This window comes from Mobula hypostoma, chromosome 5 (genome assembly GCF_963921235.1).
Source record: "Mobula hypostoma chromosome 5, sMobHyp1.1, whole genome shotgun sequence".
Taxonomy (NCBI): Eukaryota; Metazoa; Chordata; class Chondrichthyes; order Myliobatiformes; family Myliobatidae; genus Mobula; species Mobula hypostoma.
Window position 1 is genome coordinate 82644763 of NC_086101.1, and position 60948 is coordinate 82705710.

General features: G+C 38.9%; 1 long non-coding RNA gene across 1 annotated transcript; it reads left to right on the top strand.

Moving 5' to 3' along the window:
- The first annotated feature begins 17081 nt into the window (after positions 1–17081).
- Positions 17082–58153, top strand: LOC134346226 (uncharacterized). Its single transcript, XR_010017872.1, has 3 exons — positions 17082–17131; positions 43209–43264; positions 58110–58153. It is a non-coding gene; the product is annotated as an uncharacterized LOC134346226 (long non-coding RNA).
- Positions 58154–60948: the final 2795 nt, after the last annotated feature.

Here is a 60948-nt window from a genome sequence, read left to right on the forward strand (position 1 = left end):
TCAGTTGCATGTTGTCCTGTCTGAAGAGAAGCATCAGTAGAGATTAGGTTAGTCAAGGTGCCAAGTGCGTCTTGTCTCTTATTATCTTAACAGTTCTTGTGAGGAGACCAGCCACACCTTACAGTACCTCACAGCAAGTGTGGAACTGAGACAGCGTGTGTTTATGGACATTACCCGTTACTGCTTGTGCTTTGAAGAGAGAGCTTAATTAACATCAGTGGAAATAATACAAGATGTTTCAAACATTATTCTGTTTCAGTCACATTCATTAATTCAGCTAAATCACACCATCAGAAATATCTCTTCGAGCTTGTTCACTGATGCTGTTATCGGCAGTTACCAATCAAAGAAAAATATCTTTAAGAAGTTGCCCAAAATAACACCAACATTCTCACTGAGTATTAAAGAGGGTGTTGGTGTTGTGACTCCCTCTCATTCTGCTCAGGTTTCATTAGTAGGAAATCTCAGGAGATTGTGAGAGAAATTGGGCTTTTGGGCACCAAAATATCAGGTGAGAAATGAATGGAGCTCATCAGCTGTCATTGCATTCCTCACTAATGACAAATCAACGTGCTATGTTCAATTACTAACTCACAGATATTAATTATTATTATTAAAAATTTGCTGACTACCCGACATCAGCCTGAATTCACACTCCCCTCCTGCTGTCATCAGTACTTCAATATTCACAAACTAAATAAATTGCTTTATTTCACTTGGTGGTATTATTTGGATATACAACTCTGTGTATATATTTCTGCACCATTGTTTCAAATTTTCATAAAGCATCTCCACAGAAAGCAGAAGAAAATTCAGGAGGTATTCCTCTATCTATTGTGTAATAAAGGTTGACAGACAGTAAACAGTGCCCAGCAGATTCAAAGATACAAAATGCATTTATTGTCAAAATATGTACGTAGTATGCAACCCTGAAATTTGCCTTCCTCACAGACAGTCATGAAACAAAGAAGAACTGTGGAACAAACCAGTTCAAAGAAAAACATCAAACATGGCAAAAAAAAATGAGCGAAAACACAGAATATAAAACACAAACTCAAAAGGCATGTTTCAGTACAGTTCCACTCAGAGTTCATTATCTGCAAGCTGCCCCAATTCAAAAATCGCCCAAGAGTAATAACAAAAGGAAGTGACCACAACCAAAAGTAGAAACTAGAACACACCTCAAATCTACAATCCGTGTCAATTAAACCTTGCACCATCATCGATGCCATCGAGGGAGAGAGAGAGATTGCTCAAATGCAAGAAGCTTCCCTCGGGAGCAGTGAGGAAGAGAGAGCGAGAGACTGCCATAAGCAGACAGCGTCTCCAGCAGCAGCATCTGAGAGGCTGTAGACAGCGCTGAACACTGCCCGTCTTCTGCACCCGCCTCGATGACTTCAACCTTCCTTGGTGAGAGATGTTGTCGATCATGGGTTTGCGCCCCATCTTCTGACTTCCTGACCTCCATACCGCATGCTTTGGTTGCAGCCTCATGGAACACTCTCTGAAACACCAAAGTACCAGATCGCATGATCGGCCTGAAATCGCACTGCTGGAATGTAGATTACAGGCTCTAACAGTAGCAGAACCATATCTGAAATAAAAAGAAGATGTGAAAGGAATTGCTTCATGACCCATCTCGAGAAAGTCGCCTTTGGCAGTGTTGTTAGCTGCTGCCATCTTTAAATGCTGACTAGTTGTAAGTTAAAACCAACGACAAATAAAAATGTAATGTTAATAGCAAAATGATTTCTTCATATTGAGGCAAATTTTCTTCTTATGTTGCCATTTAAGTTTGTACTTTTCATTTTCTATTCTTTCAGAAACATTGATGTGATGAAAGCAAGATATTACTTCAGGAAGATGTCAAGGCATTAAATCTATAGTGCCAACAACATATGATGTTTGATATAGTTTTCTGATTCTAATACTTCTAGTAACTGAAACATTTCATTCAGTGAGGCCTTGACAGCAGATGCATCTCTATTGTCAGAGTAGATCCATTCAAAGCCCCATTATGGAATTATGGGATTGAACGTAACTGACAGCACAGGATGCTACCAATTATGGACCAAGGGCTAGCATCAATCTATGCTTTTTGATGTGATTTATCAACAGAGTACTGACTGTGCTTTTGTATTTAGACGGTGTTGGATCAGCACTGCCTATAAAGTGGCATGTAGCTCCGAGTGACATTGACAGACTCGTGTAATCAATTCGGCGTGACTGCAAAGTGCTTGCAAGCGGCTGTCACTGCTGACTGACAGTACGATCAAGAACTGAAAACTATTGCTACAGGAGAACTGATAGAAACAGAGGAAATGTAGAAATTATGAATATTTATATTCTTCAGAGAATAATTCGATGTAAACGTACATTTTTAAAATATTCTTGTTTCTTAATTCATCATTCGTGTATTGTTTCCATAGCTAGGAGGGTTGCCGAATTGAGTTCTCTACATGACTTAAAGGCTACTACTGCCATGTATGCATAGGGAGCAGGTGCACTTCCTACAGGGCAAATGGCCTATGACCAGAATTCCCTGAGAAGCAGCATGCTGTACTATTACAAGGGAGCTTACCTACAGTCCTGGCTTAGGACTGCTGAACTCATTTCAAGTTCAGCAGGCCACCTCAAGTACTGGGCTGTGCACTGATGACCACAGCAAGTGTTTTAATTACTGTACTCTAATTAAGGAAAACATGAACTATCATAATGTTTTGTCATTATTTAAATTATTTGTGGCAACACACAATTGACTAAGATTGTTCAGATATTCTAAAATAAGCCAGTGTTGCTTCTTGACAAGTAGGTATAACATCAAATAAAAATACCAGCTTCAATTTAAATCATGATTGCGGTAGTCCCATTATCTGGATTCAAGCTCTGAATTCTGATGCACCAAGCAGATTGTTCACTTAAAATCTCAGCAAGAAGAATGCATAGCTAATTATGATTCAAGTACGACTTTCTCCTATATCTTTCAATTTTCACTCGGCAGTACTCTATTTGAGAGAATATCGTTCAGGTAAATATTTGGACATCGATGTCTACAGCTGTGCTTTAATAATGAATGCACCACAGCAGCAAAAACATAATGGGCAATAGTAACAAATTTCTCTATAAAAATTTTATTAGACATCACATTCTTTTACTGTGCTTCTTAATGTTTAAAGAAATAGAGATTGTTTGAAAACAAATTCTACAGTTTAAGGTCTGAGCTTGACCCCTTGTAGGCACTGTAAAAGGAACAGATTTGAAGGGCAGTGAGGTATACAGAAATATGTTTTACTTCCAACCTAGCCCTCGGACTCAGAGACAGATGACAGCATATGTAAAAAATATGTTCTTTGGCAAAAGAATGCCTTTCTGGTATTTCAATATTTGTATAATAGAAACAAAGTTTGTAAACTGTGTCCTTTCCTTTTTACACTGTCAGACAACACCAGCAATCTCTCACTCTCTGCAGACACAAGTGTATATGAATAATATCCATAACTATGTTATAACATCAAATTAGACAGATTTGGTCCAGTAGAATTCAGGGTATAACTCAAAACCTAATACAATTTATTGTTTCTTTTACTGAATACACTTTCCTGAAACAGAAATATAGGTAGAAAGTACTAAGCAAATCAGGCAGCATCTATGGAAAGAGAAGTAGGTATTCTTCATCAGAATTAGAACAGCATGAGTTTTCAAAGTATGAGAAGATGAGTGAGGAACGAATAGAACGAAAAGATTTTTGTTCTTATGGGGAGTCCAAATAGATTAATGGAGGTAGTTACCAGCACATTGCTTCTTTGTCGTTGTGAAGTGGCATAGCTCGGTCTGAGGGCAAGGAACGACCCGCGGTTTGGGCAATTTAGGTGCTGGGCCAGATTGAAAAAGTCGGAGTGTTGGGTTAGGAGGAAAGGGACAGGCCAGTTCAGCTCGCTGCTTAGCAACGTTATCTCAGCTCTGCGTTGAACTGAGGCTGTGGCCTCCTTCTGAGTCAGCTGCAGAGATGTCTGTGGACTCACTTTTGTAAATTTCAGTTCTGCATACTATTTGCTTGCTTGTATTGCTTGCATGATTTGTTTTTTTTTTCTCTCTGTACATGGATTTTTGATCTTTTTTTAATGGGTTCCATTGGGTTTCTTTGTTTTGTGGTTGTCCATATGGAGATGAATCCCAAAGTTATTTAAAGTATAGATACTTTTATAATAAATGAAAGATTGAACATTGAACCAAGTGGCAAGATAGTGGTCATACCAAGCAGGTCAGACAATATGAACAAGAGCCATTATACTGACAGGCTAATACAAACAGGAAGCAATAGTATATTATAAAATGTTGAAGAGTTCATTATTGAGTTTGGAAGACTGCAGTGTGCCCTGAGAGAAGATGGGGCATTTTTTTTCTCAAGGATGCTTAAGGCCTTGTAGTAACAATTCAGCAGGCCTCAGACAGAGATCAAGGCCCAATGCAAGTTTGAGAAATAATACTCCCATTGTCCATTTGGAGATAGGATTTAGTCTGCCCTGCTGGGTATGTCCCTCATTTTAAGTAAATGAGGCACATTCCACAGATGAAGAAACTTCATGTATTGGTAACTGCTCCATTAATCCATTTGGACTCACCCTATCAAAAATATTCCTTTTATTATGAACATCCCTCTCCTTCTGTTGAAACATACCTTAGTTTTTTTTTCCCAGCTTGGAAAAATGTTCTGAAACCTAAACATTCACCATTGCTCTTTCCACATACCCTGCCTGACCTGCTGAATATATTCAGTGCTCTCCTTATGTAGCCCAGGTTTCCAGCACCTCAATTTTAAAAATTTTCCTCACCACACACAGAGCGTTTATTCAATGTAATCTATTTGGAGGGATAACTGAGATCACATCTGCATGGGTTTCCTCTGGGTGCTCCGGTTTCTGCCCACAGTCCAAAGGCATAATGGTTGAAGGTTTAACTGGTCATTCTGATTTGTCCCCTGATTAGACCAGAGTTAAATTGGGGGTTGCTGGGCAGTGCAGGTCAAAGGGCCAAATGAGCATATTCTACGCTGTAAATTTTTACACCTCATGTACATGAAGGATGTAAGAGATAAATCAATCAATAAATATAACATTTACAGAGGCAAACCAGCTTCATTAAACATCAGTACTGATCAACACTATTCATCCGGCACCTATTTACACTAGTCCTGCACTAATCCCATCCACCTCCCCAGGTTCTACTACTCAAGGAGAGGAGAAGATGGTGGCACAACGTAGCGCGCAGCGGCCACTCTGGTGATGAATATCTGTTATCTGTAAAGTAGGGTGCCGTGCACAATCCTGATTTGATGGAGACAGGTGTGAGAGCACGGAGAAACATCTGGTGAAACTTCTGAAATGCCTGCTTCGCTGCTACTGCTACTGTGTGATCCTGAATCTCGGGAGGGGAAGGCCCCGAGTCCTCGGCTTTGCTTGTTGCTCGGCGGCCGGGGCGGAGTCGAAGTGCTCGGCAGAGATGGTGCTCGGTGCTCAGTGTTGGAGGGCTGGTCAGAGGCTCAAAGTTTTCGGACGGACTCAGAGTCGGCTGTGGTCGGGTACTTCCAGGGTTCTGCATCGGCAAGTTTGCGGTGCCGGAGGTTCATGCAGGGAGAGTTTCTCCCTTCTACTGTCTGTGTGAGATGATGGGCTATCAGGACTTTGAGACTTTTTTTTACCGTACCCATGGTCTGTTCTTTATTAAATAAGGGTATTGCTTTGCACTGTTGTAACTATATGTTATAATTATGTGGTTTTTGTCAGTTTTAGTCTTGGTCTGTCCTGTGTTTCTGTGATATCATACTGGAGGAACATTGTATCATTTCTTAATGCATGCATTTCTAAATGACAATAAACGAGGAATGATTGTCCTCATAATCTAATCTAATCTAATCAATATATAACAGCGGCATTTAACTGACTAGTCCACCAATCTTAAGGCTGTCACATAGAGAAACCCCATGCCGTCACACAGAGAACATGCAAACTCTGTACAGACATGGCCAGAGGTGAAAATAGAACTGAGACTGCTGAAGTTGTGAGCTATCAGTTTTACTTGCTGTACCACTGGACTGCCTGTAAGGCGGCACTGGACTTTCAGTGGATGATCTGTTGATGTTCTGCTAGTTTATCTGAGGTGACATTATGAAGAAATGAGGGGTGAGAGCAGAAGTTTAAGAGGTTTCAAAGGTGCAATGTAGGCTCCTGTCAACAGTGATGGGAGGAAAACCATAGTTAAGCAAGTACTGGTGTGGAAGGTAGCATCTTCAACAGAGATGTTCTGTAGAATGAATGTGGTTGATTCGAGTGGTTTGCCTCTTTAGTGAAATCAAGATACAGGTGTAAAGAAGGGATTGTAATGTGATTAGGAAAGGTTCAGAGGTATATGGATCAAATGCAAGCACATGGGTCTAGCTTTCTTGAATAAAGGAACAATATCTGCAACCAATCCTCCGGAACCTCTCCAGCCCCCACTGATGATGCAAAGATCATCGCCAGAGGCTCAGCAATCTCCTCCCTCGCCTCCCACGGTAGCCTGGGGTACATCTCATCCAGTCCTGGTGAATTATCCAACTTGATGCTTTCCAAAAGCTCCAGCACATCTTCTTCCTTAATATCTACATGCTCAAGCTTTATGGGCAGAAGGCAGGAGAATATGGTTGAGAGGAAAATGGATCAGATGTGATGGAATGGCAGAGCAGACTTGATGTGACTAAACACATAGATGATGGTAGAGCAGTAGATGTAGTGTATATGGATTTCAGCAAGGCATTTGATAAAGTACCCCATGCCAGGCTTATTGAGAAAGTAAGGAGGCATGAGATCCAAGGGGACATTGCTTTGTGGATCCAGAACTGGCTTGCCCACAGAAGGCAAACAGTGGTTGTAGGTGGGTCATATTCTGCATGGAGGTCGGTCACCAGTGGTGTGCCTCAGGGATCTGTTCAGGGGCCACCACTCTTCGTGATTTTTATAATTGAACTGGATGAGGAAGTTAAAGGATGGGTTAGTAACTTTGCTGATGACACAAAGGTTGGGTGTGTTGTAGATAGTGTGGAGGACTGTCAGAGGTTACAGCAGGACATTAATAGGATGCAAAACTGGGCCGAGAAGTGGCGGATGGAATTCAACCCAGATAAGTGTGAGGTGGTTCATTTTGGTAGATCAAATATGGTGGCAGAATATAGTATTAATGGTAAGATGCTTGGCAGTGTGGAGGATCAGAGGGATCTTAGGGTCCAAGTCCATAGGACAGTCAAAGCTGCTGTGCAGGTTGACTCTATGGTTAAGATGGCATATGGTGCATTGGCCTTTATCAATCGTGGTATTGAGTTTAAGAGCCAAGAGGTAACATTGCAGCTATATAGGACTCTGGTCAGACCCCACTTGGAGTACTGTGCTCAGTTCTGGTCGCCTCACTACAGGAAGGATGTGGAGGCCATAGAAAGGGTGCAGAAGAGATTTACAAGGATGTTGCCTGGATTGGGGAACATGCCTTATAAGAATAGGTTAAGTGAACTTGGCCTTTTCTCCTTGGAGCGATGGACGATGAGAGATGACCTAATAGAGGTATACAAGATGATAAGAGGCATTAATCGTGTGGATAGTCAGAGGCTTTTTCCCAGGGCTGAGATGGCTAGCATGAGAGGGCACAGTTTTAAGGTGCTTGGAAGTAGGTACAGAGGAGATGTCAGGGGTAAGTTTTTTTTTATTAACGCAGATAGTGGTGAGTGCGTGGAATGGGCTGCCAGCGACAGTGGTGGAGGCGGATACAATAGGGTCTTTTAAGGGACTCCTGGATAGGTACATGGAGCTTAGGAAAATAGAGGGCTATGGGTAACCCTAGGTAATTTCTAAGGTAAGGTCATGTTCAGCACAGCTTTCTGGGCCGAAATACCTGTGTTGTTCTGTAGGTTTTCTATATTTCTATGTTTCTATAACCTTTCATGCCCTGACTAATCAAAATTCTATCAACTTCCACCTTAACTACAACCAATGACCTGGGCTCAACAGCCTCATGTGACAATGAATTCCACAGGCTTACCATTCTATGGCTGAAGAAATTCCTCCTCATCTGCATTCTAAAGCAGTGTCCCTCTATTCTGAGACTGTGCCCTCTGGTCCTAGACTTCCCCACCGCAGGAAGCATCCTCTCCACATCCACTGAATCTAGGCCTTCTAACATCCGATGTTTCATTGAGATCCCTCCTCATTCTTCTAAATTCTAGTGAGTAAAGGCCCAGAGCCATTAATTACTCCTCGTACCTTAAGCCTTTCATTCCTGGAAACATTTTCGTGAATCTTCACCAATGTCAGCACACCCTTCTTTAGATAAGAGGCTCACAATACACCAAGTGAGGCCTCACCTATGCCTTATACAGTCTCAGCATTACATCCTTACTTTTATATTCTAGTCCTCTCAAAATGAATGCTAACTTGTCACTTGTGTTCCTCACTATCAACTCAACCTGCAAATGAACTCCCAAGTAGGTCACTTTGCGCATCGGATTTTGAATTTTCTCCCCAATTAGAAAATAATCTTATATTTTTATTTCTTCTACCAAAGTCCATATTCGGGATGGATAACTTCTGATACAAAAGCAAGTTTAACAAAATGGTTGAATTTAACATTAAGCCTGGAGACTGCAGCTTGCAAAGAAGGAAGATGAGGTGCCATTCCTCAGGCTTAAATTGGGCCTCATTATAATTGCATAGAAGGTTGTAAAGAGATAGGTCAGGGTGCGAGTAGAATGGAGAATCAAAACTACAGACAATTGAAGGATCAGTTTGCCCCTCTGGACTCAGGATTGCAAATACTTCACAAAGCAGTTATCTAAACTGTGTCTGGTTTCTCCAGTGCTGAGGAGATCACCTAATGTACTGCATGATTTTTCAATAAGCATGCATTTTTTATGGTGGTGTCATCGAAGGCCATTTGTTGGGTGCATAGTTCGGGATTCTCTTGAATATATTCAGTTCATCTCTGGGTATGTTCACAGAAGACCAATGTTGCAATGTAAGCATCAAACAGATGGTAGCCTCTGATCTTGTTCATGCAGTGTGCCTACTGCCTATATCGGGCACATATCCTAGACTTCAAAATACCTGCCTTCACCAAAATAAAGAGTATTCATTTTACTATCAAATTTTCATTGGTTGGGTTGAGTTGTTCTCCGATCTTGGCAATTTGCTTGCAATTATTTCCATCAAATTTTAATATTGAATGTTTTGCTGTCTGTTTTGTGCTTATTAACTGGTCTTGGCGCTGAGCAGTATCTAGGCCTGTCCTACAAAATGTTTAACATTTTACATCTGTTACAGATCGATTTCGTTTGGCAGACAATATGGCAATTCTGGATGCAAATTTTTCAAGTTGATCCTAATCCTTCCAAAAACTGAGCCTGGCTGAAAACTCCTTAAAAAATGACTTGAGACTTCCTTATAATCAAGACATCTGAGCCATTTCAATTCTGCACATTAATTTATCTTTCCTTCTCTGTCAGGCTCAATAATTCCTCATAGACATTCAAGAGAAAATACTTCTGAAAAACTATCTCAAGTGAAAAAGAGAATGCTACAGTTCCTTATAACTGTTCAATATCAATGTAACAGGAGTCTAGATACAGATACTCCTTCAAAGACACAGTTGCATTCTAAACTTCCACAGTAATGTGGCATCGATCATTTTTAAACTGTCATTTACTTATTCCAAGGTGATCTTAAGCTTTAATGTGTCTCAGAGGAGAAATTTATCCTGCTAGAATAAAGCCCTGTTGTTATTACTTCCTGCTTATTTTGGATTGGTGTTAGTTTTTTGCGAGAAGGTAAGGCTGTTGGGAAATAAAGCTCAAGAGTCTTGTTTTATAGTTGTGACATATTGCATTCACCTCAATGCTGTTAAAAAGCATTTAAGCTGTTTGCAATATCTACAATAGGTACAATTTCTCTGTAGTTACTTACTCAGTCTTTTCTGACATCATTTCCAAATTTGGACCTTCTACCGTCACAAAGGATAAAGGTAGTAGGCAGATAGATGGATCACTACTGCCTACATGTTCATTTCTAAGTTTTCCTTCAACCTGACTTGGGAATACATCACTAGTCCATCACTGTCATTGGAAAAAAACAATACTCAACAGCATTAGGAGAACACCTATACCAGAAAGATTCCAATGATTCAGTAATTTGGCTCATTAACATTCTATCAAGGGCAACTAGGGATGGCCAATTAATTCTGGCCAGTGATGGTCAAATGTCAACTTTCATATAGCTAAATGAACTTCTTTGAATAACTAAGGTAGTCATAAGATTCAAGATTTAAGATTGTTTATTGTCATTCTTCAGTACATAAGTGTAAAAGAGAACAAAATAATTGTTACTCCTCATCTGATGCAACATAAAAAAACAAAATCAGCATAGAGAGCACAATAAAAAACAGAATAAATATAAATATAAAACACAGCATACAAGTAAATGATCCATACATTGACTGAATGCACATAAAGTAACACCATGTATTGTATACGTAGTGATGGTGGAGTGTGTTAATGGAGATGTCACTGTTTTTGAGTCTCGTGATCCTGACGTGGATATTGCGTAGCCTCTTTCCTGATGGAAGTGTGACAAACAGTCTAGAAGCAGGGTGGGTGGAATCCTTCATGATATCGCTGGCTTTTTCCTGGCACCTTTCTGTATATATGTCCTTGATGGTGGAAAGATCACTAATATTACTAATAAACACTAATAACTGTGCTGGTCATATGATCACTAATATTGAAAATGTACCAAGATTATCTTTCAAGTCAAACTGAGAAATTAGGGATAAATTTATTTAAGATTAGGTAGGAGAAAAAAAAATGTGGGAAATACTCTGTAAGTCTGGTAGCTTCAGTGGGAACAGAAATAGATTCTTCTGAAGACCTTTCTTCAAAAAGTAAATAAATCAGATGCTGAGAGAAGTTGAAACATTTATTTCAAATAGCAGACTGGGGATTTTGCTGAGACCATTCAAGATGTGTTGAATTTAAACTCACTTTGCATTGACAGAAGTAAAAACTCTCTACTCTCTGCAAGTTATTTATCTGAATGAGTGGAGGGAAATGGAATTTATTTGCTCCAGTATTGAATTTTTCTCCACATGAGAAATTAATATTTTTGAAACGTCAACAGTTACTGATTAAACAGAAGTGATAGTCCACAATAGCTTTAGTAATCAGTGCAGGAATAAGCCTCATGGCCTCTTTAGCCTGCTCTGTCATTCAATAATATCATGGTTTGTCTGAACATAGCCTCAACACTTTCCTGACTGTTTCCATAGTAGTCAAAAAGTATTTCCATCAATGTGCTCAATGACTGAATCTCCGTAGCTCTCTGGGGCATGACTCTCTGAAGCAAGGAAGCCCTTCTTATCTCCATCTTGAGCAGGGGAGCCACTGTTTTGAAACTATGGCCCCTCATTCAACGTAAGGAAACAACGTTCATTGTTATGTGCCGTGTCATATGACGAGGGTGATCATGGTTGTTCTTGGCAATTTTTCTACAGAAGTGGTTTGCCATTGCCGCCTTCTGGGCAGAGTCTTTACAAGATAGATGACCCCAGCCATTATCAATATACTTCAGAGATTGTCTGCCTGGCGTCCCTGGTCGCATAACCAGGACTTGCGATACGCACTAGCTGCTCATACGACCATCCACCACCTGCTCCCATGGCTTCATGTGACCCTGATTGGGGAGGCTAAGCAGGTGCTACACCTTGCCCAAGGGTGACCTGCAGACTAGTGGAGGGAAGGAGTGACTTACGCCTCCTTTGGTAGAGACATACCTCCACCTAACCACCCATGAGAAAATATACCCTCTGCAATTACCCTCTCAAGTCCCTCAGAATATTATACAATAGAATGAACTCCATTTAAAAAATAAAATCATAAAATTCTGGAAATACTGAACTGGTTAGGCAACGTTCATGAAATGGAGTTAAGTTTCAGTCCATTGACTTCTCATCAGAATCTGAAATATTTTGTAATGTGCATTTGTTCTAAGCACATACAATCAAGAACAAATTTAATACATCCAGTCCACATAGCTTTAAAATTTGGATAATGGTTTGTAATAATTATGAGATCTATTACAGGATAGATAAAGGAGTTTAGAGAGTGATGTCACAGAGCAAAAGGAGTAGAATATATAACCTTCAGATATGGAAAACACAAAGAGCTAGAGGCGAATAAGTGAGAGAAGCTGGGATATAGGGGTGGCGGAAGAGACAAAGACTGGAAAATGAATGCCCACAAAGAGATTAAAAAACACAAACAATTGAGCATTAAAATTTGATGCACTGGGGGATCAGCAGTCAACAAGGGTTAGCAAGAACAAGAGCACGATGGAGTAAGTTATGGGTACATTGAGTTTTACAGAAGATGGATGATTGGAGGCAGATAAATAGCACTGGAATAGTTATCTGGAGATGACAAAGGCATTGCTGAGGGTTTCTGCAGCAGATGGGCCAAGGCAGAGTCACGTCGTCGTAAGATTCCCCCATCTGCTGTTCTAACACCAATGTTAACCTGTTTATTTCAAATTAGCTGACGGACGAATGTCATGCATATGTGTTAAGTGTATTAAGTCTATTAATATCCTTAAATGTTTAAGTTATTGATTTTAATGTAACTAGTAAAATAGACAGTTTTACGGTTATTAATCGATAATGTCGATCAATCTGAGTAATTATTATTGGAATGCAGTATTATCAAAGGCATCTGGGAGAAACCTTTATAAAAACAGAGTTTTTTAAACTTGGTACCACAAGGAATAATTGAGGTGAAAAGTACAGATGTGTTTAAGATAAACTAGATAAAAACACAGGATAGAAAGGGAAAATGGTTTATGCTGATAGATGAAAGTGATTTGAATGGAGCATAAACACCATCAGGGACCAGTTGGATTGAATAATCTGTTCCTCCATGGTGTTTTATTTTGTAATATATGAAAATCTAGGTTTTAGAGTGACATTGTCTCTAATTTTTTAACAAAGACTGCCATTGCTTGACAATAACACATCAAACTTTTATGTCCACAATATGGGAAGTGCTGAAGGTTTAAACTTTAAGCAGTGTGAAGCAGGGGGCTGGGTAAATTACTAATACACCGGCATACATTGAGATTTCCGCAGTGCGCACTTTGACAGAAGGTGGGTTTACATGCCGGCTGTGGTGTCTGTCACAGTGTAGTGAACCGGTAGTCACTGCTTGTTTAAAATGTGCTGTTTGTCACCATTATCTGATCCTGCAAAGACAATGATTTGGTTACAGCAAATAGAATTCAATGACAATCTCCCACCAATTTTCTCTGAAAATGTTGAATACTGATCAAGTAAAAGTCATGGATATAGCTCTCGCTGTTTATTACAGCTGAAATTTGAACAAACTTTTGAAACAGGAAAAGGACTTTCTGATGGCTCTCACCCCTATCAAGTCGAAGCTCTCCATATCCAACAATCAGTAACCTTACCAGAAATATATCTGATGTTTTTGTTCGGTGTCTTTCCCACATGTACATTTTGCAAATATTATTTGTAATGTAAAAGCATTGGAAAATCTTTCTTTGTTCTCAGACCTAACTAACCTCTTAACTGAAAGTTGTCAACTGGTTCAATTGCAATTTTACCCCTCTTTACCCCTGAACTTTGGAGGCCATTAAAGATGCAACCACATTGGTAGGTCTGGAGTCACAGAGACAAAAATGGATAAGAATGGAAGTACATCATTTCCGAGTGACATTATAAACGGCTTTCCAGAACACTTCCAGTCAGACTTCAAAGGTGAACCCGAGCTTCCACTTGCCTGTCACTTGAATTCTCCAATCCGCTCCCACTTTGACCATTTATTCCATACCAACAAGTATGAAGCACAGCATCTCATCTTATGACAGTGCGTATTACAGTTCTCAGGACTCAACACTGAAATCAACATTTTCAGATAATCAGTCTTGTAAGATTGAATCAGGCATGGCTAGCAGTTTTCATGAAAAGTTCTCAACCTTACTCTCTCTTCTGATCAACTCTCACAACACACTGGAGGAACTCAGCAGGTCGGGTAGCATCCGTGGAAACGATCAATCAACGTTTTGGGCCGGAACCCTTCGTCAGGACTCTCTTCTGATGCATTTGCAGAATTTTCCTATTTCAATTTTCAGCAAACCGATTGTTTTATATCTCACAGTACCAGAATCATTACCAATCTCTCTCTCTTCTTTGCATTCTTCCTCTTAAATGTAGAATACTGCACAAAAGCCTTGGGCACCCCTGCTATATATATGTACCTAAGACTTTTGGATAGTACTGCATTTGTCAACATGGAGCAGAGATGTGCACCTTGGCATGTATATATAACTTGTGTGGGCTTAAGTATATTATTGGCTTTGACGAATGTTGAGACAATGTAATTTATTAAAAGTTACCACAATAAAGCAAAAACAAATTCTTCAAATATGACAAACATCTGAAATGTTCTGATGTAGATTCATTGACCTGAGACATTAACAGTGTATTCCAAACCACACTTGTTGTCTGATTTGCTGATCATTTTCAGACTGTTCTCTCTATGCTTTTGTTTTCATTTTAGTGTTGTGTTATTTTAAAGTCCAAATACTTCATTTTGTTTATTCATTCAACAATTTTTGCAATCTGGGACATCACCGATAAGGCCAACATTTACTCCCTCTTTCTAGTTGCTCTTGTGATAGAGGTAAGCAATTTTCTTAATGTCTTGCCAATCTTTGCAAGTTGCTCGCAATGCTATTAGATAGATAGTTCCAGAATCGAAACTTATAAACAATAAAGGACCAATGAGATATTTTCAAGTCAAGATAATGCATCTTGGAAGGATATCTGCAAGTGGTGGTATTCCCATGCACAGCTACCGTTGTTCTTCATGGTCCTAAAGAATGAAGATTTAGCATATTCTGACAGAGTAGCCTGAATGAGTGTTAGACATTTCAGACCTCAACATATAGGATATCAAGCTTCAAAGCAGAAGTCCAGGAGGATTCAGTTTTGTCCAGTTCAAACTTGTGACATGGATGTCATCTGCCACTAACTATGTAATACTCATATGAATAATTCAAAGTAATATTCTTGACTTTTGATTTAGGATTATGATAAAACTAACCAAATATGAATTGAATGTGGTAGCTCACCAGTTGTTGGCAGTGCTAGAGGTGAACATAAGTTGAGAATGTCACCATTAGTATCTATTTTCCATGTCCTTTATTCTTCATTCAGTGGTGGAATTATATTGAATCTGTCCAATAGGAGTTTATCCCACTTTTAGGCAAATATCTCTTGTTCTACTTAAATAGCAGGAGATCATGGCGTAATCATTGCCTTCCTTAACTAATAATCAACATTCATTTACACAAAAAGTCTGCAAATTGCTATTTTTTTCTTTGCCATATTTACAAGCGTAAGAACTGTACTTATGAGAGGTGCCGTAAACTAATTTAATATGTTTCACTTGTTTTTGTAAGACAAGCAATTAAGACAATTTCAGTGTCATTGGATTACATCACTTAGCTAGTGCAACGTTACGTTCGTAGACAAATGGAAGACATTTCTATTTACTTACTGTTCCTCAGAGCAATCATGGTGCATACACCGTGTACGTATCTGAACATATTTATATTTCCCACATAGTAGTATATTGGTCAGAAAAAGAGACATTGAAGCTACTCATGGAAAGGAAATCTGAAGATGACTGTAGCTTAGTTCGTATTTGAAATAAAGATGTATGTATCAAGCACAGTCTTTCAATAGAACACCTGAAATATACAACAATTTTTATATTATTAGCTAAAAATCAGTAACGGCAGAATAAGTCTAATTTGTAGTAAGTCCAATAAGACTATGTCTAATCAATTTTTTTATTTTGACCTCTAGATAATTAGACATTCTTTATGTTATGTATACTGTAAATTGAACAGCTCTTTAATTTAACTATTACATATATATATATGTATATATATATACACATACATATATACGCTTACTGTAATTCACAGTTTTTTTCTACTATTACGTATTTGCATCGTACTGCTGTCGCAAAGTCAACAAATTTCACAACATATGTCGGTGATACTAAACTTGATCCATATTCTTAAGCTGCTTCATTTCTGAAATGATAAAAAAAAATAAGCCTTGCAATGAGTGGGTCATTCAAATAGTTCTGTTTTTTTAAAAAAAATTATTCTTTAAAAAACCCAGAATGACCGTTTAATTTGAATAAAAATAAATCTGGAGAATAATTTGAAATATAAAAGCATCACCAATCTCAGGTATATTTCTGCATGCAGATTTTACACTTCTGCTAGTTTGCTTTGGAATGCCAAGTGGGTGTTGTCATGATAGGTTTCACTGATGGTTTTTGGTTACATTAAATCAAAAATACTCAGCAGTTGTTGACTTTACAAAATAAACTGTTCAAATAAAGTGTACACAAGTTTATGTACATAGATGTTTCCAGTCATTAATACAAGAGACTCTCTTATGTTTGCAGAACACCATTACCTCAAGCCAAGAAACATTCATACTATCCCTCCATTTTTCAAATCTATTAAACAATATTTCACATGTGTTTGAAATAATGTCAAGTCCAGGACTCCTGTGGAATTGCCTTAGCTCTGGAACTGTTATGCTTCTTCAGTGTTAATCATTTTTGGCAAAGGTCCACTTCCTGTAAGAAACTGAAACAGCTTTGGAATGTCATCTCCTCGAAAGAAAACAGTGAGCATCCAAGAGGAAGCTCTCCTCCGCTCCAGAATCCCAGATACTAAAACATATGGATAACTGGAATTTGTCAAACATGAGTGAAAAGAAAGGACACACTTTTCCCACATACAAATAAACACGACATTCTGGCTTTTTAAAATGGATTCCATGAACTTTAACACTTAATTTGCTTTTTATTTTTACTGTGTGTTAAAGGCATGATGCAGCATCCAAAGAATGCAACAAATATATTGTACGGTAACAAAGCTGCAAAAAGCAAGCTGGAGCCTTGAATCCATGGAATGTACCAAAATCAGTACTACATGGACAATTCGTCCTTGATACATCAAGGGTATGTATATTGTTGGTGCTTCACATTGCATAGCATTTAGCAGTTTTCAAGCCTAACTTGCCAGCTTATTTTTCAATGAACCAGAATACCTCATTACTCCTGCAGGACCTTCTGGTGGAGTATCTGACTATGTTTTGTTAGGCATTCTGTTTTCCATTAATTCTTTGTGCCTCTTTAAAGCAGTTCAGATTTCTCTAGGTGTATTATAATATTCATGTGTCTCTGTGTTACTCGGTTGCCAATGCAGAATGTGCACAATGGTCTTTTTTAACACTCTCAGTGCCTAATATCAATGGAAATATGATCATGTGAGATGTCCGTTCATTAGAAATGAAAAAGTTCTGTAGATCTTTAAGAGAACTGTCACTGAAGTAACCAATTAGTTTGATTTATTTGATTGTCCTTGAATAGACGTTTGTAAGTATGTAATTGTTATTGGTATTGGTTTATTGTTGCTGTGTATAAGATACAGTGAAAGACTTTTGTTTATATGCCATTCAGATGGATCATGCCATACATAAGTACACTGAGGTAGTAGAAGAGAAAGTGAACAAATTGTTCAACCCCACCTCCTCTTTTGTTTACCCTTATCCCTCTGGCTGCATTACTCCTTCTCTTTCCTGTCTTCCACCCTCATAACCTGTCCATTACCCAGAACTTCCTTCCTCTGGTTCCTCACCTCCTTCTTTTTATTCTATGGTCCACTGTCCTCTCCCATCAAGCCTCCTCTTCTTCAGTCCCTACCAGCGTTGACATTATTCCCTCTTTCCCCCTCCCCCACTGACCTCTCTTCTGTACACACCTGTCATTTGCCAGCTTTCCTGCTTCCTCCCCCCACCTTCTCCAACCATTTTATTTTGGCTTCTCCCTCTAACTTCCCACTCCTGCTGAAAGGTCTTATCCTGAAATGTCAACTGTTCAGTCCCTTCCGTGGGTGATGTTTAACCTGCTGAAGCCCTCTAGCATTTTTTGTGCTGCTCCAGTGTTCCACCATCTGCTGTCCTTCTTACTGTATGTCTGCAGAAGGAAGTGTTACAGTCAAAGCGAAAGTGCAGTGCAGATAAACAAAGAAAGTGAAATGTCTGTAAGGTTGATTAGATCAAAAGTTCATCTTTCAATATTTTAGCAGTGATGTATTTCTTCTACTTCCTCCTTGCTTCTTCTACCTAGCACCAACCCGATATCTCCACAGTTCATTTTCTTAGGTCCAACTCCCATTAAGTCCAGATCATCATGTGCCCATTCTGAGGGGGCCATATGCAAACTTCACAATTTGCCTGGGCTCTAAATCCTTCCCAATTGCCATCTGTCCAACTCTTGGCATGTTGAGAAGTTCTACAAGTAAGTGGTCCATGCCACCATAGTTTGGAACTTGTGGAACTTGTGGAACAGTGGAACTTGGAGTCGTCATCGTAGCTATCCCTCCAGGTCGAGGATGATGGTCTTCGTCCTGTTGATCTACTTATGGGCTCTCAAGTGGCTTATGAGTCGAATCTTGGCTTTGAAAGTTCTTCCTCATTCAGGACAGGTAGTTCCAGATGGCAGATCGGGCTTTGGTTGTTGCTGCCTCTCTTTCCATGTTCTTCTCTTTTCTTCCAATTCTGCACATCTGTTGGCTTCTAAAGTTGCTGTTCCTTCTCGGATGATGGCTTGCCAGAGTTTCCTGTCCTTGGCATTGGTTTCACAATTGTTGATGTCGATGTTACATTTCCTCATGTTGGCTTTTAAGATGACTTTGAATCTCTTCTGTTGTCCGCCTCTTTTACGTTTGCCTTCTTTAAGCTGGGAGTAGAAGATTTGTTTCAGCAGGACCATATACAGAAAATAAGATCTAATTTCTCCCCACAGTGAAAATGAAATCTTATGTTCTGTATGGGCAGCCGGTAGTGGTGCCTGTACTGTCCACATGGAGGTTGTACAGTCTCCCCAGGGCCATGAGGGTTTCCCCTACATATTCCCATTTCCTTCCACACTCATTAGCCATCTATCCGGGCAGTTTTAAATTGCCACTTATGGAGGCAGATGAATGGCAGGTGAATTAAAATGGAGAGAGTGGGAGTGTTAGAGAGTCAATAATGAGACTACTGAGAGCTGACATTGATGGGACTATTGGCCTCTTCCTATGATAAGAGAAATACGAGAAAAGCAGCTGAAAACATTTCCTGAAGTATCCAGTAGAACCTATAGTCTGAACTATGACTTCTTTTATGCTGATGTCAAGAAAGTTGAAGTGAGAAAGTGGAGTGGAGTGGCTCTTGAACTCTCAATCTCCTGATTCGGAGATGAAAGTGTTGTACAATAGTCTTAGCAGGAACGAGAGTGGGTATTGATACCCGCAGTGGTATTGGTTTACCATTGTCACATGTACCGAGATACAGTGAAAAACTTAATTTTGCAAGCCATTCCAGCAGAAGTACTTTGAGGAACTACAAGGGAAAAGCAATAACAAAATGCAGGATAATGTGTTACAGAGAAAGTGCAGTGCATGGAGAGAGTAAAATGCAAGGGCCTTGATAAGATTGGTTTGTGAGCTCAAGAATTCATCTTCAATGTACAAGAGGTCTGTTCAAGTCCAACAACAACTGAACAGAAGTTGTCCTTGAGCCTGGTGGCATGTGTTTACAAGCTTGAGAGCTTGGGTTGACCTGTTAAAAGAGAATGTTGTCCTTTTTTCTTATTTTCTTATTTTCTTGTCTACTTAATTTTAAAAACTTGAAGCCATGTGGCCAATGGTTAAGGTATTCCCGTTATTGTTTTGCATTTCTTTATGTTCATACAGCAGAAGAAAGGAATTTATTTTAAGAAATCTAACATTTTCTAGACATTTCCAGCTGCCACATTGAACAAAAAAAAATTGAACTTTCATTGTGTTAACTTGTCCAACATTATTCAGATTATAATCCTCCTACCCAGATTTTGCTTCATCTTCCTATAATATGTTAGTAAGGAGATTTCAAAATTAACGCATTGCCTGCAAAGTGCCTTGGAAAGTTTTGAGACACAGAAGATACAGAATTAATCCAAACCTTTGCAACAATTTACTTCTGGGAGAATTACTTGAAATTAGGATAATTGACTCACATCTTCAATTTTGTTCTGCCCAGTTTTCTTTCCAGTTAACGATACAACTCTTATCTAAATGCATCAATTACTCTAGATGCAGGTAGTCTGTTTAATGAAACAATTTATGCAAGACCTTGGCAGTACGGAGAGAGGGAATGAACCTCCTGGTGTGAGAAGCATCCAGACCAAGATGAAAAGGCTAAAATTTGGTCTTTAGTAATAAAATAAATGTTAGCTGCAAAAGTATACCTGATCATATTATTTCAGAATATAGGTCAAAGTCAACAGAGAGATATTGAAGCTTCTTGGCCCAAAAAGTTGACTGTTTGCTCTTTTCCAAAGATGTTGCCTGACCTGCTAAATTCCTTCAGCATTTTGTGTGCGTTGCTTGAGAGAGATACTGAAGTTGGTGATATTTATCACAAGTAGGCATCATTCTGGATACACTCAAAGTAGAAGCTCACAAAACCAAAAATCAAAGGTAACAGTAGATGACTCAATATGATTTTAATAGCTTCAATGACATTATATATTTCAATACTTAGGGTTCACAAATGGTTCCTTTGAGTGCATAGTGGATGCACATTGTAATTGATGAGACATCTTTGAAGGTCCAGATGCCTTTGGGAGAAACTTGTAACATGAATATTCTAAAAATTTTGACAATAAAGTGTGAGACGCCCAAAATTAATGTTGTCAGAACTATCTCTGAGTACACAAATATGGTAAGTAGACAAAAACTATCGATTGCCTATACATGTGACCATGTTTGATATTCAAATTGACAACACAGTCTGGTCTATCAGCTTGAACTCAAGTCACAATGGTGCAAATAACATAGCCAAGTTGCCTGGTTTGATGCAAGCCAATTAACACGACCCCATTATCTTCGCACTTAGATCTTGCATATGCAATCTCTTAGTCAGTGGGCCAGTTTAACTTCAATTTACTGCTTGCAATTTACAATAAAACTGAAGGATAATTGCAAGTGTCCTGAATTTATTTACATTTGCAATAAGTACTGAAGACTGGTTCTTGTTTGAATTAATATCTTCTGTATCCCAATAACTCCAGAATACTCCCTAACAACTAGAATAGTGCAAAATAACTAGTTTCACTAAGTACCCTGGTTTTCTGGTTGGTATTCAAACCCAGCAGGACACTGGCTCGCACCTTAATCAATGGACGTATCATGTGGAGCGTTGGGACTCACACACAGCTCTACACTTTAGTTAACTGACTCAGCAAATTGAAAGCATTTCCAGAACTGTGGGAATGTTATCAAGCCACTACTAGGAATTTAGTCATTATGATTATCAAGCATCAATTAGGAAAAGAAAAATATATTTTATTTTATTATTTGTATTATTTACTTATTTCTGCCAAAAATTAATTTTCAGAGGGATTATGTACCAGAGCTTTACGGCAATTAATTTCCAAATGTCCAAGTTAACTTGAGTTAAAATGCTTAAAACTCACCAAACAAAACTTCTATCCAAACATTAGAGCTGAAATTCAGCCCTTGCTTCCTGAAGTACAAACCACAATTCCCATAAATTAATATATTGCTCATTTCCCTGCAGCTTCTTAACTAGAGTGAAAAGCAAACTGATTGAGGAACCAACAAGTTGAGAATCAGTGATAGCGCTGGTGGTGGTGGTGCGGTTGGAAGGGATTCTTGATGTATTGAATCATTGTGTTGCTTTAGGTCCCAACCAGATTTTGTCGGCAATTTCTTTCCCTCCATTGAATTAACTCAGTTAGTTCCTTCAGATGTTTAATTTTGCCTTGTGACTCAATTTCTTAAGTAGTTTGCTTTCCGAAATTAAAAAAAAATTGGCATGCCACCACTGCCCCTGCCTAGCCAGAACTAGAAATGTTACCACCGATTTCTGTAAACTTGCAAAAGTATTTTGTGATGTTTTCTCCTTCTTCACTGTAAGCAAGCACTTAACCAACACTCTGCATCATTTTCAGAAAGCTCAGGTGAGGTCATTCATCATGCCAGTACATTGGATTCTTCTGTCACACCATTACTCAATTTTTGGCAAAGACATTTGTTTCTCTCATTTAATTCGGAGGCTGATTATAAACTCAGTGACCACTTTATTAGGTATACCTGTACACCTGCTCTTTAATGTAAATGTCCAATCAGCCAATCATGTGGCAGCAACTCAATGCATAAAAGCATGCAGACATGGTGAAGAGACTTAGTTGCTTTTCAGTCCAAACATCAGAATTGGGGAAGAAATGTGATCTAAGTGACTTTGAACACGGAATGATTGTTGGTGATAGATGGGGTTGTTTGAGTAACTCAGAAAACGCCGATCTCCCGGGATCTTCATGCACTACAGTCACTAGAACCTACAGAAAATGGTGCAAAAAAACAAACAAACAAAAATCCAGTGAGTTTCAGTTCTGTGGGCAAAAATTCCTTGTTAATGAGAAAGGTTAAAGGAGAATGGCCAGAATGGTTCAAGCTGCCAGAAAGGAGAGAGTAACTAAAATAACCACGTTACAATAGTGGTGTGTAGAAGAGCATCTCTGAACACATAACACATTGAACCTTGAAGTGGATAGGCTACAGTCGCGGATGACCGTGAGCATACACTCAACGGCAGCTTTATTATGTACAGGAGGTATTTCAAAAAGTGGCCACTGAGTGCATGTACTTATTTGCAAAACTCTTCTTTGCAGAAAATATAGATTGGATTGTGGATCTTGCTGACAAGTCTGGCATTTTATTATCCATCCCAAATTTTCACTGGATTGAATAGTTTACTGTGGCATTTCTGATTAAAGTTAAAAGTTAACCAATTTGATGATAATATTTAATGTTATTACATTCTTATAATTCAGGGTTACCACTTTTATTCCTTATGAAGTTAATTATTTGAATTTAAATTCCTCATTACTCAAATCATTTTCTGGGTCAGTAGTACTGAATATTAGCCCAATAACTTAACCATTGTGAGCATGACGAGCCCTGCAGGGAATGACAAGTTACATTACTAATCAATTCACATTGAAGTCCACCTCTGGTATCATATGGCACAACAAATGATCAACATCCATAAGAAAATGGCTTTAATTTCAAAAGCTAAGAATGATATTTTTCACCACCTGTTCAGTGGTTGCAACATCAACCAATATTAACATCTATCATGCCCTCCAGTGCAAAAATTATTTAGTAAACTTAACTTTTAAGTTTTTTTTATTGAATGGAATGATGAATTTCTTTTTCACTGTCAATGATTCATACTATCCATTTATTCATTCCGGTTTTCCATATTCTTTCTCAGTTTGTGAATTAGTGTCACCAGTCTATTCTCAGATGCTTGCTTACTCTCCAGATGAAAGCAGGTGGCATGCAGAAGAGCATCTCTGAATGAATAATACATCAAACCTTGAAGAGGATAGGCGACAGCAGCAGATGACCATGAATGTACTCTCAATGGTGGCTTTATTAGGTACAGGAGATACCTCATTAGGTGGCCACTGAATGCATGCAGTACTTTGCAAAACACTTCCATGCAGAAAATATGGACTGGGACGTGACTATTGCAGACAAGGCTTTCATTTAATTGTCCATCCCAAAAGTTGCCTCACATATCCCCCTTTGTCTTCCTGAAGCTGTAACTTGTTTTGCCATAGGAAGTATGGATGAGGTAAGCTAATTGTAAATTAGGAACATTATGGAATTTAATGCAGACAAGTGTGAGGTGTTGCACTATGGAAGGAGAAACCAGGGTAGGACTTATACAGTGAATAGTAGAGCACAGAGGAGTGCAGTAGAACAGAGGGATCTGGGAATACAGATCCATAATTCCTTGAAAGTAGCATCACAAGGTCATAAGGAGAGCTTTTGGCACATTGGCATTCATAAATCAAAGTGCTGAGTACAGGAGATGGGATGTTATGTTGACATTGTTTAAGATGTTGGTGAGGCCTAATTTGGAGAACTGTATGCAGTTCTGGTCACCTATCTGCAGAAAAGATATCAATAACATTGAACAAGTGCAGAGAAAATTTACAAGAATATTAGCAAGTCTTGAGGAGCTGAGGAAAGGTTGTGAAGGATAGGACTTCATTCCCTAGAATGTAGGGCAGTGAGGAGAGATTCAAAAGAGGTATACAAGATTATGAAGGGTACAGAAAGGGTAAATGCAAGCAGGCTTTTTCCACTGAGATTGGGTGAGGTCATGGGAAAACAGTGAAAGCTAAAATGTTTAACAGCAATATGAGGGGGATCTTCTTCACTCAGAGGGTGGTGAGAGTGTGGAACGAGCTTCCAGCAGAAGTGGTGGATGAGTTACAATTTCAACCTTTGGATAGGTACATGGATGGGAGGGGTATTGAGAACCTATGGTTCAGGTACAAGTCAATGGGAGTAGGCAACTTAATAGCTCGACATAGACTAAATGGACCAAAAGGGCCTATTTCTGAGCTGTAGTGTTCTATGACTCGATTATGCCAGTAATGCTACCAGCATGTGACTAGATTTGGATGAGTGGCATTGTGTAACATGTGATGGCACGCAGTACGCACTTGAATTCTTTTGCTGAAAACTGTTGATGCCTTGTTATGTAACCTCAGTTAAACATACTGTTCCTTACATTGCAGCTAAGGATTTGCATTGCCACAGATGGCAGTGGAGCTCAAGCTGTTGGATATATTTAAAGCAGAGGTTGACATGTTCTTAATTAGCAGGGAATCAAAGGTTCTGGGGAGAAGGCAGAAGAATGGGGTTGAGTAGGATAATAAATCAGCCATGATGTAATGGTGGAGCAAACTCAATGGGCCAAATGGCCTAATACTGGTCTATAAGATCATAAGACCTAAAGACATAGGAGCAGATTTAGGCCATGTCCCCCATCGAGTCTGCTCCACCATTCCATCATGGCTGATCCCAGATACCACTTTCAACATTCGGTACACTTCAATGGGATCACCCCTACATTCTTCTGAATTCCAGTGAGCACAGGCCCAAAGCTGCCAAATGCTCCTCCGGTGTTAACCCTTCATTCCCAGAATCATCCTTGTGAACCTCCTCTGGATTCTCATCCTTTCTAAGATATGGGCTTGAAACTGTTGACAATACTCTAAATGCGGCCTGACTAGTGTCTTATAAAGGGTCATTATTATCTCCTTGTTTTAATATTCTATTTCCTTTGAAATAAATGCCAGCACTGCATTTGCCTTCATGACCACAGACTCAACCTGTAAATTAATCTTCTGAGAGTCTTGCAAGAGGACTCCTAAGTCCTTTTGTACATCTGATGTTTGAACCTTTTCCCCATTTAGAGAATAGTCATCTCCACCAGTATCTTCCTCCACTCTACCAGGGCAAACTCCACTCTCATGCCTCTGTAATTCCCTTTATTCCATTCTAAAACTGATACATCTGACTTGTGCTTCTCCCTCTCAAATTGCAATATGAATTTCTCCTGTCTCCTGTAGCCTCGGGGTAACTACCTCCCCGTAGCTCCTATCTATATCTACCTATCAAGCTGAAGGTCATCAAGCTGCAGCTCCAGTTCTCTAACGCGGTCTCTAAGGAGCTGTATCTCGGTGCACCTGACACAAATGTGCCATCAGGGAGGCTGGTAGTGTCCTGGAAATCCCATATCTGATACCCAGAGCAGAACACTGGCTCTGTTGACATATCTCCTATTCACTCTAGAGTTGAATAAGAAATAAGGAATGAACTTACCTAGACTCCGCCTGCCTTTGCTGAAGCCTTGTTTCAGCCAAAGCCTTCCTGCTCCACCTCAGACTACCCCGATGATGACCACTCCTACGATGACCGCTCTGCTAGATGGTAAGAGACCCGGTATTCCATTGAAAATCTTTGTTGGACCTGCGCAAGAACGTTCCTGTTGCACAGTACTCCAATCAATGACTCCTGCCCAAAAATTTGCTGCTTTTCAAGCTCTTTGTCGGACCTGCGTGAGAACACTCCTGTTAACATAAGAATACAAGAAATGAGAGCAGGAGTACATCTGGCCCATCGAGCCTGCATCAGCTTAAATACAATCACAGCTGATCTGGCCATGGACTCGTTTCCACCTACTTGCCTTTTCCCCATAACCCTTAATTCCTTTACTATGCAAAAATATATCCAACCTTGTCTTAAATATATTTACTGAGGAAGCCTCCACTGCTTTATTGGACAGAGAATTCCAGATTCACCACCCTCTGGGAAAAGCAGTTCCTCCTCATCTCTGTCCTAAATCTACTCACCCCAATCTTGAGGCTATGTCCAGAGGAAACAACTTTCCTGTCTCTATCTTATCTATCCCTTTTATAATTTTATATGTTTCTATAAGATCTCTCATTCTTCTGAATTCCAGCAAGTAGAGTCCCAGGTGACTCAATCTCTCCTCATCTCTGGAATCAACCTGGCAAACCTCCTCTGCACCACCTCCAAAGGCAGTATATTGTTTCTCAAGTAAGGAGACCAGAACTGCACACAGTACTCCAGGTGCAGCCTCATCAGTACCCTGTACAGTTGCAGCATTATCTCCCTGCTCTTAAATTCAATCCCACTAGCAATGAAGCCCAACATTTCTTTTGCCTTCTTGATGGCCTGTTGCACCTACAAGCCAACCCTTTGCGATTCATGCACAAGCCCTCCCGTGTCCCTCTGCCTAGCAGCATGCTGCAATTTTTTACCATTTAAGTAATAATCTGCTCTTTCATCTTTCCTTCCTATTGGATCTGCACAGTACTCCAATCAATGGTCCTATGTCTTAGGTTCTCATGGTCTTAAGGACAGAGTCATCATTTGTTAAACTTTATCTCAACATCAAATGAATACATTTGGATTTTTAATGCCAAGAGATCTGAAGCCTACTTGTGACAAAGGGTGCACTCAAGGAAAAGAAACATCTATCACATCACTCTCACAAACAAGAAAAAAATCTGCAAATGCTGGAAATCTGAGCAACACACACAAAATGCTGGAGGAATTCAGCAGGCCAGACAGCATCTATGGAAAAAAAGTACAGTCAATGTTCCAGGCTGAAACCCAGAGTTTCAGCGCAAAATGTTGACAGTACTTTGTTCCATAGATGCTGCCTAACCTGCTGAGTTCCTCCAGCATTTTGTGTGTGTGTTGCTCATCTATCACTCTCAGAATTTTTCAATCCTTAAATGTCCCCTAGCAAGGAAAAATGAAGTGGTTAAGCACGACTCAAACATCATTTCTAAATTTGCAAATGACACCAGTGGTTTTAGAAAAGTCCCAGGTGGCGACAAGGAAGTGTGCAGTCTAAACGGGCTGATTCAGTGGTACGCAATGGCAACCTTGCACTCAACATTAGCTAGACCAAAGAATTGATCATGGAGTTCAAGAAGAGGAAGTCATGAGAACCCACACCAGACTTTGTTGGTTTAAAGGGCAGTAGCCTCAAGTTTCTAGGCATCAGCATCTCAGAGGATCTGTCCTAGACCCAACACATTGATCCAATCATGAAGAAGGCATTTCAATTTCAATAGTTCTATTTCAGTAGGAGCTTGAGAATATTTGATATGTCATCAAAAATTCTTGCAAATTTCTACAGATATATTGTGGAGAGCATGCTCTCTAGTTGCATTACTGATTGGTATAGAGGCTGCAATGCACAAGAATGCAAGGGACTGGAGAGGGTTTTTCGACTCAGCAACTCCATAATGGGCACAATCCTCCCTACCATTGAGGGCAACTTCAAGAGCTGGTGCTTCAAGAAGGGAGCATCCACCACTAACAATCCACTAACAAACAAGAGGGCATGTCCAAGGTGGGCACATCTCACAATCCGGGACATGCCTTTTTCTCAATACCACCATCAGGGAGGAAGCCTGAAGAACCACAATCAACAATTCAGAAACAGCTTTTACCTCTCTGCCATCGGATTTTTGAATACTGCATGAACACAATGTTTTTTTTTGCGTGTTGCACCAGACAGTCAGCCATTCTTGTCTGGCGCGTGGTGTCAGGATTGGTCTCTTTTCGGATTAACCGTGTCACGATATAAACTTTCATGACTCGACCCTTTTTTTTATGAGGCCGTGTGACTAGCTCGACGCTCAACCCGGCACGGATGGAAAGTGTGCTCAGGGAGTGGCACAACTTGGATTCGAACTCGGGAGCCTTCGCTCCGGAGTCCAGCGCTGATGCCATTGCGCCACCAGCCGGCCCAACACAATGTTGAATGTGAACAACTTATGAACAGTATGTTGAATGTTATGTTGAAGTGGTATAAGACATTGGTGAGGCCTAATTTGGAATATTTTGTGCAGTTTTCATCACCTGTCTACAAGAAAGATGTAAACAAGGTTGAAAGAGTACAGAGAAAATTTACAAGGATGTTGCCAGATCTGGAGGACCTGAGTCATAAGCAAAGATTGAATAGGTTAGGATGTTATTCCTTAGGATGTAGAAGATGGAGAGGAGAATTGTTAGATATGTATAAAAAATTATGAGGAGTATAGATAGGGTCAATGCAAGCAGGTGTTTTCCACTGAGGTTGGGTGGGAGAACAACTCAAGGTCATGGGTTAAGGGTGAAAGGTGAAATGTTTAAGGGGAACATGTGGGGAAACATCTTCACTCAGAGTGTCGTGAGAGTGTGGGACAAGCTGCCAGTGCAAGTGGTGCATGCAAGTTTGATTTTTTTTGGCGTCTGTGAGTGTGCGTCTGTGTGTGTGTGTGTGTGTGTGTGTGTGTGTGTGTGTGTGTGTGTGTGTGTACGTGCCTCCATGAATGCCTCCATTTTTACAAGGCGTGGAGAGAGAGAGACTATGTGACGTGCCATTCCTCACACAGACATTTCGCCGTATTTTTCCCTTTATTTTACGAGGTCGAGTTGCGATCTCGACACTCAACCCAGCACGGATGGAAAGCGTACTCAGGAGATTCGAACCCGGGAACCTCTGTTCCAGGGTCCAGTGCTGGTGTCATTGCACCACCAGCCAGTCCGCGAATTTGATTTCAACATTTAAGAGAAGTTCGGATAGAAACATGGATGGTAGAGGTATGGAGGGTATGATCACAATGTAGGTCAATGAGAGTAGGCAGCTTAAATGGTTAGGCATGGACTAGATGGGCTGTAATTTTCTATGACTCTATGACTACCACATTATTTTCAAACTAGTTATTTATTTTATAATTTATAGTAATTTTATGATTTCGCTATGAAAAACAACATTTCATATCTGTTATTTATTTGTTTGTTTGTTTATTTATTAAGATATAGCATGGGATAGGCCCTTCGGGTCACACTTCCGAACAATCCCCCGATTTAACCCTAGTCTAATCACAGAACAATTTACAATGACCAACTAACCTAGCAACCGGTACATCCTTGGACTGTGAGAGGAAACTGGAGCTCCTGGAAGAAACCCTCAGAGTCACGAAGGGAAACATACAAACTCCTTACAGGCAGCAGCGGGAATTGAGGACATGTCACCATTACCATAAAGCATTGTGCTAACCATTACATTACTGAGCCGCCCAAATAATAAACCTGATTCTAATTCTAATTCTAGACAAAGTCTCAAAAATGTACCTTAATAAGCATTTCTTACATTTGCAACACAAAATGCTCTGCATTATCCCTTGAATCCCTTTGCTTTATATCTGCAGCTGAAGACGATCACTAAGGCTACAGACAGCTTATTGAGTAACATCACAAGCTTTTGGCCAGTTTAAGATGTTGGAAACAAAATATTGCAGACACGAACATTCATATTCTACAAATGGCATAACTCAACAGAACTATGTGTTTCATTAGTGATAAGATGTGACAAAAGCAGGAAATAAATTGCATTAGGTGTGGTATGTAAAACTCTATCAGTAATTTAATGAACAAGACTGGATTGCAGTTGTATTTTAATATGCATAGCTGTATGAAAGACAACAAGGATCCTGTAAAGAAGCAAAAATGTTTCATCTATTTTATTGCAGTCACATTAAATATTAACACTTAAGTTTTCACATTCTGTAGTCTTTTCACTGCTCATTCATTAAAGGGAATATTTTATGGCCTCTCATTGAGATGACAGCCTAACCAAATGTAGAGCTTGGATTGCCAGGTCATTTTGGCTGAAACATTCAAATAACGCTGTTCCAGGGTAAGTCAGAATATGAATGGTATGCAGGAAGATCCAGAGAGAGGAATAAAGGTGGAAATCAAATATTGAGACAAAATTAATAGTAATGAGCCATTAATAGTAATGGGCAGGAATGTTCTGTCTGTAATGCCGACAGCACATGATTCGCTCTGGATGAATGGCGTTCTGTATTGGGTGACAATGTACACTATTCCCTTTAATGTTTAATGATGTTTGCAAAAGAGTCTTAATGCCTCATCACGTAACCTCAGAAGAACTTGCATTAGAACCAAGGAAGGGGTCCTTTCTCTTCATTGTCTAACTTTGCTTCTCCAGCATAAATTTCCTTGAGGACCTATCCTGGACCTAACATATTGGCTCAGCTACAAAGGAGGAAAGACAGTAGCTATATTTCATGAGGAGTTTGATGGCATTTGGTATGTCACCAGAAACACTTGAAAATTTCGACAGATGTACTGTGAAAAGCATTCTAACTGGCTAGTTCACTGACTGGTGTTGGGGGGAAGAACTACTGCATAGGACCGAAAGAAGCTACAGAAAATTGTAAAGTTAATGTACTCTTCTTGGATAGCCTCCATAGTATCCAGGACACCTTCAAGGAGCAATGCCTCAAAAAGCATCCATCATTAAGGACCCCCATCATTCAGATAATGCCTTATTCTCATTGCTACCATCAAGAAGGAGGTACAGAAGCCTGAAGGCACAAGCTCAATGATTCAAGAACGGTGCCTTCGCCCTCTGCCATCCAATTTTGCAATGGACATAGAACCCATGTACAATACCTCACAACCTTTCTATTTCTATTTTGCACTGTAATTTACAGTTTTTTTTCTATTATTATATATCTTGGTACTGCTGTCACAAAGATAACAAATTTTACGACATATGCTGGTGGTATTAAAATTGATTCTGTATTTTAGGTTGAAGATAATGTCCTTTGACTGCTGAGCTCACTGGTGTCATTTCCTTCTGGAATAATTCTGTAGGATTTCAGGAGATAAATGGACATTAAACAGTGTCCAAATGGAATTTTTAGCAGACACAAATAATTATCATTGAATTAGCATGAAAAACTAACTTTGAAAAATGAGGAAATTTTGCTGTTATACCAAGAACTTCTGAAAATTTTAGCCTCTGTAAACAGAGCAGTTTAAAGCTATCCTTTTTTTTCAATAGGGTGTCATTTGTTTCTCCACACGCCCCCCCCCCAAAAAAAAGCAGATCTCCTGGGAGTAGTATTAGGAAAAGAACATAAATTAAATTCAATCCCAGTCCATTTTAGTATGAAGTTAAATAACTTAAGTATGCCTTTGATCAAATACCTAAATAGCCTTCTGCTGCTGAGTGTTTGAAAGCTGCAGTTTTCAGGTCATATTAATCATAATTAAATCAGTTACACAAACTAATTGGTCATAACTGCCTCACCCTCTAGTTCCAGCAACGGGAAAGCTGTAAGCTGACAAGGAAACTCCTTTGAAAAATATGGTTTCATAAAAAAAAATAAGTTGCACACTATCAGAACTGCTGTTGCATTTAGCTACACAGTGAAAGAAATGGATCAATTATCATGAGTATGTTGCCTTTCCCCTGAATATTTTTAGTCGCCTTTCAATGCCATTTATCCATTCGAGGAGTGCCAATAGACGGCCACAACTGCTAACTGAAGGAATCTGACATAAAGAGGAGGGTGAGATGAGGAGCGTAGAGTGCTGGAATCCAATGAGTCTTATTACCTTAGACCAGGGGTTCCCAACCTGCGTTCTACGGATCCCTTAGTTAACGGTAGGGGTCCATAGCATAAAAAACATTGGGAACCCGGCCTTAGACAGAATTTAAATCCCTAGTTTTGAAAGATACCATCAATTCACATTGCTGATGGCAAAGGTGAATTGATCAACGTGACCAGATTTAATATAATAACTCCATTTCTGAATAGCTGAGACTTTATTATCAAAGGCACCACTGCACAGAGATATCAGATCTTTCTTTTATATTTAAGAAGTGCAAAACTCAGAGAGGTGAGAATATTTTCTACAGTTGGCTTTATGAATGGAAATATAATTATCAAAATGCAATCGTTATAAAGTTCACGTTCAAACTCAGTTATTGGTCCATTTTCTGCCAGAAAACAGATTATCTATTAAACAATACAACCTGCATTGCATATGGAATGCATTTACTGATTTAAGTCCCATGGGTCATTTTTGCGAAACACTTATGCAATGTTTGCAAAGTAGGCACAAACTCTGTAAACTACTTGGTTTATATGGACATAGATTAGTTTGCAGACCTTAACAGAAAAGAAGGTTGAAATGGAATGGTTTCTTCTTATTTGCTACAAGTAAGCATAATTGTCTACCATCTGTTCTTCAAATAGATTTGTTTTCATGGTGTTTGGTGAGAATTCTGCAAATGAACCTTCTAACACAGTCCCCTTCAAAAATATTTTATGACCTGAAATGATTTTCCCTACTTATCCCGGGTGCAGTACTTAGTATTCATTGCAAACAACTGCACCCAATGGCTTGTTTTTAGATCACCAAATAGTACAAATTATCCCTTGCCCCACAATGTTGTACTGACCTTTTTCAACCAAATCAGTGTAGCTCCTTCCTCCTACCTAGCCCGTAACTCCAATATTTTTATTTTATCTGTGTGCCTTTCTAACAATCAAAGAGCACCACAGCACAGAACTGGTCCCTTTGAGCATCCAGTCATGCCAAACTTTTATTCTGCCAAGTCCCATCGGGCTATAGCCCTCCATATCCCTCCAAAATATCTACTTATCCAAATTTCTCTTAAAAGTTGAAATCAAACACACATCCATCATTTCTGCTGGCAGTTTGTTCCATATTCTCACCACCCTCTGAGTGAAGAAGCTCCCTCTCAGGTTTCCATTAAATATTACACATTTAATCTTTAGCCTAGTCCCACCCAACCTCAGTGGAATAAACTTGTTTGTATTTACCCTGTCTATACCCTTCATAATTTGGTATACCTAACTTGTCCACATAGAACAGTAGAAGCAGCAAAATGGTTAACTAATGATCAGATCTCTTAATAATGTTCACAACCCTCTTTCAGCAGGTCAGAGCGGTTAATCTATAGAGCAGGAAAAATGCAGTCACTTGGACACCAGCTGATAAGCTGAATAATGCAAAAAACATTTGCTTCAGCAAAAAAACTATGATCCTGTACAAGCAATTCACGTAATTGCTCAGCATTTGTGTGTGATATTTCAATAACTTTCCAAATACCTGACAAGAACATTTTGAACAAAATCTGCCGCTAGGGATAACTTTTTTTTAATTTAAATAATTTGTTGATTTATTCTTTTTCTTCTGGCCCAAATTTTTCGAAAGTTAGATAAACAATGTGGTTTACTTGTCTGTCTCCCCAGTTCAGGGGCCACGATGATGCCAGCAGTGTTTGCATCCTGTGAATGGATGGCTATGGAAAAAAAAGGCAGTCAGTCACCTTTGTCCCAGTCCTTATCCAATTCTAGGAGATGAAAAGCAGGACAAGAAACAAAAGCATTAAATAAAAGGCCATTCATCCCACCAAATCTATACTTGTTAGTGTCTATGTATTATTTGACTGATGAAATTCTCTCAGATGAAATCTTTAATCATCAAACATAAACAGTCCAGCACAGTACAAGCTTTTCAGCCCATGATGTAGTTCCAACCCTTTAACTTATTCCAACATCAGTCAGTCCTTCCCTCCCATATAGTCCACCACTTTTTCATCCATGTGTCTACCTAAGAGTCCCTTAAATATCCCTAATGCACCTACATCTATCATCACCCCTGTCAGCGCATTTCATGAACCTACCACTGTCTGTGTAAAAAATCTACTTCTGACGTCCCCTCTACACTTTCTTTCTAACACCTTAAACTTTCTGTCTATCCACTTGATCTATGCCTGTTTTCATCTTGTGCACCTCAACCAGTCATCATTCTCTGCAAGGAGAAAAACCCCGAGCACAGTCAACCTCTCACTGTCTTGTAGACTTCTCTTTTCTTCATTCACTTCTCTTCTTGTTTGGTTCTAGAATGTGTTTGCTAATTGAAATACCGTTCTTTGTGCAGAGCTCTTGTCTGAAAATTTAATAAATGACAGGATAGCAGAGTTCTTTAAATTGTGATGATATGCCTCCACTTGAGTCTGAGAATCATAAATTCAACCGAGTAACAGGCCCTTTGACACACTCAGTCCACACCCATCATCCACAATGGGTGGTGGTTCGTCCATCTTCACTATTTGTCACTTTGAGTCTGGATGCGGTGTGTCCAAAGATGACTGGTCAGGCCAGTTCGAGCACGGAATGTCCTGGCACATGTTGAGCAGACATGTGTAGGCACTGCAGTTGTTGCACTGGTGGCTCTGGTCTTGCGCAGCTCGCGCTTATGTTGTGCTTCAGCAATGCGTCTTGCTTTGTAAGCTTGACAGCCCTTGTGGATGAGGCCACGCCAGGTAGGGCGGTTTTGTGCCAGCATTTCTCAGGAGATCGTGTCTATGTCAAATGACTTCAGGAAGGCCTTTAGTGTGTCTTTCTAATATTTCATCTGCCCTCCATGCGAGTGTCTTCCAGCAGAGAGTTCCCCAAAAAGGAACTGCTTGGGTATGCACTCTTCCAGCATGCGGATGACATGACCTGACCACCGGGTCTGTGCTCTCATCAGCAGTGTGTGGACTGATGATAGACTTACTCTAGAGAGAACTTCAGTGTCTGGTTCTTTGTCTTGCCATCTGATGCCCAATATTCTGTGAGGACAAGTCATGTGGAAATGGTTGAGCTGTCTTGCATGCCTTCAATACACAGTCCACATTTCACAGGCATACAGGAGGGTAATGAGTACCACGGCTCTGTAGACCTTCAGTTTTGTTGCTGGACTGATTCCTCAACGTTCCCATACGGTGGAGCGCAGTGTACCGAAAGCAGATCTTGCCTTCGCTATTCTGCAATTAACTTCTGTATGGATAGTCACTGCTCGAGAGAGGGTGCTGCCAAGGTAAGTAAACTGGTCCACTGCTTGTAGTTTCTGTCCTTTGACTGTGCAGTGAATCATAGGGATACAACACAAACATGGGCCATTTGACACACTTGCATCTGCACTGACCTTCATCAATCCATTTACACAAACCACATGTTAATCTAGTGTTTTTAATCTCCCCACATCCTCATTGGCTCAGCAGGTTGTACTCATCACCTGCGCATCACAAGCAATTTACAGTGGCCTACTAACCAACCTACCCACAATTCTTTGGGATGTTGGAGAAAACTGGAGCACCCAGAGGAAATCCACAGCAACATGAAGAGCATACAAATACCACACAGACAGCATCGGAAGTCAGGAATCTCTGAAACTGTGAAGAGCTGGTCTTGTTGGATGTTGGGGGGTAGTGTCAGTCTGTTGAAGATCCAAAGAAGCACTACTTCTGGTGAATGACCAGATCACCCTTTCAAGATTATGTCCTCTGGTCTAGCAGTTTTCCTGCTGATACCTGCTTTCAACCAACTAGATTACCCATTGTCCACTCCCATTAGAGTCCTTCTTCTTCAGTGCTTTACATCTCCCACCTATCACCTCCCAGTTTCTTTTTTCACCACCCACCTTCCCCTCTCACATGCTCTTACCTATCATCTACAAGCATGTACTCCTACCCCTCCCCCACTTCCATTTTCTCATTCTGGCATCTGCCCCCTTCCTCCAATCCTGAAGAAGAATCTCAGTCCAAAATGGTGCCTGTTTATTCCCCACCATAGATGTTGCCTGACTTGCTGAGTTCTTCCGGCATATTGTATGTTTAGTCAAGATTTCCAATACCCTCAAGATCTCTTGCTTTTATGAACTAGGTCATCCTGCCTGGCTTCAATACCCCATGAATGATATGTCCCAATTTTAAGATGGAATCACACTAAGCCAAACACTGCTGTTAATTTACCATCTCCATTAACCTAATGCTTAATTTCAGATTCTCCTCCAGGCATGGTCTGAACAAAGAGGGTTTTTGGTTCTTCTCCCTTCAAAATTTCAGTTTCAAAGTACATTTAATATCAGAGAGTATTTATTCAGTACACAACCTGACATTTGTCCTCTTCTCAGGTACCTGCATAAGTTGTTTGATACTATTTTAATATGTTTCAAAATCATAATTCTGAATTCTATTCCAAGTGATCAAGTACAATTTCAAGTGTTACAGTAGTGTTACACCCACCTGTGTTGTAATGTTGATATGAACTAACCATATTGGACATGAAGTGCTATATGTAAACAGACTGGTCCTTTTGTTTGAAGAGCTTTTTATTACCACATTGCAATTATTATAGAATAGCAAAGAGCCACAAATCACTGGCCTGGTGGGTGTTGTACAAAAGAGGACGCAATTAAATTTAGTAAATTTATTTATTTCTCTCCCATTGTTGTTTAAATTCTTTCCTGTCATGTCAGAATGGACTTTAGGTCAATTTCTGAATATTGGGCTGCAAACTGCTTTCATTATGCAGCCTCCTTTCCTCATATAGCAAATATAGTTAACTTACAATATTGCAATTTTTTCCCACATAAATGGTAATTTTGAAAGCAAGACCACTCCTCAAAGGGAAAAAGAAAAATTCCTCTTCGTAGCTCATATTTAATTTTTGATGGCTAACTATTCAGAATATTTTTGTAGGCCATCTGCCTGTCTAACCAGTCTGGGAAGGAATCACGAGACTCCAGCAATGGTGGGGGGTGGGGAGGGGGGAATGATGAAGCTAAGTGTTAAATATCTTTAATAAAAGGTGGAACACTTGAAATTGAACTGGATGATCTAAGTACAGGCTGTTCTTCACAGTTCTAGGAAGTAATCTTGCCCTCAAAGTTCTTAACCACAACCTCCATTACATATTCTGGCCTTTAGTTAATCTCTGGGATGATTTTCTTGGTGTCTAGAACATACAGAAGAATTGTGCTACATCCTTGCCAAAATCAAGAAATTAAAGCTCGGCACAGAAATGTTTTATATTTTTGCAACAGAGTGTTTGTTATACCTTGCTTTAGTTTGTTAGGTTTGATGAAGGCAAGTTGAGAGTTATGGAATAGTCATTGCCCTGCGTGTGAACTCTGATTGCTGTCAGCCCTTGTGACTTTTCCTTTCAATTGTACAGCCTCTGAACAAGCACAGAATCATACAAGCAAGTGTAAGGTGACAACGAGTTTCATTCTGCGTTACTGCAATTTACCTTGGAGAACTATTCGAAATGAAGTATCTTGTAATGAAGCCAACGTAAACAGCTATGGCTTTTGCAGTGAATTTTGTTGCGATTCTCCAGGACTAGGATTGCGTTTTTCATTTAAAAGGAGTTGCAAATAACTATTTCTGTCCAGAGATTATGGGGAAATGCTAAAGTGGTGGATATTACTGGAAAATGTCATCTACAAATGAGGTGATGGGTGCAAAATATCACAGATCGTGTCACTGAACTAAATAACGAAATAAAGTGATTTACTAAACAGATTAGGGACTTTGAAAAATATGACAGTCTGTAGGAAGCAATAACAGCCGTGATGACAAGTTGAATTCCTTCAGTAAAAATACCTTCATGTCTGTATATGTGTACTGTATGTGCTTGTGTCTATGCAAGTAGCATATGAATATATAAGCCTGGTTATTTGTTTCAAAATGGGGACAAAAATATCTGTAATCTATTCTGGTGAAATTCAGAGAAAGGTTAAGGTTCACCCTCAGAGAATTTCAGCTCACTTTACTAAAATAATTAAATGCATTAGCGATGGGTCTTTTGAAAGTAGTTTTTAATATTTTAATTTATTTTGAGCTCTATATTCCAAACACCCTCTAGGTAAATAAACTGCTATGGTAGACAAGGCAGTCTACCCAACACTTTAACCCCTGTGACATGCTGTATAATTACTAATGGAAGAGCACTCTGGTAGAATTGGAATGTTACAGATTGGTGTAGCTGCAGTCATAACTAAGGTGGCAAACCGCTTTAATCTTCATGCATTAGGCTAATGACACAGCATGATGAGGCACTGATGAATCTGCCATTGATGTATTTGAAAAAGTAACTACTGAAGGAGGTTGTGGCATTTAGGAACTTCAAACAGTTATCAGTCAGTGGTGGATAATTTACTAAGTTTATTAACAGACCCAGCTCATTCTGCAATAAAGAAATCAATCTGATTAATTTGACAAAATCCTCGGCCAGCCTAAGGTGTGTGGGGCAACCTTTTCATACTTATTAGCCAGGCCATCACCAATCAACCATAGACCAAAGATTTTGACATCAACATACCTACTATCTTTAGTTGACTCCGCACATGTCCCACTTTAGTCTTTAAGTTTTCCCAGTAGCTTTTGTTCTGCACATTGATGTGTGACGCACTAGCATAGCAGTTAGGACAATGCTATTACAGCTTGGGGCATTCTGGAGTTCGGAGTTCAGTTCTGCCAAAGTTTGTAAGGAGCTCGTACATTCTCCCTGTGATCACATGGGTTTCCTCCAGGTGCTTTGGGTTTCTCTCACAGTCCAAAGTCTGTGCTTAGGCTAGCGTTAAATAGGTGGACTGCTGGATGGTGTGGCTCATTGGGCCGGAAGGACCTGCATTTCTAAATAAAATAAAATAAACAGACTAAAGGAAGGTCAGCACTAAATATTCTGTATCCTACTGAAGAGATGTTGGTTGTGTTCAGTGTTTACCACTCTTAAAGACCGTTGCTTGTGGATTCAGCTGCATTTTCTAGGCTATAATTTCTTTGCAATGCCAATATATTGCTACGGGTCCCATCTTTCCATGCAGCAATTAAATCAATACGTAGACTTCGTCTGAATAATCACAGGGCCTGTTACTGACACCTCCACAAGAACTGAAAGTCCTAAGGGTGTTATGGCCAATATTTTTCTTTCCATTTTTACCAGCAAAAACAGACCAGCTGGTCATTTTCCTCCTTCTTGTCTGTGAGATCTTTGATGTATTAGACTCACTGTTGTATTTATCTCATAGTATTTCAAATTGTGTTATTTAGTAATGACCCTGTATAATTCTTGTTCAAATCCAAACTAGAATGTAGTTTTGTCTCTGCATCTCAGGAAGAAATGCTGAATACTCAAGAGCTTCCAGCAAATTTCACCACAATGTTACCATGCCTTAAAACTTAAATTTGTAAATATTAGTAGCATCAAATTGGATACCACACCTCCAATACTAAATGAAGGTATTTAAGTTGACAGCAATTTTTAAAATAGTGTGACAAGTTGGAGATACATCTCTAACAAAGGAGGCTCCTTCCCTCCACTACCCCGCAGGTCACCCTTGGACAAGGTGTAGCATCGGCTTAGCCCCTGATCAGGGTCACGAGAAGCCATGGGATGGTTGTATGAGCAGCTGGTGCATATCCCAAGTCCTGGTTCTGTGACCACTGATACCAGGCAGACAATCCCTGAAGGATATTGATAATGGCTGGGGTCACCTGTCTTGTAAAGACACTGCCCAGAAGAAGGCAATGGCAAACCACTTCTGTTAAAAAATTTGCCGAGGACAGTCATTGCTATGAGACCATGATCACCCACGTCATATGATATCGCACATAATAATGATGTACGCAGAGAGATTATTTCTTCTGGGACAGAAGAGGATACCATCTGAATGCTTGAAATAAACGAGTTAGGAGTGAGATCAGAAAGGAACATTTTCACATGAAATGAGAATCATTATCACCTTGAGAGGTTGACTAACTTGCTTGAAGATGGAGTTATACTCCTTTATTTCTTACAGAAGGTAAAACAAGTAACCCATCACACCTGGGTCGAGCTCATTGCTGTGTGTGCCTTAGCCCAGTGTCTTGGGCTCTCGTGTCCTAGAATGCCTTAATGAGTTTTGATAGGTCACTGTTGGCAAAGACTTTTGAACAGTTTTAAATGCCTCAGAGTCAAAATCATTTCAAAGCTATTTTAGTAAATTTAATGAATTAAGTGAAATAATAATTATTGAAAATTAAAACAAAAGTGAAAACAATGTAACAAATTAACAAGCAACAGAAAAAAAAAACGAAATGAAGTAAGATAATTCAAACCAAAAAATATTTCTTCACTCCTCACGGAAGTCTGGCAACCAGATGTAAATGAAAGGGGCTGTTTGTGTGCAAACTCTCCCCATTGAGTCTTTCTCCTCAACAACCCATTGCTCTACCCATGAGAGTTCAGCGGTGTTGACACATCCTGCCACTTGTCTCAAACTATGTGATGGGTTGGACATTCTGCCGCAGTGATCAAAGTTCAAAGTAAATTTTGCTATCAAAGTGCATATATGTCACCACGTACGACCCTGAGATTTATTTTCCAGTGGGTGTAATCAGCAAATCTATAGAATAGCAACTATAACAGGATCAATGAAAGATCAATCAGAGTGCAGAAGACAACAAGCTGTGTAAATATAAATATAATTCAGTAGAAATAAATAATGAGAAAATGAAATAACAAATAAAAAGTCCTTAAAGTGAGATAATTGGTTGGGGGAAAATATCAATGGATGGGCAAGGTGTAGTTATGCCCATTTGTTCAAGGGCCTGAGGGTTTTGGGGTAGTACCTGTTCTTGAACCTGGTGGTGTGAGTCCTGAGGCTCTGATGGCAGCAGTGAGAAAAGAGCATGGTCTGGGTGCTGAGGATCTATGATGATGACGCTGCCTTCCCGTGACAGTGTTTCATGTAGATGTGCTCAATGGTTGGAATGGCTTTACTCGTGCTGGGCTGAATCCACTAACTTTTGTAGAATTTTCCGTTCAGAAGCATTGCTGTTTCTATGCCAGGCTCTGATGCAGCCAGTCAACACACTTTCCACGACACATCTGTAGAAGTTTGTCAAAGATTTTGATGTCAATCTGAATCTCTAAGGAAGTAGTGATGCTGCTGTGCTTTCTTCGCAACTTACTTTACATGCTGCGTTCAGGACACGTCCTCTGAAATAGTAACACGCTGGAATTTGAAGTTGCTAACCATCTCCACCTCTGATCCTCTGATGAGGACTGGCTCATGGACCTCTGGTTTCCCTCTTCTGAAGTATACAATTAGCTCTTTGCTCTTGTTGACATTGAGTGAGAGGTTGTTGTTATGATAACACTCAGCCAAATTTTCAATCTCCCTCTTGTATGCTGATTCATCACCAGCTTTAATACAGCCCACACCAGTGGTGTCATCAGCAAACTTGAATATGGTATTGGAGCTGTACTTAGTCACACAGTCATAGATATAAAGTGAGTAGAGCAGGGAGATAACTGGGCCATGAATGTTCAATAGCAGCTGGTGCCCCATTACAAACACATTCCTTAAAGCGAACATGCAAAAAAGTACAGGCCCTGAAATGTAAATTAAATATATAAAATAAATTCAGAAAATGTTTGAAATACTCTATGGGTGAGACAACAACTGTGGAGAGAGAAATGCTTTTTAGACCAAAGTCATTTAATGAGAATTGTTCCAAAGATCACTGAACTGAAAAACCAGATTGGATTGAGCTCCAGTGTGCACAGCCATTCCAGAGGAAACAATGATTTTTTTCTCGAACATGTGGCATCAACCTTTAGTGGAATATCTTCATGTTTATTGTCACCATGGCTTAATATTTTGGTTATTTTGTTATTAGTCAGTACCTCAGTATCTCAATGTTCAATATGCACTGATATTCTTGATTTTCCAAAACCACTATATTCTGATGCCTTTGTGACTTGGTTTTCAAAGCTGTGCTGTTTTAGTGCCTTTTTCTATAAATTGGTGCTGCGTTGATTTCTAATATTGAAACTGACTTTTTTATGTTTTCATTTGGAATTATGGTATCACCAATTGTATGGAGTTAGCACAGGTAAAGGTACTTGAGAACTGGTGGGAGGAGCTAGAAAAGGTGGCACCAGAGGTTCTTGGAGACCCAAGCAACTTCTTCCAGCTTGTCCGTGAAACAGCGAACACTTCTTTTCTCAAGTCTTTCTATTCCTTTCAAGATGGCTGGGATCCTGTTGGAGTCCGTAATCTACAGCTGCAGCTCAAATTATTGTTCTCTACGGACCATGGGTTCTCGTACTCGCCAAGCTGCCTGACATTTTGATATCTCCATTTGCAACCTGGAAGACATTCGCCTTTTGGGTACAGCCCCATAGGCAAGACGGTTCCTCGCCAATGTCACTGATTGAAGCGCAGTGGGGTACTGAAACATCAACAAAGCAGGCGGTGTGTGCTGCTATAGGAAGAATGCCCCTGGACTTGAGTAATCCACTCTTTCTTTTTGATGATGAGTAAGAGAGTGGCAGTCCTCAAGTGTAGGGACTAGGAGAAGTGACGCAGAAGATTGAAACATCAAATCAGCAAACTGTTGGTCTTCTGCTCCTGTTGTTGAAGGAGTGACCTCTCTCTCCCTCACTAGTGAGAGAGAGCCTGTCTGAGATGCCAAAGTATTGTAGTTTTTGATGTACTCTTTATCAAGGTCTCTTTGGGACCTACGCTATTGCTTCCATGGTGGGAGCGGTGGGAATTGGTGCAAGTGGGGGGCGGGGAGGAGGAGGTCGATGCTTTCGCCAGTGCTTGTGCATGGGAAGGGGAAGGGGGACTTTGGGGTTCTGGTGCTTCTGCATTCATTTTTTAATTCTGTTTTGAGAATGTCTGTCAAGAGTAAGAATTTCAGGTTGTTTATTATATATATTCTCTGATATTAAATTGAACCATTAAACCATCTAATTTGGGTACTCATCTTATATGTGTGGTACAGAAGACAGTATCTCAACCAAGCAGTATGTTAATATAACACATCTTACTCCCTGAACCAAAGATTTTGTCCAGATGATTCAACCTTTACCATGGTAATGGTTATTGAAGTTTTTGTGATATCCTTATGTTGTTCTTCTTTAGTTTCTGAAGTCTGGAGCAAAGAAAAACCAAGCTGCTTGAGGAAATAATGCAGTCAGGTGAGCAGTGGGATAGTCAACATTTCAGGTTGAGACTGTGCATTAGGGATGAGTGTGCAGTGGAGGCAGCCAGTATAAAGTGGTGACGTGGAAAGAAGCGGTAGTGGCTGGCGCGCGACGGGCATAAACCAAGTGAGGAGGGAGATAATGGGCTAACACAGCCTGGTGGGGAATGGCAAGGGATTGAGTCAAGGGCCAGTGGCTGAAGGGTGACAGGTAGAGGTGCTAGGATAAAGGAAAAAGGACACGGATGGAATTAGATGGGTGGAGATGGTGGAGCTGGAGACACAGCCTGGAAAAGATGTACCAATTGGTAGGTTCATCGGTCATTGTAAATTGCCCCATGAATAGACTAGTATTAATTTGGGGAATTGCTGGCTGGTGTGGCTTAAAGGTCCAGAAGAGCTATTGTATCTCAATAAATAAATAGGTATACATATATATATATGAAAAATGGAGACAAGAAGCTACACATATTGGAATCTGATAAGTAAAGGGAAGTGACGTGGAACTAGATATGGAAGGGATGATGGGCAGATGGAGCTTTTTTGGGGAGGGGATCGATGTTGTTATAAATAATTATAATAAATATATAAATAATTGTTTATTTATATATTTTTTGTGATACAGCTTGGAATAGGCCCTTCCAGCCCTTGGACCCATGCAGCCTCACAATCTCCCAATTTAATCCTGGTTTAATCACAGGACTATTTACAATGACCAATTAACCTATCAACTGATATGCCTTTTTCCTGTGTGAGGACACTGGAGCACCTGGAGGAAACCCATGTGGTCCTGGGGAGAATGTACAGAACATTAAAAACTCCTTACAGGCAGGGGCAAGAATTGAACCTGGGACACCTGCACCGTAAAGCGTTGTGCTGACCACTATGCTACCGTGCCACCTCAGGCAGATAAAGCTAGATGGGCAAGGCAAATGAAACTGGGTAATGGGTGTGGGGTTGGGGTGGAGAGAGAAGGGATGGAAAATAAGATGCAGAGAGGCAGGAGCACAGTGCGAGGGAGTTACTTGGAAACTGGAAATTTCAATGCCATTGGTATGCTGACTACACAGGCAGAATACGAGGTGCTGTAATTCTAGTTTATACTCGGCCTTACGCTGGCAGTGGAAGAAACTGAGAACTGATGGGCCAGAGGAAGAATGGGAAGTGGAATTGAAGCAGCATTCACCCGATAAGTTAGGATGGCCTCTTCGCCGAGAGCACAGGTGTCCCTCAAAAAGATCGCTTTGGGTAAACTGAGTCTCATCAATGTAGAGGAGGCCACATTGGGAACACTGGTAGACAAGGCTGAAGGAGGTGCGTGTGAACCTTTCTCTGCCCTGGAAGAACTACTTGAATCCCTGGATGATGGTGAGAGAAGCAGAATAGGGACAAGTGTTGCACCTCCCCCCTTTGCAGGGGAAAGTGCTGGGGACAGGGAAGAGTGGGTGACAAAGGACGAGTAGATCAGGGAAAGATGGTGAGAGTGATTCTTTTGGAAAGCAGAAATGCATAGAGAAGGGAAAATGTAATGAGAGTGGAATCACATTACAGCCGACAGAAAGGACGAAGGATGTTGTGTTGGTAGTGAAAGCCAGTATGCTGAAAACTGAAAACCAAGGAAACTTTACCTCTGTGCTGTCTGTGCTGTGGAGGGGAGGGCAGGAACAGAAATTCAGGAAATGTAGGAAATGCAAGTGAAAACTCCATCAACTACAGTAGATTCCCTCAGTTTCGGAAGCTATCAGCGATTGGTGTTCTCTGGTTACGAAATCACTTGCCAGGCATGAGGATTTCACCTTTCACCTTCCAGCTCGAACTCCTTCTCTCCCCCACAAGCTATTCTGGCTTCTTTCCCCTTCCTTTCCAGTCTCGATGAAGACCCTCGGCCTGAAACATCAGCTTTTCATTCCTGTCCATAGATGCTGCCTGACCCCGTGTTTCTCCAGCATTGTGTGTGTGTGTGTGTGTGTGTGTGTGTGTGTGTGTGTGTGTGTGTTACGCTGGATTTCCAGCATCTCTAGAATCTCTTGCGTTTAAGAGGACTTCTTGTTGTTTTCAGTATCAACCACCTTCCTAACTTCAAGTGTTAAAACTTCCCTTAGCCTTCTGTGCTATAAGGGGAACAACTCTAGCTTCCCTGGATCTCCACATAACTGATCTCATCCTTGGCACAAATCCAATAAATCTCCTCTGCAACCATTCTGAATTATTGAAGCCCTTCCTTGAACATGCTGCCTGGAATTGTTGCCAATGTTCTAGCTACGGCATTGCAGCTGAATTCACGGTATTGCGTACACTTCAATTGTAATAACTAAGAAATACTGTATAAATATAATTAACAACTGGCATGTAGATACAAGAAGCATCAGCCAAGACAATAATGTGGAGGTGAACTATGAGCAGAAGGATTAAAGACGTAACACTACCCGTCAAGGCTAGCATTTAATTTTCAAACACAAAAAAAAAATCTGTAGATGCCAGAAATCCAAAGCAACAAATACAAAATGCTGGGGGAGCTCAGCAGGTCAGGCAGCATCTATAGAAAAGACTAAACAGTGGTTTGTGTTTTCCAAGTTACTTCCAGAGTAAACTGTGGATGTTTTGGACCAAGACCCTCCATCAGGAATGAATAGGAAGCAGAGGAGTCAGAGTAAGAAGGTGGGAGCGGGGAGGAAGAAGTACAATGTTGCAGGTGATAAGTGAAACCGGGAAGGGGGAGTAGATTTAATTTTATTACTGGCCATTCCTGGAACATTTTTACAGGATTTATATAAGAGTGGATCCTGAAACTGAAATGATCTTCTCAGGTATCAATTTCTTAATAGATTTTGGAATGTAAGACTGTCATTTCTTAACATGAGTCATATTCCTAGTGTTATTACATGTTATACTCATACCTACTATTCTGCAATGCTGTTACACTAAATGCACCAACCTGCTAATAATTTCATTTTCTGGTTGAATATTTCCAAATTAAATTAATCAAATGAATGTGTTAAGTGCACTGATTGCTCTTAACACCTCAGCCTGTACTCCTGTGAAGGGCAAAAACATGGTGACAGATGTGACAGTCTGTTAGGAACACGCAGATCATCCAATGACTATTCACAGCCCTTAAAGGTTATTGACTTTTCAAGAAATCTTTACAGATCTGAAAGGAGTGATATGATAATGCCAGATGCCAAACTGTTAAAATAATTTACAAGAAATTATTTTTCAACAAGCTTTTATTAATGGTGAACATGGCACATGATTAAACTTTTCCAATCTATGTAAAATCTGCAAAATTTCTTGCAAAATAATTTAACTAGAAATTAAAGGAAAATTAAAATGTATCTTAATATCGGGCAGAATCTTGCACCATATGATCCAAAACAGGTTTGAAATACTGTATGTTGTCTCTATTAAGAAATAACATCCATTAAATGTAACACAACACTCCTCCAGGAGTTTGCCTGCTGTTTGTGTCATCAATTTAAAAATTGCTTTACTTCCTAAATAAACCTAATAAGGAAGATTGAGAAACTTATTTTTTTTATCTTCCTTAAGTGAAATAGTCTTAGGCAATCTTCCAAAATGAAAATTTGCTTGGTCAGGAGAGCTATTGTCCTTATGAGAAGACAGGTAGATCTTTAATTCCCTGCTTTAAATTAAGCCATTTTAAGGAAATGTTTGGGGATTTATAGTAAACCTCTTTCTGATTTTAAAATCATTAATGGGAAACTTGCACGAATATTCCTCAGCAGTGTGGAGGACAGAGAGATCTTGATATCCAGATCTATAATTCCCTCAAAGTTGGCTCACAAGTTGACAGGATGGTTAAGAAGGTGTATACTAAGAGGTCGGAGCTCAAGAGGCTTGTGGCAATGTTGCATCTCAATAAAATTCTGGTCAGACTATACTCGGAGTGTTGTATTCAGTTCTGGTCATCTCATTATGGGGCAGATGTGGAAGCTTTAGAGAGGGGGCAGAGGAGATTTATCATGATGCTACCTTGATTAGAGAGCATGTTGTATGAGGAAGAGTTGCACAAGCTAGGGCTTTCTCTCTATGATGCGACAGAAGATAAGAGGTGACTTGACAGACATGGTAGTCATAGCTAGAGTGGACAGTCAACACCTTTTTCCAAGGGCAACAGTGGCCAATACCAGAGGACATCAATTTAAGTTGAGTAGAGGAAAGTTTAGGGCTGATGTCTGAGGTAGATTTTCTTACACAGAAAGAGCTGAATGCTTAGAATGTGCTGCCGGTGTTGGTAGCCAAGGCAGATTCATTAGGGACATTTAAGAAACTCATAGATAGGTACATCTTAAAAAGACTGGTGGGGGGTGCAGGCAGTGTTGATGAAAGAGGAAGGCTTCTGAAGGACTTGGACAGGTTAGGAGAATGGGCAGCAAAGTGGCAAATGACAGATAACGTTGGAAAATGCATGGTCATGCACTTTGGTAGTAAAAATAAATGTGCAGTCTATTTTCTAAGCGAGGAGGAAAATCCAAAAATCTGAGGTGCAAAGGGATTTGGAAGTCCTTATGCAGAACACCCTAAAGGTTTACTTGCAAGTAGAGTCGGTGGTGAGGAAGGCAAACGCAATGTTAGCATTTATTTCAAGAGGGCTAGAGTACAAGAGCAGGGATGTGATACAGTTTTGTGCTCCTCATCTCAGAAAAGAGGTGTTGGCATTGGAGAGGGTTCAGATGTGGTTCACAAGGATGACTCCAGGGGTGAAAGAGTTGTCATATGAAGAATGTTTGATGGCTCTGCGCCTGTATTCACTGGATCTCATGGAATCCTTTTGAATGTTGAAAGGCTTAGACAGAATAGATGTGGAAAGAATGTTTCCCATGGTGGCCGGGGGGTGGGGGTCTAGGTCAAGAGAGCACAGCCTCAGGATAGAGGGGCGTCTATTTAAAACAGAGATGCGGAGAAATTTCTTTAGCCAAAGTGTGGTGAATTTGTAGACTTTGTTACCACAGGCACCTGTGGAGGCAAGGTGTATTTAAGGTAGATTTTGATAGGTTCTTGATTGGAGAAGGCTAAGAATTGGGGCTGTGGAGAGGAAGAAAGGATCAGTCATAATTGAATGGCAGAGCTGGCTCAATTGGCCAAATGCCCTAATTCTGCTCGTATGTTTTAGGATCTTACATAATGGAAGGTTATGGGCTATTTAGGAGGGAAGGGTTAAATTGATTGTGGAGTATGTTTATATAGGTCAGCACAACATTGTGGGCTGAAGGCCCAAACTATCTGTAATGTTCTATGTTATTTGTTCTAGTTCCTTGGACCAATTCCATGTCCCAGGATGTATTGCACACATAGACATATTGCATATCTATTTATCTGATCACAATCCAACAGAAAATCCAGTTTAATGAATTAGTCAACATGTGCTGAACCTGTCATATTTTAGCTTGTTCAGTTGATCATATCTATTACTCAGAAGCATACATACGCATTAAAGTTCAAGTTCAAAGAAAATTTATTATCAAAGTACTTACATGCCACCATATACAACCCTGAGATTCATTTTCTTGTGGGCATACTCAATAGAGCAATAACCATAATAGAATCAATGAAAGACCACACCAACAGGGGTGTTCAATAGAAAAAATAAAATAATGTCTAAGGAAGTTAATCCCAAACAATAACCATGCCCTGCAGTAGGAGAAATAAAAGTGATATACAATGCTATAACTTCCAAAACAATGTATTCAAATTGCCAAGCTAATAATGATGACTATTTCTGTTAACTTCACTTGCCCCATCATTGAAGTGTTCCCACAACCAATTGACTCCTCATCTCATGTTTCCTATATTTATTGCTGATTTATTTATTATTATTATTTCTTCTTTTGTACTTGCACAGTTTGTTGTCTTCTACACTCTGGCTGAATACCCTAGTTGGGCAATATTTCATTGATTCTGTTGTAGTTACTATTCTATAGATTTGTTGAGTGTGACTGCAAGAAAATGAACCTCAGGGTTGTATCCTTTAAACTTACTTTGAACTTTGTTGCAATTACGTATGGGCGAACATATAATTAATGTGCATCTGTTCAAATTGATATTGTTATCCGCAACCAAGATTGCAACTCCAACTTGCACTTGAATAAACAAAAGAGAAGATGAATTCTACAGGGCAGCTGATTCCCAATGATACTATTAACACTCACTTTCTCATATTGGGTACAAAATTGATATTGCATAGAAATAAGGTGATAGAACAAAGAGAAAAGAAACATATCTCTTCTCTATTAGAGAAAGGAGATGTAGGGACCTTGTATTATACTTAAATAATCGAAAGAAGGCACAATTCAAAAACTGTGAACAATCTGTAGGAAGAACTCAGCAGGTCATGCAGTGTCTATGAGAGGAAAGGAATTTTTGATGTTTCTGATTGAAACCTTGTGGCAAAATTCAAGAACTAGCAATTAATCTAGGTTAATATCTAAGTATTGTTCAAGGTGATATCTTTGTAGTGATGATAAATTAAAACACCAATCTACCATGCTAGATTAATAGAAGACACTCAAGCACAAATTGAGGAAGATGAGGTGGGTTCTCCAGCATCCTGCTCCAAAGTTCTAAATTCAATGTATATAGCTATTCCAACACACACTTATCATACAGAAATCAATAAGTGAAAAACACCAGAAATATGCTAAATTAAAAGAGGAAATTGAAAGACTATGAAACATAAATAGGGTGTACATTGTCCCAAAAGTAATATGTATAACTGGTATCATCCCAAAGTCAGTGCACAAAAGCATTAATCAATTAGGCCCACACAGCCATGTTCATGTAAATCTTCAAAAAGCCACAATACTAAACACCACTAGAATAGTCCGAATGCTCCAAGCAATTGAGGAATAAGTGTGCTTGGCTATGCCCGTACCTCAGATTTTACCAGCTTGAGCTGAGAAAAAATTAAAAATACAATAATATAAATTAATAAATTAATAAACAATCACTATCAAGAACATGAGATGAAGATTCCACGAAAGCGAGTCCATGATTTGTGCAAACAATTCACTGCTGAAGTGAGTGAAGTAGAGTGAAGTTATCCCCTCTGGTTCAAGACCATTGAGGGGTAATAACTGTTCCTGACTTGGTGGTGTGAGTCCTGAGGCTCTTACACCTCCTTGCTGATGACAGCAGAGAGAAGGTCTGGATGGTAAGGGTCCTTGATAGATGCTGATATTCTGTGGCAGCGCTCCTTGTGGGGTGTGCTCAGTAGTGGGGAGGTCTTTATCTGTGATGGACTGTGCTACAGCCACTGTTTTTTTTTAGCTTTTTCCATTCAGGGGCATTGGTGTTTCCATATCAGGTGTGATGTATTGATTCCTAAACCAACATTTATTCCAAAACAACATCGCCATTAATCGATTAACTAGTCATTTTATTGTGATGCTTTTAAGAGGCCACATCATATGAGAATCATGTTTTATTTTTCAAATAAATGACTACACTTAAAAGTAAGTTATTGAACAAATATATGGTAAATAATAAATGTATGAGTTATTTATTCGATGAAAGTTGAGTTGACTGGACTATAGAGTATGGCAATATGTTTATGAAAACTTATTTTGTCCTAGTTTGGAAATCTGTAACTTTCTTCCTATCTTTTTACTAAACCAGGGAAGGACTTAAGTTTCAAATATCATATTTGTTATGTATTCCTAAAACTAAATTGGTGGATGTGTACCTCATCTTCATTTGCATTACGGTGAATGTCGTAAATGCAGCTGCTGATCTTTTATGAGACAACTATTTCTAACTGGCAAATTAATTTATTATTGTCACATGTACCAAAATACAGTGAATGAATTTTCATGCAAGTCGAGCAATATGTGGTACTTTGACTAGAAAATGCAAATCAGGTTGGATGATAATTCAAATAATATGAATCCAGGTTCAAATCAGCAGCTTTTTGGATTCATCAAGAAATATTACGTTGTAGAATAATATTGGTTTATACTTGAAACACTTTAAATCACTGTTAATACTGTGTGTGTGTGTGTGTGTGTGTGTGTGTATATAGTCATTCATTCTACTTTGTTATGACCAAGCTTCAAACTTGCCCTGAAATTATTTTAGTCTTAATTTTAGTCTTGCTTGACTGTTTGCGAAAATGTTCTTTTTTATGTTCATTGTGGATTAAGGCTAACCATTTTTCTGGTTTATTCAGAAAATTAATAGTTCTGATTATTTTCTATTTGAAGAGAATCCCCCATATTAAACATGTTTTCAAAAATCTGTGAAAAATAAATATTTTTTATTATTTGATGAATCCTTTAAGTTTCTTCCTAAGAATGTCTTTCCTGAAACATTGGTAAACGGCATTTTTGATCCATAGTGTACGTTCATTGACATATTCATGCAAAATTGAAAAATAAACGTGGTTATTATATAGGAACCCTTTTGGGGGTGCACTGTACATAGGGCTAAAAGCTTAGTTAAATATAGTAAATAAAAATAGAAAATGCCTAAAGCCATTGACTAACTCTCCAGTCTTTCTTGACTCTTTGAAAACGGTTCGGTTCAGTCTTTACTTGGACCTAGGAAAACAAATTATGAACTTTGAAATTACAAGTGATATCTGAACCCAAAATTAAGTTTAAAATTATTGACAGCTAGAGCAATTGCAATTCGCATTTACAGCTACGAATGTCCCATGAAAATCAATTCAAACATTTTGTCCAATTGATCCTGATAAATTCAAGGTTGAATATTCATATTACCTGAAATGATTAAGTTACACTGTACCTTTCTACCATGTTTGTGATAATAGTTAGAGCTTTATAGGTGTCTCAATCCATAGCCAATGAATTACTTAGAACTGTGCATATTCATGCTTATGTAAGCAGTCAATAGACACATGGCAACATCATGCAATTTCCAACATGATAATTGTCTAATTAATTTATGATGTTATGATGTCAGTTAAGGGATAAACCTTGGCTACAAATCTAATCCCCTTTTCAGCAAGACTACTTGAGCAGGCAAGCAGGGTTTCAGTTAACATCTTGTCTGAAAAACAGCACCTCCAACAGTGCAGCACACTCTCTGCACAGCACTTAAATGTCAATCTAGATTAAATCTTTGGTTCCCTAAAGCAGGGGTTGATTACACAGCTCTCTGTATTGGAGGTAACAGGGTAGCCATTAAACCAACTGGCACTTGAGTTGAAGGCCCTCAAATTTTGGCAATTGATTTTGGAATGTCAATGAAGTTATCAAATTACCCATGGGTCATTTGAAGCTCTTTAACTAATTAGCTGTTGTATAAAATTTAAGGACTCAACGAAGATAACATGTAAAAAATACAGAAAGGGTGTTTACAGTATTATGAAATCTGAATTCCAAAATGCATTATGCAAAATTAGATTCAGATACACATTTGCTTTGAATTTAGGTTTAATTAGTTTTCTTTTTAGTCCCTAACGGATTCATATGGTTGATGATGTGCTTTGGAAATAAAGCAAAGTATCAAGGAAGCATTAAAACACCAGACATTAGAACAACTGGACAAAAGAGCTGAAGTCCTTGGACAGGGAAGAAAATGCTAGTTATTAGCTCTCATTGTTTGCAGTAGGAGGGAAAATCAACCTTTGATCTCAATCGAGATTTAAACAAAGATGAAATAGTACTAGCTTCGCATTAAATCAAACTGATATAAACAGCCTTTAAATTTGCAAAGGCTATTTGTCATTGGCTGTTTATACAGACGCATGTAGAGGACACTTTTCATCATTCTAAACATTTCATTCTCAACCAAACACAAACAATGAGACCCAATTACAACATCAGAATGGAGGTCACTGTGACTTAATGACCAGTGGTCAATACTTATACTGTATATCATTATCAAAGTTTCAGCATCAGAAATAGTGGTTTGTTCATTAAGTGCACCCCTGTAAAACCAAGATTGAAATAATTCAAGTTGAAAATACTGATACTGATCTTCGCTGTGATTTGTTTTTTAAATTCTAAATTCAGATTTAATTACCTGTATCGTGGCAATGTCTTTTCAGTCTGTTTGCATCAGCCATTTTAAGAGTTCACTCCAAAGAAGTACCAACAACTAATTTGCATTTGTACTACCCATCCCACACAAAGGATCTTTTTCTATTTAATGAAAGGAAGCTAAAAATTCATTTTGAACTATTTTCTAATGGCACGCATTTTATTTGCTGCTATAGAGTTGTAAATTCCTGTGAAGCATTTTTCTCCTCAAGATTGAGTATATTGCTGGGTTTGTAGCCAATATGGCAAAGCAGAGACAATAACAATATAAAATAGTTTACATTTTGGAAGCTATTCTGCCTCAGTTTGTAAAAAAAAAGGAACAAAATCACTTTGCGAATATTTAACTGTAAATTCCTGACAAGCAAATATAGTTTTGAGGCAAACAAGCTGTTCCCTTATCAGGTTTTGACTGTATCACAAACAACATATTTCAAGGACATATCTAGAACATTCAGCAAATGAAAACGTTAAAATGAACATAATAAATGTTGTAAATGTAACACAAATTTAGCAGTTATTTGGCCAAGTTACACTGAACTGCAGGAACAGTTGATACTGCTATTGCCCAGTGTCTGAAATCTAATCTCTAACTTCATGATCGATGGCATTCACAAAAGTGAGATTCATCGATAAAGATAAGACAATCCGTATTATACTCATTAGTTGTTCTTCTATGCGTAAGTCTAATTTCTGTCCAGGACGGTTAATTGTTCATGCAAACAAGAGGAGTATGAAATATATTTGGGAAATTGCTGTTCAAATAGCTGCTCTCTGATTCTATCTGTGTAGTTATGGAGAATACACTGTGGAGATCAGATACTTTCCTAAAAGCACAGAAGGAAAATCAGAGGATTTAGATTTGTTCTCAGTCACCTACTTAACACTAGGCAAGACTTGATACACATAATAGAATGGTCTTGCCTAAAATAACATTTTTGTCTTTTTTTCTCTTCTGAGTAGCTACAATCCTGATACTTATTCCCAGAAATTTTTATTTCAATTTTTCAGAAATGAAAACTCTTTTCCCTTTTGGATTCTCCTTCATTCCCGAAGACAGAAGAAGACTAAAGATTATATTTAAAACCACATGTACAATGAAACAAAATAGCAATTTGCTTAAAGGATATCTCAACTTTAAACACTACATTGCAACTCCCTCCCTGCAGTCAAGATAATAGGATTGGAAGTAATTACTGATTTTTATTTTCTCTAGGAAGGGTTAATCACAATTTATTACAAATCTTGGAAATCAAATGTAATTCATCTCTAAAACTTCAACCTTAATTTCTTAAAGCAAAGCTGTTTAATGTGCACATTAGATAAGGGTAAGATTACATGACACACATATTTACTTGTCCAATATTTTTTACATCAGAAGCTCAAAGTAAAATATTTCAAGTTTATTTTCCTGTTTTTTTTTGCTTTGGGTAAATGTAATTGATAATCATTCTGAAACTTGATGAATTGTTATACTGAAAATAGTTAGTACCACTTTTAACAAATACACTACTTAGTCTGATTAATAACCTGGATAACATGAGCAGAACAATCAATATAAAACAATAATGACTTCACAGAAATGTTCATCTTGATAAATGGATTTACTGTAACTGTCTATTATGAGCATCAACAGTTTTGAAATTTCTATGTCTAATTATTTAATGTAACTATAGACTTATCAGGTATTCACTTAAGTGGAGTAAACTATGTTAAGTTCATAAACTTGTAAACAGCACTCTGCCAAGTCCACAATATTTATTTATGTTTATTTTGAAGGTTTATACAATTAAATTACAAGAAAAAAAACAGAAAGGGAAGATTTGATTTCTAGTTGGAGAAACACACAAAAAATACAATTTCGAGTTTAAACAATTCCAGTTGTGGTAATCTGTGCCTGAGAATCTCGTCAGAGAAATAAAACTTTTTTTTCTAAGAAAAAAACAAGCAGAAAAATTCCCATGTGAAAGCCATGCTATTTCTGTGACATTGTATTCATGCATTAAGTGAACTCATGTTTCTGGAAGTGTTTTAAACAACATAGCCTATTCATTCAAATTATGTACAGCACAAGAGCCTTTCAAAACCGGATAAAACCATTTCCAAATCACAGACCAACTGTCGATTTTGTCCATGTCTACTTTTTAAGGTAGATTTTTATCTCTTTTTAAGATTGACCCCTATTCTTGAGCTCAGTTTGTTTGCTTGGGAGGTTATTATGGAAGTGGGTTTTAAAGAAGGAAGGAATGGAAGGCATCAGAATGTTTTTTTTGTAAAACTGCAATGAAACACTTTTGGATGATTTCCCAGCTGAACAGTAGGGTTGCAATATTCGAAGATTAGGATTTAACACATGGTGATTCCTTTGGAATTTTGTTATATGCTGCTAATGTGTGTCGAGATGTGTAGTTTATAATATACTAGGATTTAGATACTCTTGAAAATTTCAATGCTGAAGGTATAACATAGAACATATATACCATTGATTATCATGAGTACTAGCAAAACAAAACTGGAGATTTTATCTTTTCAATTGTATATGAAAATAAATCAGCATTCTGTGTGGAAATTTGTCCAATTAACTGGACCAGCTATTGTTGAAAAGTTGTACTTGCTGATCTAAACTTAATAAGTTCATGATGTTATGCATGTTATGCTACTAAAATTCCAACATTGTTTTTGATTTTTTCTTAACCCAGAAGTAATACTGGTGATAACGTATGACCCCTGGTCAAATCCAAAACTACCAATTACTAAGTGAAAGCTAAATTGTTTATTTCTTTAATAGATAGGGGACATATAATAATAAATAACTTCAGAAAAGATAAATGCAGAAAGTAATCCGATTTGTAATGTCAAGAACACAGTCCTTTATTGGGTCACATTTTAAGATCGACAACACTGTTTAATTTTTATGTCCTAACTCTATAATTAATTTGCAATATCTTTAAGAGAATTTCTAATACTTTTTGAATTTACCGTATTTTCAGGAGAGAATTTCCACAGACTGGTAACTTATAACATTACATCACGACATTCTCTGGACAGTGACTAATTCTGACTGTTAACTGCTAGGTTTAGAATTCTGTAATGAGTAATCCACCACCTGAGTCCTCAAAGTCTTTCCACCAAATGCTGACTGCATGTCAAGTGTGTGATGAAATATTCTCAATGTAATTCTGACAACACTCAAGATATTCAGCTCAATCCAGACCAAAGCAGCTTAATTTTGCACAGAGGTGCTGATTTCCTCTTCAATAACATCACCCAAGTCTGCTGTGCCTCTACTCATCTGCTGAGGAAAACTTATACATGTTTTTTGTTACCTCTGAGCTATTCCAGTGACCTCTTGGTTAGCCTCTCTCATTAATTTCCTTGGCCTAACACCAATTTCTCAAGGGAATGTGATGATAAACCTGAGGTCATTCAAAACGTAACTCAGATCAAATTATTGCATTAGTTCCTGGCTTGGCAACATCTCAGATATAACATTATCATCCATGTTTTCAATGCATTCATCTGTCAAGCTCTTTTAGATGTTGGGCTCCTCCAAATCTTGCCTCTTGAGCATCCTCATATTAAATTGTCTTCACTATTTGTGGCCACTACTGCAGTAGTCAATAAAAACTCCAGAATTCTCTCCCATTATCATCTGACCATTAACTTTTCTTTTAATCTTTCGGTCAGTCATTTGTTTGGCCAACATTTCGAGCATCTGCATTAATATTTATTTATTTTGATCAATGTCCAAATTTTAGTTTGACTTTAAATAAAAGTTGTCCATTCTTTCCACCACTGCATACTATCTGCAGACTGCAACTTCCTAAGACTTCAAAGGCAGCATATCTCATGGTCTTTACCCTCTAGAACAGAGGTGACCAACCTTTTTTATGCCATGGACCCATACCATTAATTGTGGGGTCTGTGGACCTCGGGTTGGGAAACCCTGGTCTGGAAGGTAAATGTAGCTTGTGCATGAAAATACTTCCAAATCTGTGTCCTCCTCCACAGAATGCAATCCTTCATGTCCTTGAATGTGATCACCAATCCTCCATCACTACAGACTCAAATCCTGTAACTCCTCAGCTAACAACATGGGGATCAGAAGGTAGACTGCAGATTCTCAAGGTGATGGCTCATAATCAATTTCTCAAAGGAAGATGAAGACAGGCAACAAATTATAACCTTGCCTAAGATGTCATGAATAAAGATATAATGGAGGACTAGATTTAAATAGCTTTCTTTTTTTTCTTTTGCCCGTTATGCTGCTGCTGTTTACGGCAGCAATGAAGTTCCTCCATCTCTGGCGTCATTCACGACATCTTTCATCATGTCTGTAGCTTCCTCTCAGTTTACCGTCAGTCACACAAGTCTCAGAAATACCATTGTACACGGTCATAGGATTCTTCATTGCTGTTTCCATAACAGTTTTGTTGATCAGTCAGGTTTGTTAGCCCTGAGCTGAGCTCCCGAATCTGAAGGACTGGTAGACCACTCTTAGTCTGGCCTCCTCCCTTCGACCAGTTTGGCATGGGTAGCCCTACCAAGAGCCAAAGCATTAAGCCCTGACTCCAGCCAGCATAGCTCTCTTGGTCATTGAGGCACGCAGGCCTCCAAACCACGATAAGGTTGTGGTCCTCGTGAAGGAGATTTCAATAATAGAGATTCAGAATTAATTTTGCAGGAAAATTGTCCAAGGACCAATGTGGTTCTTGGTTTTGTTTGGCAAAAATATTCACTGGCTCTCTAAATGTGATTTGAGGCAGCACAAGTGTTAAGAATACAAAATGAAAATCTATTTCCCTAATATTCCTGCAGAGGGGACTTCTTTTCGGCCAGCGACGAATGCTACTAGGGAACAGAGGAGCAAAGGACAAACAGGCGTGTTCCCCTTGGAGCATGTCTCATTATTGGTGTCAGCCTGACCAGTCTGTTTCAAGGATCATCATCACAAGACATTTCTTCTTTGTTTCTTTCAGCCTAGAGTGCATATTTTCTATATTTAGCCCCAAGTGATCAAAAGTGAATCCCCTTACTTGGTGCCACCCTGTTCAGTTCCACAGAGGAGCTCTGTATATGAGAATTCTTTGATTTTTTTTTTGAAGGAATTAAGTATCTGGGATTCATCTGGACGTAATTATTTAGCATTCATGATACTTGGCCCTAGATTACTATTCTGTTTAACTGGGATTAACTCCTTCAAATCTGCCGTCTATTCAACTTTTTTTCTACTTGTTTCAAAGGGTTATTTTGAAAACAGCAGTACAGGCAAAATGCTAATTTGAAGCAATCAGCATTTTTAAAGATTACAAATATTATGACGTAAAAATTGCAATAAAGCGGACCAAATATAAAATTAAAGAAGGATCAAGATCATTCTCAAAAGCAAAGGTATCTTGTTTGTCAAAGTACAAATTTTATTCTACTTAAAATGTATTGTTCGGCTCAAGCATTCCATGTCATCTGTAGAATACAGCAATCAGTTCCTTATGAAAAATATAATTCAGAATTAGGAGAACTGCCTTATGGTCATTAACACTGTATGACAAAGTGAAAATGTAATTGATGTACATGTTTAAATGATACATGCAAGTTATTCTAGTTATTAAAAGAGTTACACTTATAGCAATCTATCCTGCTGCTGATTATTAATCGAGTGTTTAAGAGGGTCTCGTCTTCTGAGTATTTGTGCAAGGAATTAAACATTACCTTCTGGCATCCAATACTGAAGTAGACATTAGGTTTATGTGAAAATCTGTAAAGTCTTTTACTCCTTTCCAGCAGGCAGTTTTTGCTAGCAATTAATCAAAACATGAGATTACACACATGATACAGTGACACAAATGACAAATGTTGCAATAATCTCATTTTTTGTGTGGTATACACAACTTTACATATTATTAATCCTTTATGTATAACTTTAAAGATGAAAAAAACAGACAAAGGTTTCTCAGAAATCATTGTGGCTGCTTTTTTTCGAGTCAGCATCATTACATTTAATAAAAATAGAGAAATATTTTCATTTTAAGGGGAAAACAGGTCTTACCCTATGAGAAACAAGCAATTTAAACTGTAACTAACATCATTTTCCAAGAAGCTAGCAAGGTAATTAATGTTTAGTTAGTTTCTTTATAAGAGTAATTATTCAGAAAAGAAAGTTGACTTATTTTTCCTTAAAAGTTTTTACATTGTACACTTTGTACACGTATTCATACATAACTCTGAATTTGTTACAAGTGATTTTGTGGCACATGTTTTCGACTGTTGAATAAAACAGTGGCTCTAACAGTCTTGTTGATTATCACATCTTGAAACAAACCGGTCTGCACTTTCCGACGGATGTTGGTAGTTGTATAATGCTTGCACCAAAGAAAGCAACAAGAAGAAGGATATGCGCAGAAATATGTGGGCCTGCTTGTTTCTGCAATAACTCACAGCATGAATATAGAGCTTGAGTCCTCTGATTTTTTTTTATCATCGTTTTTTTCAGTAAAAGGAAATTGCTGGACGTGACAACACACAGTCCTGGCAATCAATTTGTTTTATTTTAAAAAGGACGGTAACCTTGTCAGACGATACAAGATGGAATGCAAGAAACTATGAAAAACAAAACGTTCTGTCAGAATCTTTCTGAGTAATTCCTTCCATGTAGAAGAGACAGCTTCTCTTAACTGGTTGATGTTTCCCTGCTGTTCCGTGTTAGCAAAAAACATCTGTCATAGAAACAAGAAAGAAACCTGTGGAAACTATACTTTTAAGAAGGAGTTTATTCAGTGTATCAACCACACCTTCTCGGTTATCATTAGCCTGGTCCATTCTTGAAGTCTGTTACAACCATTAGAGTGGCTGAGACGCATACATTAAATTGCAAGCTATTTGCAATTCAATTCAAAGCCCTAACCCGCAGTAAACAATGAAGGACTGAAGTCTTATTTTTGTGACAAAGCTTTTTAAGACCACTAGTTTCCAAATAATTAACAATTATAACAAAGACTATAAATTCTATTCACATAAAACATTATTTGTAAGAAACACAGAATTCTTGTTTGACTCAACTACACCCCACCCCCAAATCAATTAAAACAGAAAATGGGAGAATATTCAGCAGGTTAGGCAGCATCCTTGAAGTGGAAAACAGAGCTAAAAGTCTCAGGTCAATAACCTCTCAATATAGGTTCAAAGTTAAATAGGTGCACCTAATCAAATCTGCCAAAGTTTATTGTACTAAATTTTACAGTGAATAAAAATGTAAACTATGTTCATTATGAGAAGATCTTATTAATTGAAACTGTGAGGCCAATAGGAATTAATTATATATATATACACACTTTGTATGTATACACACAATGTCCTGTATTCATTTAGGATAAATGAGCAGAAATTGGAATTTTCAGAATTCCTGATGAAAAGGGATTATCTCCTAAGCAAGGAAAATAGCAGAAAAAAAATATTACACACAAGATGCAGGAGGAACTCAGCAAATCAGGCAGCATCTATGGAGAGAAATAAATAGTCGATATTTCTGGCTAAGACCCTTCCCCTCCATGGATGCTACCTGACCTGCTGAGTTCCTCTAGTATTTTGTGTGTGTTACTCTAGATTTCCAGCATCTGTAGAATCTTGTGTGTTTCTGTTACCACAATGGTCTGAATACTCC